At 48.6% G+C, this 68,212-nt stretch overlaps 21 protein-coding genes across 21 annotated transcripts; 11 read left to right on the top strand and 10 right to left on the bottom strand.

Annotated features, from left to right (window-relative positions):
* Positions 1–18,482: 18,482 nt before the first annotated feature.
* Positions 18,483–19,131, top strand: N7508_004661 (alcohol dehydrogenase; the record flags this gene model as incomplete). Its single annotated transcript, XM_058462727.1, has 2 exons — positions 18,483–18,823; positions 18,894–19,131. 2 exons carry the CDS (start codon positions 18,483–18,485, stop codon positions 19,129–19,131), a joined length of 579 nt encoding a protein of 192 aa, XP_058321352.1.
* Positions 19,132–20,967: 1,836 nt separating this feature from the next.
* N7508_004660 (short-chain dehydrogenase) lies at positions 20,968–21,951 on the bottom strand (the record flags this gene model as incomplete). Its single annotated transcript, XM_058462726.1, has 1 exon — positions 20,968–21,951. One exon carries the CDS (start codon positions 21,949–21,951, stop codon positions 20,968–20,970), a length of 984 nt encoding a protein of 327 aa, XP_058321351.1.
* A 1,282-nt stretch (positions 21,952–23,233) lies between these two features.
* N7508_004659 (uncharacterized protein) lies at positions 23,234–23,772 on the top strand (the record flags this gene model as incomplete). The annotated part of the gene is made up of 2 exons (XM_058462725.1): positions 23,234–23,273; positions 23,330–23,772. 2 exons carry the CDS (start codon positions 23,234–23,236, stop codon positions 23,770–23,772), a joined length of 483 nt encoding a protein of 160 aa, XP_058321350.1.
* Positions 23,773–24,000: 228 nt separating this feature from the next.
* N7508_004658 (uncharacterized protein) lies at positions 24,001–24,237 on the top strand (the record flags this gene model as incomplete). The annotated part of the gene is made up of 1 exon (XM_058462724.1): positions 24,001–24,237. One exon carries the CDS (start codon positions 24,001–24,003, stop codon positions 24,235–24,237), a length of 237 nt encoding a protein of 78 aa, XP_058321349.1.
* Positions 24,238–26,429: 2,192 nt separating this feature from the next.
* Positions 26,430–27,326, bottom strand: N7508_004657 (alpha/beta hydrolase; the record flags this gene model as incomplete). The annotated part of the gene is made up of 1 exon (XM_058462723.1): positions 26,430–27,326. The coding sequence occupies one exon, from the start codon at positions 27,324–27,326 to the stop codon at positions 26,430–26,432; it is 897 nt and encodes a 298-aa protein (XP_058321348.1).
* A 3,950-nt stretch (positions 27,327–31,276) lies between these two features.
* N7508_004656 (uncharacterized protein) lies at positions 31,277–31,804 on the top strand (the record flags this gene model as incomplete). Its single annotated transcript, XM_058462722.1, has 2 exons — positions 31,277–31,590; positions 31,654–31,804. 2 exons carry the CDS (start codon positions 31,277–31,279, stop codon positions 31,802–31,804), a joined length of 465 nt encoding a protein of 154 aa, XP_058321347.1.
* A 1,885-nt stretch (positions 31,805–33,689) lies between these two features.
* Positions 33,690–34,151, bottom strand: N7508_004655 (uncharacterized protein; the record flags this gene model as incomplete). Its single annotated transcript, XM_058462721.1, is given in 3 exon segments — positions 33,690–33,848; positions 33,863–34,017; positions 34,073–34,151. The coding sequence occupies 3 exon segments, from the start codon at positions 34,149–34,151 to the stop codon at positions 33,690–33,692; spliced, it is 393 nt and encodes a 130-aa protein (XP_058321346.1).
* A 202-nt stretch (positions 34,152–34,353) lies between these two features.
* Positions 34,354–34,839, bottom strand: N7508_004654 (uncharacterized protein; the record flags this gene model as incomplete). The annotated part of the gene is made up of 1 exon (XM_058462720.1): positions 34,354–34,839. One exon carries the CDS (start codon positions 34,837–34,839, stop codon positions 34,354–34,356), a length of 486 nt encoding a protein of 161 aa, XP_058321345.1.
* A 1,440-nt stretch (positions 34,840–36,279) lies between these two features.
* pbs2 (mitogen-activated protein kinase kinase PBS2) lies at positions 36,280–38,173 on the top strand (the record flags this gene model as incomplete). Its single annotated transcript, XM_058462719.1, has 2 exons — positions 36,280–37,725; positions 37,778–38,173. 2 exons carry the CDS (start codon positions 36,280–36,282, stop codon positions 38,171–38,173), a joined length of 1,842 nt encoding a protein of 613 aa, XP_058321344.1.
* Positions 38,174–38,712: 539 nt separating this feature from the next.
* On the bottom strand, positions 38,713–39,984 carry N7508_004652 (cobalamin-independent methionine synthase II family protein; the record flags this gene model as incomplete). Its single annotated transcript, XM_058462718.1, has 2 exons — positions 38,713–39,680; positions 39,729–39,984. The coding sequence occupies 2 exons, from the start codon at positions 39,982–39,984 to the stop codon at positions 38,713–38,715; spliced, it is 1,224 nt and encodes a 407-aa protein (XP_058321343.1).
* A 434-nt stretch (positions 39,985–40,418) lies between these two features.
* glr1 (glutathione-disulfide reductase GLR1) lies at positions 40,419–42,179 on the bottom strand (the record flags this gene model as incomplete). Its single annotated transcript, XM_058462717.1, has 3 exons — positions 40,419–40,852; positions 40,906–41,741; positions 41,806–42,179. 3 exons carry the CDS (start codon positions 42,177–42,179, stop codon positions 40,419–40,421), a joined length of 1,644 nt encoding a protein of 547 aa, XP_058321342.1.
* A 2,156-nt stretch (positions 42,180–44,335) lies between these two features.
* Positions 44,336–44,750, top strand: N7508_004650 (uncharacterized protein; the record flags this gene model as incomplete). The annotated part of the gene is made up of 3 exons (XM_058462716.1): positions 44,336–44,507; positions 44,562–44,626; positions 44,694–44,750. The coding sequence occupies 3 exons, from the start codon at positions 44,336–44,338 to the stop codon at positions 44,748–44,750; spliced, it is 294 nt and encodes a 97-aa protein (XP_058321341.1).
* A 333-nt stretch (positions 44,751–45,083) lies between these two features.
* N7508_004649 (putative TIM barrel metal-dependent hydrolase) lies at positions 45,084–45,911 on the bottom strand (the record flags this gene model as incomplete). The annotated part of the gene is made up of 1 exon (XM_058462715.1): positions 45,084–45,911. One exon carries the CDS (start codon positions 45,909–45,911, stop codon positions 45,084–45,086), a length of 828 nt encoding a protein of 275 aa, XP_058321340.1.
* A 749-nt stretch (positions 45,912–46,660) lies between these two features.
* N7508_004648 (uncharacterized protein) lies at positions 46,661–48,384 on the top strand (the record flags this gene model as incomplete). Its single annotated transcript, XM_058462714.1, has 4 exons — positions 46,661–46,730; positions 46,777–47,199; positions 47,256–47,674; positions 47,728–48,384. 4 exons carry the CDS (start codon positions 46,661–46,663, stop codon positions 48,382–48,384), a joined length of 1,569 nt encoding a protein of 522 aa, XP_058321339.1.
* Positions 48,385–48,582: 198 nt separating this feature from the next.
* N7508_004647 (putative C6 transcription factor) lies at positions 48,583–51,070 on the bottom strand (the record flags this gene model as incomplete). The annotated part of the gene is made up of 6 exons (XM_058462713.1): positions 48,583–49,417; positions 49,474–50,260; positions 50,314–50,395; positions 50,446–50,830; positions 50,882–50,952; positions 50,999–51,070. 6 exons carry the CDS (start codon positions 51,068–51,070, stop codon positions 48,583–48,585), a joined length of 2,232 nt encoding a protein of 743 aa, XP_058321338.1.
* A 357-nt stretch (positions 51,071–51,427) lies between these two features.
* On the bottom strand, positions 51,428–53,890 carry drs1 (putative ATP-dependent RNA helicase DRS1; the record flags this gene model as incomplete). Its single annotated transcript, XM_058462712.1, has 2 exons — positions 51,428–52,102; positions 52,154–53,890. 2 exons carry the CDS (start codon positions 53,888–53,890, stop codon positions 51,428–51,430), a joined length of 2,412 nt encoding a protein of 803 aa, XP_058321337.1.
* Positions 53,891–54,502: 612 nt separating this feature from the next.
* Positions 54,503–55,381, bottom strand: N7508_004645 (uncharacterized protein; the record flags this gene model as incomplete). The annotated part of the gene is made up of 1 exon (XM_058462711.1): positions 54,503–55,381. One exon carries the CDS (start codon positions 55,379–55,381, stop codon positions 54,503–54,505), a length of 879 nt encoding a protein of 292 aa, XP_058321336.1.
* A 905-nt stretch (positions 55,382–56,286) lies between these two features.
* On the top strand, positions 56,287–59,558 carry N7508_004644 (uncharacterized protein; the record flags this gene model as incomplete). The annotated part of the gene is made up of 8 exons (XM_058462710.1): positions 56,287–56,345; positions 56,390–56,500; positions 56,547–56,563; positions 56,611–56,756; positions 56,804–56,884; positions 56,938–57,033; positions 57,577–57,769; positions 57,824–59,558. Coding segments are annotated over 8 exons (2,438 nt in total), but the record flags the coding sequence as incomplete, so codon positions are not given.
* A 463-nt stretch (positions 59,559–60,021) lies between these two features.
* Positions 60,022–63,125, top strand: N7508_004643 (putative gelsolin repeat protein; the record flags this gene model as incomplete). The annotated part of the gene is made up of 2 exons (XM_058462709.1): positions 60,022–62,822; positions 62,873–63,125. 2 exons carry the CDS (start codon positions 60,022–60,024, stop codon positions 63,123–63,125), a joined length of 3,054 nt encoding a protein of 1,017 aa, XP_058321334.1.
* Positions 63,126–63,493: 368 nt separating this feature from the next.
* N7508_004642 (D-arabinono-1,4-lactone oxidase) lies at positions 63,494–65,182 on the top strand (the record flags this gene model as incomplete). The annotated part of the gene is made up of 1 exon (XM_058462708.1): positions 63,494–65,182. One exon carries the CDS (start codon positions 63,494–63,496, stop codon positions 65,180–65,182), a length of 1,689 nt encoding a protein of 562 aa, XP_058321333.1.
* A 1,564-nt stretch (positions 65,183–66,746) lies between these two features.
* Positions 66,747–67,955, top strand: N7508_004641 (Zn(II)2Cys6 transcription factor domain-containing protein; the record flags this gene model as incomplete). Its single annotated transcript, XM_058462707.1, has 3 exons — positions 66,747–66,953; positions 67,001–67,098; positions 67,160–67,955. 3 exons carry the CDS (start codon positions 66,747–66,749, stop codon positions 67,953–67,955), a joined length of 1,101 nt encoding a protein of 366 aa, XP_058321332.1.
* Between the last annotated feature and the right edge of the window lie 257 nt (positions 67,956–68,212).

Raw genomic sequence — 68,212 nt, 5'->3', positions numbered from 1 at the left:
GGCCGCATAAACCGACGGCTAATGCCAATAGCAATATCACGATACGCGTTCAAATTGATGGCGTGCCCGTTGAGTCCAATGGTGGTTTCACGCTTCAGCACTTCACGGAGTCGTTCGGATGACCAATCCCGGCTAGTACTAGGGTCGGGGGACTATAAAAACGCCTGTCTCTGATGACTGATTGGAATTAGCATCGAAACGTGATATAACGGATCAGTGGCCAGTGGCCTAATAAACTCAGTATATATAATGGAAACCCAGTAATTCCGATATATAACGGATCCGTGGCCAATGGACCACATGACTTACACTTCAATTTCGGAATAGCCCATCCTCCGCACCTTCTCCACGTACGCCTCCAATCTCTCGACAAACGGCAGTACTAGCCACAAATACCAGACCACTAATTCACCGACTTCTTGGGGTAAATACCGATGAATCACCTTGGTGTCATTCGATGCGTAAAACCCTTTGTGATACTGCGTCACAAATGCCACTAGCCCATCCTCGATGAAAATATTGCGATAGCCGCCGCTATTCGTATTATAATGTCGAATACTTAGTAGCTCTAGGGCACGTGCTGGCTGGCCCCCACTGACATAAACGGCAATAGCAAGCTTCTCCCGAAAATGGGCCACCCGTTGAAGATACACGTCAATCGCTGCAATTCGTAGCCGGCCTGTATTGCGTTCAATAAAACGATGCCGTAACAGCCCTTCTTGCCGTACTCGATTCATCATCCATTCACTGCCAGCCACGGGCCACGGCGTACGGGTGTCATTCAAAAAACTCCATCCCTGGGCCGTCTCTGTGGGATCATCGTAGATATCCCGCCACGGAATCGCGGGAACTAACCTAGTCTCCGTGCTCAATAATAGCTCGTCACGGAGTATTTGCCGTGTCGAACTAATCAGCCCGTGGACGAAACCCCGGAAGTCCCCCATGGAAAAGTTGTATTGCTGATACAATAGCTGGTCTTGATTCATCCAGCCAACGTGGCCTGTTGTCGTGCTGTTATAATGGATCTTCAAGCCGTAAGTACGGAGATCCAACAGCCATTGCATCGGGCTATTCGTTCCACGGACCATAAATTGACTGACCATCTTAGCCACCCACTCACGAAATGACCGCTGGCCCTGCTGAGCCTGGCTGAATTGGACAAAATGGGATGACTGGGTCGATACTGGAACTGGGCCAGTCTCGAAATTGTAAAAGTCATCGTTGGATGTCGGCGTCGGCGGCGTCAAAAATGCGAATTCAGGTGAATCCAGTGGACTTTCGGTATCCCATTCGCCCGCCATTTGATGCTCCGTAAGCTGAGACAGCATCATCTCCGCTGTCGGATCTAGCTTCAACGCTTTGTGGACCACCATAAACCGTGCGATCTTAATAAGCTTCGATAAAATGGGTGGATAGCTCTGCGCGGTACGCCAGCCAGCCTCGCCCTGACCAAGCACTGCCGTGGCACAAATCAGCGCACTTTCGTAGTCTTCCACCTTGGTCCGATGGTTCAGAAGCTCAATACAAAAGTCTAGACACGCGGTGTCAATGGGCGCTAGTTGAAACGGCGAATTGCTATTGATGCGTCGATTCGCTATTGATTCTCTGGCGATTCGCTGACTACTATCATCTAAACTAGCCCTATCGAAACTAGCTCTATTGGGACTGGCCCTGTCGGAACTATCACTGGCTAGACTGGCTGGACTGGCTGGACTGGCTGGACTGGCTGGACTAGCTGGACTGGCTAGCGCGCTGAATCCCGGCTGGGCTAGTTTCCAAAGCGTATTCCACGCTAAACGCTGGCGTTTCGAAAACCGGTAATACGGACTGGCCCATTCGTGCGACGCCTGCGTACGTACGAAAAACATCAAGATTTGCTGCCATGGGATCGTATGTCTCTCGATATTCTCGGCATCCATGTACGCTTGCAATGGCTGATGCGGCAATCGGTCCCGCTCCGTACGGACGGCCTCGGTGCGAATGGAATGGCTAGTTTTCGTACAAATCAACTGGCTGATTCGGGCTACTGTAGCCATTGAATCCCAAATAGCGGAAGCAGCTAATTCGGTCGAATCGGCCGATTCGGTATCGGGTGCTATAACGCTGTCTCGCAAGTCTTGGGGGTCGATTCCACGTAGATACACGGCCCACTGGGTCCGTCGAAGCCATGGATTCGCGTCGTCACGCTGACTAGCCTCGATCAACTGGGGCTGTTCTTGTTTTTCGATGAATGCTTGTTCGATCTGATCCAAAACCTGATCACTGAGTACGGTCGGTGCCGATTCGGCCTCGGGGACTACCTCTGCTCCGACTATACGTACGCGGATATAATGAGACCCTGGCCCCTGGGCAAACGCGCGCTGGCATTGGACCGTAAGCGTAAACTGCTGAATCTGCTGCTCGGCGGCCGATGGCCCTGGCGGCTTTCTACCACCGCCATAGTTGATGGGTGCAGTCTAGCTATGTTGATCACGCCAGTGCTGGCGTATAGTCTTAACGGTTCGTCCGATAAACTGGCAAGCTGGGTCTTTTCTACACCAAAGACCGTCGGAGTAAACTGGTAGATTGGGGATTGGCTCGTCTATAATAGCGGGAACGTCCCACTCGATACATTGCTGAATACTGGGCCATTGCTGTATCTGAGTGTAGATACTCTGTGCATTTGCGCTGTTTAAACGATGGTGTGATCCCCGGAGGTGTTGGGTAATAAACTGCGGCCTGACTGCGACCTTGCATTTCTTACAAATGATGACTGGGGCAGTCGAAGGCTGGTGAAATATTTCGAGTTCCATGTTTAGTACTCGCAGAGATATTGTACGTAGATGGAATGGGTGAAATCGTGAAGACTGATCATCTGTATAAAGCCCCTGAATCACTGAATGGTCCGGTGTAAGATACGAATACAGCGTAATCTATTTAGTAGTGGCCGCCATACTTAAGGCTAATATAGTGCTTACGGTATTGACACCCGTCGGTCGCACCCCATCAAAATAATTTCCAATTCTTTGCCAACCAACCACACCCTATCTAGCGGTCCAATCGGGCTGTAATTCAAATGGGGGGTACTTTAGATACTATATTAGAACTGAGCAAATTCTGAGACTGATCGGTTCAAGCTTGGCAGCGGCAGTCGGGGGTAAGCCTGGTTCACCTGCAGTGGGGGGTCGGGCCCACTTTTCCTGCCATAGTTAAGAAATAACCCACACCTGCAGGGTGCCCCGACTGCCCCCCCCGTGGGATAGGATCAAACTCTTTATCCTCTTGCTTAGTATCATCCTGCTCCTTCTTCGAATGCTTCTCTTGGGTAGAGAGGAACTCATCCACTAGCGCAAGCTGCTCAGACTGTATATCAAATCTGGTTGTATATATGAACATCATTAGGTCCTGAATAGTCTGTGGTCTTAATGAGCCCCGGCGATAGTGGCATATATCCCGAGCAGAGTTAAAAAGTCTCTCTACCCCAGAGCCGCTAGCTGGAGTTGTAAGGATATCTCGGGCAAGGCTTGCTAAGATAGGATACTCTGCCTTATGAGCCTTCTAGAAGACTAGGGGTGTTGATTGGACAGTACCTAGAGAGATATAAAGTTAGCAAAAACAAAGATTTGATATACAATAGGAGAGAGGGATATTAAACTTACTACTTCCAAGATACCTTGTGAGTTCATCTAGAGTAGTCGGTCTTGACTGGACAGAGGTAGTAGGTCTTAGAAGTATATCAATATCAGAGATATCGTTACTTATTGACTGGGAACTCGACATTGTCTATGCCTCTATATGGCGCTTCTGGTAAGGCTAGATATAAGTCTCGAGGGACTCCTTATACCGCGGTGCCCAGTGTTTCTCCTATTCTGGTGTCAAGAAGAACTCAAGCTTATTTCGTGGGCCTAAGATAGTCCCAATTGCATAGAGATCATTCGGAATATCATCAGTCTTGCTATAATACTCCGCAAGCTTATCGCGCCTATGCTCGAGCGCTAGTTTCATTACTTTCTTCTACCCGACTTTCTTTCGTGCTAGCTACGCCTTTGCCTTATCAATATGGGTAAATAAGGCATTGTAGATTCCAAACACATTATGGATAGTCACATCAGTTGTAGCTGATAAAGATGAAGTGAACTTGAAGAAGGGATAGGTGATTGATAGTAGATAATCAACCTATCGCTATTTATCCTTATCTATCTTTATATCAGTCAGATTAAATTGTGCACAAAATCCATCAAATATAGTCTGTAGCCGACGTGCGCGTCGAAGCATAAGAAACGTGGAATTCCAGCGTGTTCGGACATCTTGTATTGGCATAAGTTTCGGTTCTTTTGTCTAAAGTCCAATAAAGCTCTCGCGGCGCTAGGGGCTTTTATTGATATAGACTGCAATTTTACGAACCTAAAGGATATTATATAGTTAGTATCAAATAGAGATACGATAGTAGAAAAAGGAGGGGGTAGTATACTTTGTTGAGGGTTTGCACAATCCTTCTATTCTCTTGACGGGCGGTATGTCTCTGATCGGCCCACTCTATTTCTTCCCTATCATTCTATGGGTTTATATCTATCTGACCAAGAAGCTCCTTTAGACTAAGCTGTATAATATATGTAATACATGGTATACGAATGATCGGTATATGACTTGGAAGCTTAAGAGACGAAACAGCCTCTTCGAGAGTAGTTAGTAATGTACCGTTATTCGATACATTATCGGTAGTAATCGTAAGCACACGATTGGTAATTTGATGCTTCTCAAGTAGCTTAAGTAGGATACTACTAAGATAGGCGCTAGTGTGGGAGCCACGAAGAGGTTCAAAGCCGAGTAAGATCTCACGGTAGTTCCACTGAAGGTCGATAAAGTAGCCTGTAACTGCCATAAACGCCTGACGAAATAGGGAGGTCTAGCAATCCAATGCTATAGAAAGCTTAGCGCCCTCTAGGAGGGTTTGAAGCAGAGAATCCTGACGTTCCTTGACTGTCTCCTGAAGATGCCGACGGATAGTCCTAGCACTAGGTATTTTAGGGATAGATAGGGCAGAGGAAGCTATTTCGATAAGGGCGCGAAATTCAGGGTGCTCAATAAGCTGGAATGGCAGGCGTAGAGTAACAATAAAGGTGGTTAACCTATCTATCTAAGCTCCCGGTGAAAACCCCTGTTTGCGGGAGGGAAGATTTGTCTGTAGAGAACTATATAAGTTAGTATAAAGTAAGCCTTGTAGATAGTATTCATACCCTATTCGAGATTATCTCTCTGATATCTTGTGTCTTACTCCTTCCCTTTTGATAGGTAGCGGCTTGTAAGAAATGCCTATTTATAGTAGATATTCCCCGGTGCCGGTCTGTAGGATAAGCAAGGATATAATCACACTGCTTATATATCACCTTAGGGGATCCATCAGAGATTGCAGCAACCTAGTAGAAGTGTTCCCAAGAGCCTGCTAGCCGTTTACCATCAAAGATATTCCGTTTTGTTGCACTTCCATACTCGGTTTTTAGCCACCAAGCGACAAAATCCTCGTTAAATATCTCTGTCCAAAGGATATAGTTCTTCTTGCCAAATAGACTAACACGCTCAAGAGTTTGTGGAATCGGGATAGGTACTACCGGTCGTGTAAAGGCCACACTAGGAGTAGATGTTGGTGTTACGCCTCTGTCTAGGTTAAATAGCTTATTAGATATAAGGAAAGAGAGTGTATCAACTAGGTTGTCCTCAAAGATAGATAAGGGATAATTATCCGAGAATTGGGATGCGTGGCTCTGTGATATATTGATGAATAATTAATAGATATTGGGCAGTATGGCTTTAGAGTGATGGTCAAGATATACTATTATCTTTTATCTAGGCAAAAGAATCCTGAGGGGTATTCATATTCAAGAAAATGATTTTAGATAGAATAGGCTAGATTATAGACCGTAATTGGCTAATAAGACCCACTCTACTTAGATCTATGCGGTCTTAGACCGCGGGGACCGTATAAAGACCGCAAGGACCGCATAAAGACCGCAAGGACCGTATAAGGACCGCAAGGACCGCATAAGGACCGCAAGGACCGCATAAGGACCGCAAGGACCGTATAAGGACCGCTAATAGATCGCCAAAAGACCGCAAGAACCACCAAAAGACCACGAGGACCGTATAGAGACCGTATAAGGACCGCCAACGGACCGCCAAAAGACCGCAAGAACCAGTAGAGCTCATTAGATCCTACAAATAATCTATATCTAACGCGTATAAATCGGCCTAAATGATGATAGCTGTTAGATATCTAGTAGGAATATCAACAGTTTCCAGGCAATAGATAGGCTCAAATTCTGACGGCCGTCAGAAATCTAGTGGGGATATCAACAGTTTCCAGGCAATAGATAGGCTTAAATTCTGACAGCCGTCAGAAATCTAGGCTAGGGATATTAATGGTCATGACTCTTCCTAAGCGTATAAGTGCTCCGGTGTAGAAAATATATATATCTTTGCATGATCAGAAGTAAATTCTAAAATGTCAACCACAATAGTCCGAAATCGAAAGTTCATTCGTAATTAACTTAATACCAAGCTTCATGAAATCAGATACAAGGTAGTTTCAACTGTTTTATTGATTGTTAGACCTGATTCATTATCAAAATTTGTGTAGATACCAGAACAGTGTTAAATAACGGTAAAAAACGTGGCTGAATAATCAGTTTATACGACCAAACAAGGAAGGTCTTGGCATAATTATGAAATTGCGGGGGACCGCATGGGGGACCGCAAAGGACCACGGGGGACCGTGGTGCGGTCCTGACTACTTTGAAAAAAGACCAAAGACCGCATGGTCCGGTCCCGGTCCTCAAAGTTGGGACCGGACCCGGTCCTTGCCGAGGTCTAATTGGGACTGGCCCTATCGGAACTAGCACTGGCTAGGCTGGCTAGACTGGCTGGACTGGCTGGACTGGCTGGACTGGCTGGACTGGCTGGACTGGCTGGACTGGCTGGACTGGCTGGCGCGCTGAATCCCGGCTGGGCTAGTTTCCAAAGCGTATTCCACGCTAAACGCTGGCGTTTCGAAAACCGGTAATATAGACTGGCCCATTCGTGCGACGCCTGCGTACGTACGAAAAACATCAAGATTTGCTGCCACGGAATCGTATGTCTCTCGATGTTCTCGGCATCTATGTACGCTTGCAATGGCTGATGCGGCAATCGGTCCCGCTCCGTACGGACGGCCTCGGTGCGAATGGAATGGCTAGTTTTTGTACAAATCAACTGGCTGATTCGGGCCACTGTAGCCATCGAATCCCAAATAGCGGAAGCAGCTAATTCGGTCGGATCGGCCGATTCGGCATCGGGTGCCATGACGCTGTCTCGCAAGTCTTGCGGGTTGATTCCACGTAGATACACGGCCCACTGGGTCCGTCGAAGCCATGGATTCGCGTCGTCACGCTGACTAGCCTCGATCAACTGGGGCTGTTCTTGTTTCTCGAGGAATGCTTGTTCGATCTGGTCCAAAACCTGATCACTACGTACGGTCGGTGCTAATTCGGCTTCGGGGTCTACCTCTGCTCCGACCGTACGTACGCGGGTATAATGAGATCCGACCCCCTGGCGAAACACGCGCTGGCAGAATACTATACTCGTAAACTGCTGAATCTGTTGCTCGGCGGCTGAGAGACCTGGCTGCTTCTTATAGCCGCCACGGTTTATTGGTGCGACCCAATCATGATACTCACGCCAGTGGTATCGCATCGTGCCAATTGACCGAGCAGTAAATTCGCAGGACTGGCCCTTCCCGCATAATATACCGTCCGAATAAAGCGGTAAATTGGGGATTGGGTCTGTTACCACGGTCGGAGTTTGCCATTCGTCACACTCTTGGGCCCGCTGCCAGGTCTGAATAGCTTCGCTGATCTGCCGAGCAATTGGCTTCCCAATTCGGTGATTGGGGCCTTGAAGGTGTCGAAAAACCTCTCTTGGCCGAACTGCGTACTGGCATCGCTTACAGACAATAACTGGGTCTGTTGATGGCTGGTGAAAAAGTTCAAGTTCTATTCTGACGGCTGCAAGTGCGATATCTATTAATGTTGTTATAAAACGTCAAGTTCTATACCAAGAAACGTCAAGTTCTATAGCAAACATGAAATAAACCCCTGAATCAGTCGAACCCCGCTTTACGAATATGGTCCAAAACCCTACTAATGATGCCTAAGGCACCGATCGTACGTTAACCGGGCGCACCCCATCAAAACATCTTCGATTTTCAACCGCGAATTTCTCGCCACATAAATAACTCCTGGCTCTAAAATTGGAATGGGATATAAATTAGATAGTCTATTATAACGTCCTAAATTTATAGACCGATCGGCCATGAAACAGAACCTGGAGTCAGGCGATTGAAGTCAGGCGTGCGACCCACTTTTCCTGCCATAGTTAAGGAATAACCACAACCTGGAGTCTGCCAGACTCCACCACCCCCCGTGGGATAGGGTGCGCGGCGAGATGATCCCCTCTGCTAGGACGGGGTTTTTAGTTAAGTGTCTGCATATTTGGCTGAATCATGAGAGGTAGAAGGTGGAAGGGATCGAACTCCTTATAGTTGGAAAAATTTCCCATACGATATGCGATAAGTATCGGCAAGATCGAAGCAAACTCAGCGGGCAACGAATTTATTAGACGAATGGGAACTCGACTTCCAAAAGGCGCATCATCTTGGGGCCCGTCACATGCTCGCATATCACGAGACAAGGAATCGGAATTGGGTTGCTGAGATGTGGAGTCGTCAGATGTGGTCTCACAATACAATCGTTGTTTTTGAGCGAGAGTCGGATACGCAGGTCTAATTCACCGCAGGGTATGACCATCTGTACTGCGGTCCATCATTGAATTGCACAAGTCAAACCGGATGTGATCAGTCGTCGCATGTATCAACAGGTAAAGGATAACCACTTCCGTCGCATAATATGTGCCCAGCCCTGTGTTTGAGGATCAAGATGAACGATTCAATAACCACCAAGACTTGGAGAGTCGTAGCTGTCCAAGACAATTTTAGGAATGAATCGCCATGGTAAGCATAAACCCCGTAAGGATTTCTATCGTTGTTGATCAGATATACAAATTCATCCGAAATGATGAATGCGATAGACGAAGCAATACACAAGCATAAAGAACTTGTCTAAATTGAAATTCAGGTCAGACTGGTTTCCCTGTGTAGCTGCAGCTTATTGGCTTACTACGAGGCACGAAACTTCCACTAACGATGGAGGCGAGTCAGGATGTCTGGCAAGAGCCGACGCCGGAGTGGAATGCAAATGCGAGTCCAGATTTTCACATCGAAATGAGCTCATCCAATATGAATTAGACAGCCCCGAGGTACCAACTGCAATAACATAGAAAATTAACATTAGTCGGCTTGTTCGAGCTAATGGAGATAACCGATCCGTGATATACTCAGGCCATGCAACCTCATGTTCAGCCAATGGAAGCCCTTGAGTACTTTCTAAAGCTATGGCCGAGAAACAATGGATTGGGGATCTGAAGAAAGAACATCCGGTGATGTTGTTTTTGGTTCCTGCCCACTCTGTCACTCGCTTGTGTCCTACACAGGTGGCCATAACGTGGATAGAAAGGAGCTGTGGCGTATCGCCACCAATCAAATTAGGGAGGTATATCTGGCAGTACATTAGCAGCTATAGCCTCAGCAAATGAGCCATTCACATACCGTCACGATATCTGCTGTAGGAAGGAAATTTCGGTGGCTTCCAGCGAAAAGACATAACATCATAGTCACCAATGCCATTAGAGAGGATAAACCTCTGAAGATCCCAAAACAAGCCATATTGTATGTAATAGCGTGGATGAGTGTTGGGATTGTTAATTGAACAGATGCCGCAGCTTTTCAAATATGGCAGAATGCAAACAAATGCCAGGGTGAAACGCTGTTTGGGTGGCCTTTCGAACGAGCTTTTGCTGGGGGTAAGGACGGGCACTGGTGGGTCTTTATTTCAAATGAAAGAAATTATTATAGAGGTTTATAAAGGCTGCATTATGGGGGCCTTACCAGGGTTGGATCGCACGAGGTGCACAATTATTTCCGTCAACCAAGCACGAACAAGGGGCATTCGAGTGGTTATGAGGGATAAATTAGGTCTAATGGCTATCCATTCTTGATCACCGCAGAGCCTGTCAAGGGAGACCGCGAATAAAACGAGAATGTCCCTTGCATTCGCGCTTGTGGGGGTGTTTTAAATGTATACAAAATTGGTACCGATCATGGACCAAGCCGTATTATGGGAGGAAATTTTTTTCACGGGGTATACGAAGGACCAACTTAATTTCTTATTAGCCGTGTTTGCATATTTTATATTTTGTCGCATTGAGAAGTAAGTTACAATCATTCATCTCTTTAAGCTTAAACAACTTTGAAAACGGAAAAGCATGAAGTAGTCATAGTCTAGACCCCTTCTCACGTGGCTGTGATGAGTTAGCCACAGCGCAATCGAAAAAGGGGGGTCTGGCAAGACCCGTGCCTACGGCAGAACCTCATCGATGAATAGAAAGGTATTGGCAAGCATTGTTCGCTCATTTTATCCCTTCATGTTACATTTATGACCGAATTTGATGCTCTCAATCTATGTGAGACACGATACAAGGGATAGCTATTCTGAATGCTTGGCTCCTACAATTATGCGATAGGTAGCGTACCTCCGGGGTTTTGATTTACAATTCAACTGTACAATACCGTATTGAGTACCTGGGCAACTCTGGTAGAGGTTAGCATGTTCTAACGTCATGTTTGGAAACAGCCAAAGAGTAGGTGTGAATGTGGTCGTTACGGTACGGACTGGCACAGGCATAGCCAATTGCGTCCTTGTTGATTCATACCCTAAAGACAAGCAATTTGTGGAATAAACAGGGAGTTGAGGCTTAATTTGTTCATTAGGGGCCTTATAATGATGGTTAAATTAGGGATAACCTATGGGAAAGATATTTCGCGGGTACATCAGTGAAAATCGCGATCCCCTTTTAACAACAACCACCAACACCCCCAGAGGACTTATGGTCTGCAAATATAGGTCATTCAGTATATTCAGTATATTATTAGATGGCAAGGAAGCAAATGTATGGATAAGGCTATTGTACAAACCAGGCTGCCAACAGAAGGATCGAGTAATAACCATGGACTGTGGCATCAAGTTAATCATACGTAGCAATGAACGTGTAGAATGCACATTCAATACTTCCTGAATGAAGCCACTCATGACTGTTTCAATGTGAGCACCCAGAGGTCAATCTCTGCACGTTATTACACTCTCGCTTTTAGTGGCCAATGCCGAAAGAACGCAACCCATTTCTCTTGCACCGCAGAGACTGCCATGAGATCGCGTCAATCTAATAGCCCGCATTTACATAATTCAGCATACCAGACGGACCTGGCGATACTATGAAAGAGTAGGAGATATCTTTGTCAGTTAAGAACGGGCTGGCTTCTCAATCTCTGTGCGGAGACTGAAATTCCCTGCAGCGTCACCTACTATCAGAGTTGCCACGTGCGAACAGGATCAAGATAGCAGTGGCAGCTTGGAAAGTGCACAAGCAGGAAAATCAGCACTGCATAGATAGACAACACGATAGGGGGATACGACAATGTTGTCGCTTGAGGCTGGTTCGGCTCAGGGACAAAACTGCTTCAACGACAGTAATCCAATTTGCTCTCTCAAAGACCATATGTGATTCGTAAAAGCCTAATGAGGATATTCTCCTTTCTCTTACAAAAGAAGAAGTTGTATTTCCTAATTAACCACATTACTGTTTCCAGCACCGCAAGCAAATTCTCAGTGAGTTCTGGTATATTATTAGGGAAGTCTAGCGTATAAAATAGATAGTGAAGAGGGGAACACGAAGGGAAACCCGACCCTGCCTGTCTGTCTGCGAACCAGCTCGGCCACTAGGGGTAGTAGGAATATAAGAGAGAACACATAGAGGTGGTAGTGAAGGAGAGGGTGTGTCTATGTCTCTATCCTGCTAGTAGGAAGTCTTATATATCACAAAAGCTTGAGTTATCCGATACACCGCTAATTCATGAATCATGCAGTAAGCAATTCCGCCACTACAATAGCTATTCTGATATCTTGCGAGTCTATCAAGGTAATTTAAAATCGATGCAAGCTCTGGTATATACAGGGTGTTCCACTAAATTACTCTATAGTATCTCTTCCAATAGTTACTGTAGAATTCGAGTCGACTAATATCTCTACGGCGATATAATATTTAGCGGAGGAAGTCTCCCATATGGAAAAATATAGCATCTCTAGTACAAGGTCTTTAGCACACTTAATATAAGAGCTATGTTTGAATTCTTGCTCAATGTAGTAAGGTAGGGGTTTAGGATAGAGTAACCTTAGTAGGCTTAGCGTGTTTGTAGAGAGGCTTCGATAAAGAAATCTCTTTGTTTAGGCGGTAAAACTGATTTTGATCTATCCTATACCACTTCCAGGAGCGTTAGCTACTATGACAGCGACTAAGCACCATTGAAAACTCCAAACGCACTTTTATCGTGGATAAGAGGCTATTCACGATTCTTGTAAGCGCCACCTTGGCATCGCTCGCCCTGGATATGATCACCTCAACCGCCTCATTGCCCAGGTCTTGAGCTCTCTCACGGCTAGCTTGCACTTCAATGGTTCCCTCAACGTCGAATTAAGCTATTTTTATACCAATCTTATGCCGTTTCCACGTATTCAATACCCTCTTAACTAATATGCTGCTGTCATCTCCTGGAGGCGCAATGGCCATGAAAGCTTCAGAGTCAAGCACCTCACCTTTCAGTGTACATGCTTCCGTGTCTTTGAATGTCTTCATTTAGGTAGGCTTTGGCCCTGACAACCAGATGGTTGTTTGCAATCCTCACAATGGCAAGTAAATGGCAATAGCCTTTCTATACCGAGGTGATACAATACCTGATGACTGCACTCAGGCTGTAGTTGAGATCAAGGCCGAGGCATCTTCAAATCTAATTGAATGTTATCCAACCGGCTTCAAGTTTGACATCAATTACCGGAAGCCTGTAAGTGTACTCGGTAGCGAGCTTGTTTCCGTCGACCACTCAGTCACTATGCTCTTCAACTCCACCTCAATCACCGACGATTTTGGTCGTCTTGATCAAAAATTGGATTAATGTACACCAAACCTACTTTCGTCCACTAGTATGTGGGCGATGGTATGGCGGACGGGGAATTCTCAGAGCTTCGCGAGAACAAGCAGATTGCCGATGATACTGTTGGCTTAGACCGGGACCTGGATCTCGAGTACTGGATGAACCTGATTTCTTATTGAATGTCATTTTTGGTATTTGCAGCAGGTCGTGATTAGTTCAGTGGGGCGACTTCCAAACGATATCACCAAGCGCTAGCGTCTCTCCAGCCTTGTTTGGAATATCTTTCATTATCGTGGAGGCTCACTGAATACAAACACAGTTACGACCGATCTCACACTTTGCATCATCGTGGCCAGGGCTTTCTTATCTAGAAGAATACGAGCTGCGGATGACCGCCCCAGTATTTGAGATTCTTCTGGTTCTTGCACTCTAAAAATGTATTTCGCGCCATGATAGGTGACTTGTCAACGGCCAAGTCAATTCAAAATTCAAATTTCATCCAAGCATCCGAACTATCTGTCGGGTCACTATTTAAAATTTAAGCCAATGCGCGGATGACTTTGTCATGCTGCTCAATCACGTTCCGCCTTCCTCTCTACTAAAATTATGTACAGGTGAGTGTGAGACTGCGGATCAGAACTTTATTGGAGGGATTTGCCAGACGTGAAACCGACGTTGTCAACGTTGCCTCCTATGGAACACTTGTCACTACAGCAGCCAAATAAGCTTGGCAGGTAAAATGAGATATCGATACAACACCACATGTCTCCAAGATAAGTCTTCCTTGCGTGCTCGAAACAGTTGAAAACAAAAGTTTATTTCCCTTCACATTGCAATTTCTTCTGCAAAGCTGTCTTGAATGATGTAGCCAAATATGAGCTCTGCCTATATTGTTATATGGAATACATTCAGCTCGATATCAACCAACCCAAATCGTTTCCTTCTACCTGCACTTCTTTCAAGCTTCTAGAGCAGGACGCCGACTCCCAATCACGATACGAGGAAGCCATGTCAAGCTACTACAAGAATGTATCCCGGAATTCCGAGATCCTTCGGCGCCTCGAAGAAATGTCCGTCAAAACAGAGAAAGAATCGAGAGACTAGAAGAAATACCCATGGGAGGACAAGATATGACCTATTATCCATTTATTCAACACCAGGGCATGTCTGCCAAGGATATCACAGTCATCGACTCAGCCTACGACTTTTATTTCTAGACGTCTAATTCGAGCAGTCTAACAAAGCCCAACGGTGAATTCAGGGCCTGGGAGACAGTAGCTAGAACCTTTCCTTCGCCGCCACCCATGCCGCCGGTCGGTACTGGCCATGTCATTTTCATAGGCACAGTGCAGGAGCCAGCTCTTCTCTGGCCGATCGTGTGTTGCAAACCGTCCACCTGTGCTTTACCAAGATCTCCTATATACAAAATTGAGGTACTGGAATGGGAGTCATCGTGAAGAAGGGTTTTCGGGCGTGCGAAAAGTACTATTTAGATGCTACCTAGGAGAAGATTAATATTCTTGGTTTCATGGATAGCTATCATGGAGGCACTATTGGTTCGATAGACTGTTCTGAGCCGTATACGTCCATTAGACTGAGTGGTACCGTGACTACTTTCACTTGGTTGACTTCCCCTTATTAAATGGTCGATTCCAAACCTGGTTTACCACATCCCCAAAGAACCTTTAAAACAAAGGTTTGCCAACTTCTCATTGGACTTAAATTTGAAATTCTGCCTGATTCAATTCGATACGTGCGGGGCGGTGCTTAACTACTTGGCAGTCGCTTATTTTAGACTGTTATTGGCTTTGAAAGTGCCAAGCCCCAAAGCCTCAATAGATACCTCATCAGTTTGAAACAACAGTCCCCTATATGAATCAATACTTGTGCCTGCCTCTGGCACAACAGATCTGTCAATCAGTATGCCCGAGTCTGCTTCGAACCAACATTTCTCGGACAGTTATGTCTCCACAGCATCCACAAATAAGTCGAATTTTCAGCAGGAAGCCAACTATTTGCGTGACGAAGCAAATGCGTATCCACCTTTTGACCCATGTTCCAAGACTATTCACCTTTCGTGGTTGGGTATTCTCATGGCCACTTTTTGCGCGATGGCCTGCATCGTGTGGGCCCTGATAATTCTCACAACAAAGCATCACCTGGCATACTCAACGTCGCTGTCCGAGGGGTCAGCCGAGGTATTGGCATTCATTGTCAATATCATTTTAACATTCATTACGGACACTCTGGGCTACATTCACACAGTATCTCTTCGCTGGGCATTGTATCGCGAGGGACGCTTAACATTCAACACAAATATCAGGTTGCTGAGCAGCGCGCATCTGTCGGTAGCAAATTCTTGGCCGGTTAATCTCGTCTGGGCTGTTTGCCTAATTCTCTGCTACTCATCCACTTCGATACTGTTTATACGCGGTCCGGATAAATTTGAATCGCTTATAAATGGGACCATGTTTCATCCGTCTTCCTGTGCGCCTGGAGACACTTGCATGTCTCTCAACGGAATGGCATTTCTCACGTTGGGGGTAGGTCTCACCGGACAAACGGTGGTCGCAGTAATTTGTATGCAGAAATATCGGCATACTATCCCGACTTGGAGTTCAAATCCATTGAACAACACTTTGGCAGCCCTGCAATGTGACGATGTTCCCCTCTGCCACCATCCGGGTCGATGTATGATGCCTGTCTCAGTGTCACGTGCGTACATGGGAACTATGCCAGCTCACCCTTTACGACGGCAGACGAACCTCTGGTTTATCTTGATGGTACGATGGATCGTCTCTTTTATATGGGGGCTGACGGTCTTAATATATGTCTGGGCAACAATCGTTATGCGAGTGGCTCTTTCCATGTACGGCAGCTGCAGTGATGCGCCATTTAGTTGGACCGGCACGGAAGTCCACACTATCAATGGGAAACAGTATTTGGAGAGCACCTGCTACGTGATTCATCTAGGTATGGACCCTGCCTCGAACAGTCCATCTACCCCAACACACTTCTCACTATGGGTGCATTTCCTTCTCTCGATCTTGTTCCTCTGCGGTGTACAGGGAGCAACAACACTCTGTCTGCATTGCATAGAGACAGTAGTTAATATGAGGCGCGATGAGCAGTGTTGGCGTGCATGTACCTCGCGCCGCGGAGCACGACTTTCCAACAACCCACTTCTTGGTTTGCTGCGAAGCTGGGAGGCAATTGTTCTGTTTGTTATCAAAGCGGTGCTCCATTGGTTGATTGGTCAAAGTGTGATACCCCAATTTGGCCCGGACTCGTGGTACGAAGGGCTCGCTGTATTGTTCGGCATGGCTTGGCCACGTTTGTATGTCCTCGCCGGTGCAACGACATTTGCCGCAGTCTTTGTCACAGTTTTGGTGCTTTGGAAACCTTGCGGGCCCCAGCCGGCTGGCTGGGGCCATTTTCAGACGCTAGCTAATCTTGTAGACGTCTGGTGTTCACCGTCGGAAAGATTGTGGTGGGGTGACAAAGGCATTTCCGAAGGTCAGGCCCGACATGCCGGAACTTCGAGCGTAGAAAGACTGCCACCAGTGCAAAAAGATGAATTATACGCGGGCGCTCATGGGATACCTAGCACTAGTAACGCTTGATAGTTGGATTATTACAACGTCGATTCTAGATCAAACATCGCAAATAGGGTGGACTCCCATGCTTTGACCCATAGTGAAAACGATTCCACATTTTATAGATTTGTACACAAAGAATCCTCACTATATACTTCATCCCGCATATTTGGACCCTTTCAAATCCTCAACACTGGATTCTAGGTCAGACTCTTAATATGAATCAGTGAAATAGCTCTTGGCGTTTTCTTGAAACAAACTATCTACCTAGCAAGGCTATTGACCTTTAGAGTGTGAGGGGGGCAAGCCAAGCGGTACAAGGGTCCATTCACTAAGTCACTAAACTAGAGAGAAAAGAAAGAAAGAAAAGGGGAGATCCGTCGAGGATCTCAATACTATCTAACCACCTGACCAATCACAATCCTCCTCTCACGTGATCAGTTACAACAAGAGAAGTCACCTCGTCACATAGAGCACCCGACCAGGGCTCCGTCTTTACTCTCTTAACTTCGTCTCTTAAAGACTTGATTTGGATGATTCTGTCATAGATAGTGCCAGAGTGGGGCATACGCGCAAATGAAAATATGACCGAAGATCCCCACGACGACACCAACTGTAGTACCGGCAATGGCGCCTTCACTAAGATTGAGACCTTTGCCCTTACTACTTGCTAGGATAGATAGTGCCAGAAATGCTATTTTAGCGAGGCCCTAGGAGGAGTGTCTCAGAATTAAGATCGTAATATATCTTTAAATAGTCTCAAATATGGTTTTGAGGCCGGTGAGAGCTGTTCTCCAATTTTAGGTCGGCGACTAAATGGCGTGTTAAGCCGCCCACGCCGCACAAAGCATATATCTATAGGATTAGAGGTATTTATTTTGGATCCTAAGATCATGAGTCGAGTAACTACTAGTCATAATAGCCGAGGTTGATAGACTTCCGCAAAGCCCAACCCGGACCTAGTACTAGGGCCCCAGTAAAGCCTAACGTGGTCGATCCTAACTCGACCCAAAACTTGACCCAATTTCGGCATAAAAACTAGTATAAAATGCTAATAAATTATATATCGGTATTGGCTAATACACCTATTATCTCAATTTTTTTATAATACAAGATAACAATATATAGCTATACATAGGTATTCTATTAACATGATTACTTAATTAGGAAGGTAGTATAAATATCATCTTAGTCAAGAAGATTCATATATATCTTAGAGGATAGGTACACCGGTTCTTCTATCATACTACGAATGTGTATTTAGGGTGGACAGCATTGCGATGGATGATTTCTCTTTATTCCAATTGGTCAGTTCACTGTCTCGCAAAAATCGAGAAAAGGCAGAGTTACTCTGAAGCAGTTCAAACGTAAGTCAGATTGCAGTGTGAAAATGGCGACCGAGCGCACCATGGCCTGAAACTTTAACCAAGGGAGCGCTGTCTGGGGTATGTGTTTCTGATAGTCTATAGCCAAGAATACATGCTGAATAAAAATCGGCCAGATGCAAACTGTAAGGTATCCAGCAATGGCGTGGTCCATTAGCTACAAAGACCCGACGCCCAGCCTCTGATCCGCTCGGCCAACTCAAACCCGTTTAGAAACATTTGGGAGGCACAGCATCAAAGGAGCACGGGTCCAATCTCTATACAGCACGAAATGCAGGGAAAGCGGCATTTTGTTGTCATTCCTGAAATAATTACCGTGTGGTGGAGACCCTTTGGGATATCGGACTACTATCGCAGAGAGACTAATTCTGGGCAGGAACCGGCAGCGTGAGCATGTTTTCATTGCTTATTTGCCTGAGTGCAGGAATGAAACCAATTATAACCTCCTCCTCAGATGAAAAGCTTCGCGATATTGCAGCTCTTGGGCCCGAGGGTGCAATCAAAGTCATTAATTACAGGACCAACCCTGCTTGGAAAAAGAAAGCTCTTCGATTGACTGGTGGAATGGGTGATGACATTGTAATAGAAACGGTAGGCGGAACCAGCATCAAGCAGAGTATTGAATCACTGGCAACTCGAGGTGTGGTAGCATGGGTTGCGTTTCTGGGTGGATTAGAGCTTGATGGATTTGCGGAAGCTTTGGGGCAGCTTTATCTGAAAGTTGGAACTCTTCGGTAAGCTTTGTTTTATTTCTATTGGCTCTACACCTGCCCCGATCGCACGTTCTGACAGCTTTGTAGATAGATCAATCCAGGTCGGCTCTAAGGTTGACCAATCCAACTTGTATCGCTTTTTCGAAACGACTAAGACTTCTTTGAAGCCAATCATTGGCAAAACCTTTCCGTTTGCCGAGTCCCCTGCTGCATTTGATTGTCTGTACGCTAGTGGAGTCCCGGGGAAAGTCGTCATTACTCTAGATTATGCGGATCAAGGTTGCAAAGTGAACTTTAATTTGACCAAAAAGTATAAAGAAAGAAAATAGAATAAAATGACACAGACCTAGCTCTAGATTCGTATAGCATGAGCGAAAATGGAACGTGGCAGGGATTCGAGAGCAAAGCCCCGACTATCATGAGCTACATGGCTTTTTTGTCCGTTGCTTGAATCCCCTTTGACTTTTTTTTAGAAGGGCAACTAAACATGCAACCACCTTAGATATATCAATCTATAGCAAGTAGGTTTGTGTCGAAAATTAGCTACACCTGTAACAACCGTAACTCTGTTTCAAAGCTGGACGTGGCTGAACATGGTATCAGCCAGCGCCCTTGGGTCATACTTCGTATCTTTTATGATCCCTATTATTCACAGGTTTACAGGAGCGTAGGCGGTCAGATAGGATGAACCAGACCTTCATGTTTTTTGTAGTTTAGGAGTAGTCATGCTTGAGTGGCGAATTCCGACATTCAGCCAACCTCGATATAGAAGTTCACCTTGCCGTTAAATCGAAGTGGGGAGTAAGCAAAACTGTGACACAGCTCAAGTACAAGTCCTCGGTCACTTTCGTCGGAAAATTTCGCGGCTGATGCCTATCTTTATACTGCTCGTCTTTATACTGCTTGGCCGATTACTGGACAACTTATCAGTCTAAGAACCTCAGCTTTTCATTCCACGCTCTGCATCAATCCAAACGCAGTGGCTTCAACATGTTTTGCAGCTCACGATAGCCCTAACGGGTCTGGAGATGTCCGTCCACCTGCACTCCAAATAAACAAGGACGAGTGGGTGGAAAATGCGCTGGATGGCAGGGCTTTCCTCATCACAGGATGCTCATCGTGCTTTGGTGTTGAACGACCCGCGCACTCTACAAAATGGGTGCTGCCACTCTCTCTCTATGTGGCGGCCCGAAATACTAAGAAAGTGACATCGGCCCTAGGTAATATTGCCAGCCCATGAGTCAATATCCTGCATCTTGACCTCAAATGACTTTCATCTGTTTGTTCTTTGAGGAATTCACATCGAAGAGTCTAGAGAGTTACACTACTTAGGGATTCGTATGGAGAAAACTGTGTAGTGGGATTCATAAACAAAAGGATGCACAGGGAGAGGAAGAAGGAAGGAGAGAGAAAAGGCTAACTATCTAGGTTCTGTCCTGGAAGATCAGACATCCAACAAAGAGCTGGAGATTAAATATTTTGATTTAAAACGCTGGCGCCAAAGGTAAAAACAGAGGACGGGTTTGAAATGCAGTTTGGAAGTAATTACCTTGCTCACTTTCTGCTCTTCCACAAACTCAGGCCTCTATTGCTGGCCTCTTCCACGCCTGAATTGTGATGTTTCGAAATTCCTCATTCCCGATAAACATCTTTCAACACTGCGCAGGCACCATGGAATTTTCTTTAGTCAGGAAGCCAACAGCACCTCTGCAAGACAATGCCTTATAGTGTGGAGGTAATTATTGAGTCTCAAGGTTGGTATACACTAAATTAGGATCACTTCAAGTTTTTGGCCGACTGAAAACCATATAAAGAAGGGTGCGTATTTAGAATGTTTGACCTGTCACTGTATGAATAATTGGAAGGCTAAATTTAGTCAGACGGTTTTGAGGAGAGAGGATGGTCCGTTAGAAATATAGAGAGTCAAAATGAATGTGCTTTAGAGATGATGAATTGAACTAATACCTGACAGGAAAAGTACTTTAAAACTCTTCACCTGACCAAGTAATTGTAATGAAGAAGGAACAGGATAAACCTGCCCTCTGGGGTGGATGTAAACGGCCATGATCGTGCTTTTCAGGAGACAGCAGCGATAGTAAAAGGCTGATTCCTCAGCAAACAGCGGTCATATGTAAGACCAGTAGCGCAAGCAATGAGGTTATTCATCATTCATGAAGCAAATCTAAGGTTTTGGCCCACAGTTTTGCCTCCATTTCTGGACTGTATGCCCATTCTGCATACCCCGGTCCATGTCGCTGTGATGGATCGGCCGGAGTTGCAATTTGACAGTCATCTAAATATTTACCTCCAGTCCCTTCCAATTCCCTTCCAACTGCTCCCCAAACGCTAGTTGCAGCGCCTTGTTCAGGGCTCTTCCAATAGTTCGTCAGAGACTCATTCTTCGCCCAGTCAGCTTTCTGTTCATCTGACACATGGCGAAGAAGCTCTGTTGCTATAGCACCAGGATGCACGCTGAAAGCATGGAGGCCCTGAGCACCATATAGTCTCTCAATTTCGTTCGCTGTCCAGATATTGGCAGTTTTGCTCTGGCCATAGGCTTTCCAAGGCTCATATTCGCCCTTTAGACTTAGATTGTCGAAGTGGACGGAGGAGACACGGTGGGCGCTGGACGCAACAATGACAACCCGAGAATTGAAAGCCGGAGTAGAAGAATAGAGGAGGCGAGACTTAAGCAGATAAAACAGCAAAAAGTGGGCTAGGTGGTTTGTCCCAAACTGGGTTTCAAATCCATCTGCTGTTCGGCCTTCAGGGCACGCCATCACGCCAGCATTCATAATCAGGATGTTCAGGATGTTAGGTTGTGACAGAAATTCCTCAGCGCATGCACGCACAGATTCCAGGGAGTTCAAATCAAGGTGCAAAAGCTGGACTCGTGGGCTCCCCACCAAGTCACCCAATGCAGACTTCGCTTTCTCTAGATCGCGGGCAGTAAGGTATAATGTCGCTCCAGTATGGAAGAGTGCGCGTGCGGTCTCGATACCTAGGCCGGATGAGCAACCTGTGATGAGGATAGCTTTACCGGCCAAGGTATTTTCACGGCCTGAATCTTTGACGATTTGGAGCGCGGTAGGACGTGCATCGCCAGGCCCCTTTGGCGATTGGTGAACTTTGGTGTACTTCGATTCCATACTTAAACTTAAACGATTTTATGAAGTGGACTAAGGGGGAGCTTCGCACAGTAGAAGCGTGAGGGCTGAAGAAGGACGTAATATCTGGAGGTCGATAAATCTTTTTTCAGTCATCGCATTTATGACCTTATATACTTTTCCACCTCCGATAAATACTGCTAATTTCGGAGTATTGAGACAGGCCACTCTGGTTACCACGGTCATCATCATGGTTGGTGTCGTCGGCTTTAGGTCGTGTGGGCGGCGTTAGGGTGTATTTGAATGTTTACGAATGTCAGCTTCCCACAATCACACCACCTTTTTCTCCAACTAACGAAGTGGCTTAACTCCGATAGAGTACATACAGTAGTATCGATTACACTGACCTTGAAGTTTCGGGGTGGTTCTTCGGCCGAAGATCTGCAATGCCAAGACGCTTTCGTGGAAATCATGACCTGATGACATACCAAACGCTTTCAGAAAGCGGACCCAAATTCTGACAAAAAGTGTAACGCCCAATGTAACCAGAATGCAAGCTGGTCTTGGCCCAAAGAATGACTTTTGTAACATACTAGTTGATAGGTTACATCGAGATAAATAACCAACCTTTCAGAGGAAAGAAAACAAAAAGGTCCTATTAGCTTTTCAATATTTACCGCGTACAGATATTGTAGTGGGTACATTATGTTCAACAAAGGCAGTTAGTGAATTAACGCAATTCTCGAGCGATGTATCCAATATAGGTGAGACATAAGGTTGTCAAATGTCAAATTTCGCATTCATTATGGAACTTTGAAGTAGTTATTTAGCCGCCTGCATAGTTAACTATGAACACCCTGAAGAAAACAGTTGGCCCTTCTCTAAATATAGGGTTCGTCGTGCTCGAAACTTTACCGTTGTGAAAGTTTGGTAGGAATCTTCGGACTTTCCCGATATTTCAAGGAGGCTTTGCTCAAGATTATTCAAAAATCTCATCCCTTGTGTGGATAAAGTCTCAGGTGGTATCTCCGACTAACTCCACCGATGACTTCCGCCGAAGGCGTTAAGTTTATCTGACGGTCTTCCTTTTTTGGGGTAATGTATGGCTTAGTCAACTTTAGTTTCTTTCCCACCTTAGTTGCCTATAGGGCACTATTAGCAAAGACTATGCATTGTGGCTGCCTTGTATATCCGTCCACTGGTGGATCATCCGTCCGAGAAGCATTCTATAAAGCAAAACAGGCGCCACTTCCCCCTTTGAACAAATTATCAGCCTACTTATCTCGTTACCCGACTTCAGGGTTCAAAGCGACTGAAACTATCGATGAACTTCAATATGTTGGATTCAAACACGGTTTGGTTTAGTATGGGAAAATTAAGCAAGATTAGGGCTGTCCAGATTGAAGCTAACTACATTCAGTCACTGGATGCTCTTCTGGAGTGGGAAAGTCCTTAGCGAACATCATTCATGCCGCCGGTCACCATATAGTGGCTACTGCACGCGGTGTGAATACGCTCTCCTACCTCCCTGAAGGACCAAATGTTCTGAAGCTTGCTCTGGATGTCACATGCAGACAAACTATTCTAAAATCTCTCGCCATTTCCATAGAGAAATTTGGTCACATCGATGTTGTTATCAACAATGCTGGGTACGCCCTTATGGGAGACTCCGAGGCCATTCCTGAGTCGGATGCTCGACTTCAAATGGAGACCCTTTTCTGGGGCCCTGTTTTAATCACCCAAGAGGCGGTTCGCATTTTTCGGGAAATCAACCCCGCCGGAAAAGGTGGAACTGTTGTCCAGATATCTTCCATCGGAGGTTACTTGACTTTTTCGGGCAGCTCATTCTACCATGCCGGGTAAGCCATTATTCGCCATAAACGTATTATGCTAATACAGGAGCAGAAAGTTTGCACTCGGGGGTTTACCCAGTCTTTCGCCAAGGAGATGGACCCATCCTGGGGTATCAATTTTATGGTGGTCGCCCCGGGTGGCATTTAGACCAACTTTGGCTCCAGCGTGCAATTCGCAAAGCGACATCCCGCATACGATACATCGAGCAGTCCGTTGAACCAACTCATGGAATAAATAATGAGCCCGTCCATTCAGGAGAGTTTCGCCCGGCCGGACCAATGTGCCAAGGTCCTCTTTGATGCTATTGTAGGCCAGGACCAGCGATCCTTGCCTACGCGGCTGTTGATGGGTGCTGAGACCATTTCACTTACTGTGGCCGAAAACAAGAGAGCTTTGGAGGAAATGCAGCTTTGGAAAAAAGAAACTCTACGATGTTCACCAGGAGGTGGAGTGAAGGATGTGCCTGACCTTTGAGGAACCTGGTTTTAAAAGTGCCCAGAGGAGGTCATAAGTAGTATGACGATACGGCAGAATCGAATCAAGATGTTGCGACGCAGAAAATGATTCATATCTGAGGTGGGTGATAAGCAGTTGGAGATGCTTCAGGTGTGTATATCTATAGTCTGGAATATTAGCCAGGCGTTCTGCACGGTCGTTCAATTCCGACAGGAAGTGATACAAGACATGTTGCTCCCCTGTTAGCGCTCTTCTCAAACTGTATTATCTGGATAACGGATGGGTTGCTTTCCATAAACCCAACTGTTTTGTTACCATACAGCGCCTCATGCAGGATGTCGCGCAGGCCTTCCGACTTGATGTTTATGTATGGCGTCACCTTCTCGAACCACTGGTCCATTTTTCACATTAGCGGAATCTCAGCCATGTATAAAAAGGTTTACGTACTAACACGTTCACTAGCAGCAAACATTTCCAGCATAGTCATATGGGTCACTGCTTGTCTCAATCGGCTTGGCTATCTTCTATCTAGATGCCTCTATGTCCCAACTAAACCGCTTCAACAATGCTCGTTCAAAAAGAAATCTAGCCCATGGGTCTCCACGACTGTTTCGAAATTGAGGTGTAAATACCCATTTCGCAAATGATTTGAAATCATCTGGAGTGGTACAGATTGGACGACATAGATCATTATCATCTGCCACCGAAGTCTTCTCCTGTCTAAAACTTGCAGAGCAAGACTGAGTAGACTCGTCTGCTTCATCCGTTCTGACCGAAGAGCATTTATCGCGGGCTAGCTTTACCATGAACTGCTCCAGTCGTACCATGTTGGGTCGTGATAAAGACTGATTTTGGAGGACTGGGGTATTTGGAGGTTCGGTTGATAATATCAGGCAGCGGCCTTTCGAGCCCCTAAAAGAGATGCTTTAGATTCTTCACATAGCTTGCGGCACAGCCGACTCCTTCGTTGGGTTACCTGGCGGCGTTCACCGTCGAGAAGTTGCACGAAATGAGTTGGCCTGACTTGGATGTAGAAATCACGCTTGAGGTTTTATCTTCAAAATATCATAGTGGAATCCGATTGACATATGAAAAGCCATCTACTTAAATCGTCTTTGCGATGCTAACATACCAGCATCATTCGTCATGCTGAGATCTCCAAAAACTGAAATAATGTTTGAAAAGAAAAATTTTGAAATAGTTGTCTATCCGCCCAAGATGCAGAAATCTAAATTGTACCCGACCAATCACAAAGTACTTTCGGTCAATGCTAGCACATAAAGTCAGTTGCAACCCACCCGTACCCCTAAATACCCGTATTCTGATAATCTTTTGCAATATACCATGTATCGCGCTCCGGTATCAAGTAGTTAGAGGATATTACACTTAAGTCTGGGACTGAACGTGTCATCCGGATATAACGGAAATGGGACTATCATCCTGCAGGGGTTCCGGTATGGCAGCCGATTTTGGTTCGGCCGAAAAAATGCCCGTAGAAGGCCGTGGACACTAAATCCCACAGGGAAAGGGAAATCAGAGCAGTTCATGTCCATTAATGGCCTAATCGAAAGTCAAGCGGTCGAAATAAGGCCTTGTGCGTTTTGGCTGAAGTCATGCCGCCGAATATCCAATTAGTAGCCAGTCGGCATTCTACCAGATTTGGCACGGTATAATCATTGACTGTTGAATAGTGAATACTTAAGATTGGTTACTTGGAAGGGTTAGGTATTGACCAAAAGGTTTGAAGCCTAAAGTCAAAACCCGACATGTTCGCCCCGCCACACGCCACTTCGGCTGACAATACACCAGATTAATTGTCACCTACCGCAAGTGGTAAAATGATATGACTACCGGATTGCGATAGAGTAAATTTGTACCGTTAATGCTTGGCAATATACTGTGATGCAAGGCACTACGTTGTGTCCCCGAATTTGCTGTATCAATCCGATATGGGCAACCGACCTATACTGGTGTTTCCCAGGCTTACTAGTCGCATTATTTAGTTGGTGTTGCAGTTTTAATCGAATCCTTTCTCTCCGGCATTGGCTATATGCTTCCGTGCGTACGACGCCAGCTCAGCAGACTGGTCATCAGCGTGGAGTATGGCGGTCTATACCGATCGAATGGTCTCAAATTGCTTCATATATACACTCATTCATAATCCACCAAGTAGCACACTGAGTCGTCACTACACAAGCGCCCTATGGCCTTCACAGCTTCTCGGACATAAACTCCACAATATTCTTCACGGCCAGCCCAACGTAGTCGGCCCCGTCATAAAAGTCCATATGAGCTGCCTTTGGGACAATGACCTTCTTCGTGGCGCCGCCAATTTTTTTGTCAAGGTTTTCCGTGTGCCACAAAGAGCCAGCCTTCTCGCCAGCAATCAGCAGAGCAGGTTGGGTTAGGTAGAGCTCAGCAAACTGGAAGGCATCAAAGTTGAGCACAAGCGGGAAGCTCCGAAGCAGCATCTTGTTCGCAGCACGAGGATGCTGGGCCCTAGGAGTGAGATAATAGTTGGAGGCCTCCTTCATATCGAAAGGAGTGTTGTTATCGAGCTGAAGGGGGACGTAGGGAGCCGCGACAGCCTCGGCACCCTTGTTCTCAGCGGAGGTTTGCCTAGCGGCCATGTCGAAGGCTCCGACCTTTGTCTTAGGATCTTCATCGGCGTCCCAGCCCAGACGTGCGGAATCGCCGATGTTGACCATGCTGATGGTGGCAATGGCCTTCAGGCGATGGTCTGACTTAGCTGCGGCAACAGAATAACCGCCTCCCGCACAAATACCAACGATAGCAATCTTCTCAGGGTCGACAAGCTCCTGCTTCTCTAGATAATCAATCACGCTGTAGACGTCGCTGACTCGCGCGGAAGGATCTTCGAGGAAATGAGGCTCGCCACCGCTTTCGCCCTGGTGGCTCGCATCATAGGCCACAGTCACAAAACCCTGCTCAGAGAGCTTCTTGGCATAAAGACCTGCTGTTTGCTCCTTGACACCGCCGCCGGGGTGGACGATGATCAAAGCAGGGTTTTTAGCGACTGCGGTAGTAGGCTTGTACAGGACACCTGCCAATTGGATGAGGCCCTTCTTAATTGAGATGGCGGACATACTGGAAGGATATTCACATATATTTCTGTAAGGAAAAGATAGTGTGAAGAGGGAATGAAAGACTACTAAGTCGGTCCCTTATAGCCTTGTATATATATGCTCTTGTGGGGCTGTTGACGCTCTTAGTATCATCCCAAACCTTATCGGCAAACCCGAAGAATTTCGGGCATCGGGTTTTCAACTCCACGCCCAACAATTGAATCAGATTACAAACTATCCGTCAATTTCGGAATCGGAACTATACGGTGGATTGATCCAACTTCCAATGCCCTTGCCACGTTAGGAAAAGTTCAACATCCTGATCACATTCCTTCAAATAACTAGTTACTCAATATCTATGGATATTGAATACACATCACACTATCCGGTCAATTGCATCTTATTGGTCGACCAAGATAATGAGCGTACTGTATCATGAGGACCGGTTACACTATAGCAAACACAATTTCTCAGCTACTGTTAATACAGTATACTGGATACCCAGCGTAGTGTGGATATCGGCCGAAAGCCATTATCGGAGTTATCAGATCGGCCGAACCATCTTGGAGTTAGTATAACCTCTTTGGCTCAGGACTACGATATGCTGACAAGGGTGGGGGTAATGGACGCGATGATCCCCTAACTAATGCATCCGCTCGATGACGTAGATGGCATGACATATCCAGTCTATTAATATGATGTAGCCCTAGGTTGATTGACTGTTTTTTAACGTTTTTTATTTTCCCCTACAGCGTTATCTGTAAGAAGAACACTATAGAAATACAGACGACTTGACGAGATCTATTGTCGAAATCATGACACTCACATCTGGCGCGCATCTAACTTGGCTTATGACCGGGGCAAATTCAGGGTTTGGTCTTCAATTAGTTACTCTCGCAGTGCTTTTCGTACGTAGTCCCGCGTATCCTAGTGTATGTATGTTTGTGGTACCCCAAGGTATAGGGCGTTTTATGGCATTTGGCCGAGCGTTATAAGGACCAGCCCGAGCCGATCCCCACCGACGGCACCGACCCGAACCCGGACGTTTTACAGCCCGTAGAAGCCGATTGCACTGAATTCATGATTAAATTATTAAAGCAGCGTATTCGATCGAGCGAGTACGAGTTAGCATGAGAGTGCGAATTAGCCGTGTTAGGTGTGAGTGACCATGATACCAGTCAACCATCTAAGGATCCCTATAGTGACGTTCTACAGCGGCTTTTTATAGTTCATTTACTGCCGGAAGCTTTAATTACGGTAATTGGGGTGACCTACCAAGACTACATCAAGAAAAGAACAGTTGGTGCGTTTCTGAACTTATTTAGTCTAGCGCGATCTTTGTCCGGGGGTGGACTTCTTTTTAATGTTCTTGTGAACGCTACCGCCTGATATGCTCTTCATAGGGGATATGGTCTCGGCGACGTATAGCGTTGGAAATCGCTCTACACACATTACAAGGTTCATTGATTTGCATGAACCTCACATCGGTATTGTGATCATATTTACTGGGGCCAGTCGTCCAGCGGGCGAATGCTTTCCTTGGTTTCACAATCGAGACACAAACTGCAGTGACTGTCAATATGCCCATTGGCAAGCATTCGTTTTGTTTGCCTTTCGGCGAAGGCATTCCCGAGACGAAGTTTCAAGCATCCGCTACAACAAAAGTAGCCCTCATACCCAAAAAGATTAGTATATCAATGTTGTGGCAACATGAAGCACTATGCTGAAATAGATACCCTTGCTTGGCCCACTTTTCCACAAAACATAGAATGACAGCTTTCCTGCGGTGTGGTAGGCTTTCCAACTTGAATTCTGGATCTGAAGCATGCTGACAGAGCCAGATGCGAAGCGTAATCTAGCCAGTTGAGAATTTCCAATCGTAACTCAAACGGTAAACTGCAGAACGTTTTGCCCGTTTTGTCAGTCATTTGAAGGTCAAAAAATGCTTGTTGGGCAACTTGACCTGTATAATAACGCTAGGTGAAACTCAGTTTCTAGAGAATCTCATCCCAGCAGTGGTATCATTCTCCAATTGGCGGAGGAGCAATATTCTCAAACGATCGCATCAAACGATCGCATCTCAATATCTTCAATTTCGAAGTGAGCCTATAGGTTCACAAACCAAACGCATCGAATGCACCGTCATTGCGATGGACGAGGACATAATTTCGCAAAATAGAGTGATCTCTTCGCAACTTGAAACATTATTTCAGCATATCCTTTTATGGTCGCACACCCTTCATTCTTATGCAGCTCTAACCTTTATTAAGGCACATTGACTATACTAGACTAGTCTCTATCGCAAACCTTGAAATTGCAACCATTTGAAAACGCTTGGGCAAAGAAAAGACGCCTTGTGCACGGATCGTTCTGTATTAGCCCGTGTCTACACCACTGCAAGTAAGCATTTTCTATCACTTTGTTTAGTAGTAAAGAGTTAGTGCGAGGCTCTGCTCGAAACACCGCTTACCCTTTTGGCCGCGTTGACTTGATTAAAACTAGCCTACAGTAGGAGGTATGCACCAGAAGTGGGATAGCTATTTTAGCCAATCATGAACAGATATATAGGATCCACAAAGTCCAACCGCCCGAATGTAGCAGTCCATTAGTTTTAGAGAAACGTCCACTGTAAACATTTCCTAAGAAGAATAAATGTGAAGTTTACAATGCAATTGATATACTCCAGTAGATACCCAATTTGGCCATGCACAAGCCAGTAAATTTAAGCTAGCATACCTCAAATTATATATCGTTTTAAGCATCATCAACAAACATTTATCAGTCTATTGATGCCAACTGAGAGTATTTTTATCTCTGTCAAGTATCAATAGAGATAGTTCATAGCGTAAAGATCAGGCGAGAGCATTCAAATTCCCTAGAAAAATTAGTATAGGAGACATTTTACATACCGGTTTGACAGATCCAGAAGAAGACAATTATGATTCAAAAACTCCACATAACAGATGCTATGGTAACTTGACGATCAGGTATGGTCCTTATCTAGAATCATGATGCTTAAACAAGAATATGACACCTCCCTCATCCAAGATGTCAAAACCCAGAAGCTCGCTGTTTGAAGATGATGTTGTGTAGACAACGACACAACAAGAATGAAAGAACCCAAACGGGCTACAAAACTGACCTACTACTAGCATTCCTGGTGGATCCAAGGAGTACGGTAGAAGCAATGGCAACGTCGGGCTAAATTCTCAAAGGAATCAACAACTCGTATATTTTTAAAAGAGGTTTAGGTGTAAACAAAAGCCTATGAAGGCGCACAAGCATGCGAATCGTGACTCCACTCATTGCAGCTGCTAAAAAAACTCAATCTACAAGCACATAGTCAATGTCCGGGCGGAAATCACTAGCTCCCCAAATGGACACGCAAATTCACACAAGCGGAGGGAGTCTTATGCACTATCCAATTTTGTTCAAGAATGCCAGGATTTCCCGGGCGATGAGTTCAGTATCACTCTCCACGGCGAAATGGCCTGCATCAAGCAGTTGTATCTCAGCCTTTGGCAAGTCCCTTTTGTAGGCCTCTGCGTCGGGAGGGATAAAACAGACCTCGTTTTTGCCCCAGATTGCGAGGAGTGGAACCTGAGATTCTCAGAAGTATCGATGGAATTCGTCATACTGAAGAATATTGTTTTGGTAGTCCATGAAGAGATCCAACTGAATCTCTTTGGTTCCGGGGCGCTCCAAGAGCGCGTAGTCAAGATTAAATTGATGTGTTAGGCCGCGCGTTCCATGCTTCAGCTATGCCACCCAAGCGTTGAACATGATCCTTTCCGGAGTTGAACAATGTGGTGTCAAACAAACAAAGCAAACTATACGACCACCGTAGCACCGGATATCACAAAATGTTTTGTGCCTGTATAGTTGTTCGCGAGGGCCATCTAGATCACAGTTTCTATGAATTCATTTGACTTCGTCCGAAATTAAGCCGTGGGGACTTAGAGTCATCCACGATGAAAGCGATCGTTATCGAAAAGTTTGGAGGTCCCGAGTCCCTTGTCATCAAGGATGTGCCAACCCCTGAGCCGAAACACGGCGAGGTGGTGATTCGGATCAAAGCCTTTGGCGCCAACAATGCCGAGATGCACCTGGGCAAAGGGGAATGGGCCGAATGGGTACTTATTAGTGGAATAGAGTGTGCTGGCATCGTAGATGGATGCCCGGGAGGCAAATCTGAAGAAGGCATGCCCGTTGCAAGTCTCATGGGTGGCCTCTCGGGAACAGTACTATTGTTGACTCGCTCAACATGGTGCACAGAGGGGCCCGAGTATGTCTGGCTGGCTGGTTGGGTGGGCTTGCGCCTATTTCTGATTTCAACTCTCTTTTACAGATGGCAAGTGGCGTTCATCTTAGCTTTTTTTGGCAGTTTTGTCTTTGGGACGCCCGAATTCCCCTTATCAGAGGTCCCGCTGCAAGAAATTATCACCATGGTGGCCAAAAAGTTTTCGACTTTGAAGAAATTCAAGAGGCACATCGCCTAATGGGAAACAATGAGGCGCAAGAGAAGATGGTTGTTACTATTAATGGAGGCAATATTTCCTTTTAATTGCGTGCAGTCCAAGAGGCAGCTTCCCATTCCCTCATCAAGCCGTAGTGTGACTTTGTTCACCAAAACCGCGCCTAACAATGTTGCAATACATTGCAGACTGGGTGGCTTCGTGGAAATGCAGAAAGTCTGGTGATGGTACGTTGTGCGCAATGACGGAGTCGGGGACGCGTTTGCAATAAATTTGCTCTAACGTTGCGTCACGGTGGCTACTGTCCGGAAGCCGGACAGATCGGATGAGTGCAGATCTTTGCACGATGTGCAAGTATCAATACTTCGCAATTTATGATTGATTGGCCTTTTTAGTTACTCGGCTTTCTTCCGAGTAAAGTGAAGAAGCTCTGTTTTTCAGGCCCAAGTCTCGATGCGGGAGAGAGATCTTTAAAGTGAATCTTGAAAAATTCTCCTCCGCTGCTCTGCCTACTTGCCATCGAAAATATTTATGAAGATAACCATGTACCTCGTAAAGTCGGTTTGGGCAAAAGGCAGCGATCCGAATAGCGCCAATGAAGCCACTTTCAAATGCAGCATTGCGCTTTACCTTCACGGACGAATGAAGAAAAGGGTGACGCTTGCACTTGGGTCAAAAAGTTTGAGCAAATGTGTCATTCTAAACAGCGTTGGTCAGCTACAAGTAAATGTCAAAAGAGCATCCGAAAGTAAGCTTACTTACACACGAGCTCAACATGCATATAAAATTCGTGCACTGTGATGCCAGCTTCTGTGAGGGTCTCGGCACCTTAAAGTGTGTCGTAATCCCAACGAGGGCTGTAATACCACGCTGACGCGAACTGCCCTCGGTGTCCATTTCCTCCTTTTCTCCTTGAACGGGCACAGGATGCAAAAGCGGCTGCAAGTCTGTTCAATAAATTTCACGATTATAAGCCCTCGGCATTGTCAATTCACGCGTTACATTTTTCGGCTTCCACCCAGTTTTTGACCAGGGCATAGCTAGTCATGATTCTTTATTTTTAATCCTCTGGTTCTCTATCACCGTTGTACAGTCACTTATTTTATTAGCCTGAGATGGCAACTCCTGATATTCTTTTTGACCCCGACAAGTTTGTGCAGACCAAAGCTGTTACCATCACAATTTCTGTTAACTCTCCTCTGCACTATGGGGCCGTAACGCACATCCCTCTGTATTCTCGAGTTTTATTCTTTTCAGATCCTCGCCACCCCATTCATAACCATCCAGTTCTTCGGAAAGCTTTTAAGTAGCAGACTAAAAGGGGTTGTTCGATGCCATGAGTTGAACGGGGTACAGCAAGAGTCGAAATCAGATTCCTCTCTGGGAACAGGTGCACAGTTTCTCGGCCCGTACCCGACGAGATATACATCCGTCCGCGCGGGAAATCCGACGCTCTCTCCGCCGAAGTTACACAATACATGAAGTAGTGCTCGTCACATATTTTGGAGCCTCATTATTTGGAGAGCGTCAGAATTGAGATCCTAGAAGACCAATGTTGGCTTTACAAGTAAGCTGTCGGAAGTGGGGTCTAGGAAAAGTACTTCTCCCAGCTATGAGGGGATTCAAAGAATGGTATGTTGTGGTTTTTGCGGCCCATAGATGTGCGCTTTGCACTGCACACATCGCTAGCTTTGCGTACAGATGTCAAGTTGTAGATAGTGCACAGAGCTTGCTCCAACCCTTGGACGAAACAGAGAGAACAGATAGAACAGAGAAAATGCAGAACAAAATGAAAACCAGACATGGAATCTCAAAAGATTCTCATGGTCAACCCTCAATAGCCGAAGTTGTTTCGGCAGCACTCAAAGCCTCCCCATAGGGCCGCTCATCCCCCGGACCCGGTCGGAGGCTATCGTAACCATAGTCCTTTGGCCAGCCTGATGTATGTGGTCACTTTGCCTTCGTCGTCGAGCCAGAGCCAGTCGGCGCGGAAATCTCCATAGATATCCACAAGATGGACACCATTAATGTCACCCATCCCTTTACCAGTGAACACTGTTCCCAAGTCCTGTCAGTAGCCACCGAATTCTCTGATCGAAGCATCTTTCCAGCCTCCATTCCTCCAGCACTGAACATCGCCTCTTCCCTTGACGAGACAGTAGTCAATTCGGCCATCACCACGATATCACCAAGTCGTACATTGGTTTGAGCCAGATCCCTGCCAGGTGCAGCTCTAACTAGACCGAGGGATTTGAATTGTAGGGGCTTCCACCCAGATTTATCGGTGCATACATGTCACCCTCCTTGCTGATGCAGATAAAGCATCCGGTTCATCACTGCTGAAATCACCCCAGTGTACACCTGATATCATTGTGAGAATGCAGCCCGAGAGTACAGTCAACCTAAATAGAGTGCTCACTTCGTGCAATACAACCGTCCTTGATATCAATCTCGACTGGAGCGCCAAATTTGCCGTTGTTGTTGTTCGCAAACATGAAAGTGCCGCCCCGAGTCCAGACAAGCTCATCCAAATCTTCCTCGCGGTGGGCACCACCCTGGTTGACAAGTGAAGCTTAGTGGATACCAGGATGAATATCATCCTCCTTGTCAGTTGTACCTATTTCCAACAGTTGTCCCATAGCCACTGAGTTATTTTTGTAGTCATTGTCGTCCCAGCCACTGCCACGCTGAGTCTTGACCTTCCCATAGAGGCTATTTCCCTTTCCGTACTCCTTCTTACGGGTCGTGCTGGCCCAGTCATTCCCCCCAATATTCTTGGGACTTTGTAACAAGTTTCTTGGCTCGGCTTCCTGGATTGCGGCCCACCACACCGAGGCCATCTTTTCGTATCCCTTCCCATTTTGATGGGTTCCATCGGGTAGGGGGTCCGTAGGTTTGATAAAGTCACTTATTTCAGTTAGAACAATTCGTCGGTTGTTCTTTTGGCGAGCAGCAACGATGTTGCAGTATTGTTCGTTGATTACAACGGAATTGACTTGCGCGCTCTCATTAACATTAGGCAGAAGCGTGGAAAGAATGACTGTCGTTCCAAATAGCATCGTACAAACGATTGAGCATCTCGTTCGTCCGGACTCCCGCGGTAGAGACCTCGAAGTCCTGCAGAGCATCATTCGTGCCAGCACTATCACAGAACCAATCAGCATGCCATAAGCCCAAGACATGTAAAAGGAGGCTTCACTTGATTAGAATGAGGCTTGGAGCTTTGGGGATACTCTCCCGCATATGTGGCCACCTACTCAACTGCCAACATCAAAGATCATAAGGGCTAATGATACTTGCAGGCCGGAATTAGAATGGACAATTCGGGTTTGGTGAGAGAGGAGAAGGTATAGGCCTTATCATCAAGTGTTCTGGAGCAGAAGTATGCTTTCAGACTGGTGTCTGGCTGGTCAAACGCCGAGGCACATGTGTTCCAGTTGGCACTGGCCCAGCAAACAACTTGAATCCCATGTCAGTATTTGTAGATAAGGAAGGCAGGCTAGTAGGCAGCTTGAGAGTAAGATCTGTCGACCTGCATTTGGCCAATTTGACACGCTGACGGTGGTTAAGTATGGTCCCGCGTGTTATTTCCTGGCTGTAGACCGTGTTCAGAAGAGCCGAGTCAATTTGAAGCCGCTTTGAATCCATATGTCAGTGCTTGGATAGTATCAACTTATCAACTTGAGACAAGACAGCCAGATAGCTCGAATAGACCACCGTACACTTCATACGTGTCTAGATACTAAACAGCGCGCAATATAGATTTTCCAATGGCTGGAAGTTCAACGGTAATCAGAGTTCAAAATTGATTCAAACAAGCTGAAGCTTGAGTTCCCTGGGATGGGCTGCCAGTATGCTATTCCTTTTCGTGAATATCAAAGGTTTGGGTTTGAGAAAGAGTTGCATTTGCTCTGGGGAAGTGAGTGAACCCAATTCGTGTATCCAATTTCGGAGGCGTTTTGTGCCGGCTAAATCCCACGAGAGCCAGACAATCACAGTTCTGCCGGAGGATAAATGGGTGCAGCAGCATTTGTAATGCAAATCAGCAGAACAATGTGTGAGATATGCTCTTCCTGGATTAACATGTGGGCTAAGGGGTGAAGTATGACGACGAGAATACAGGATTTATAGCAGACCACGTCTTCACTGCCCTACATCAATTGGAGCTGAAATCTCAGCCAGGCATCAATATAACAAGTATATGTATGAGTTCATAGCAAAAACCTGCTTTGGACCGAGTTCCGTGATTGGCTGGCGTGGCACCCCGTAAAGAATAAACAGTGTACACTGTAGAAAGAAAATAAAGAAATCAAAGCTCAAGTCCAACGAGTATAGTTACTGGGTCAATTTAAGCGAAGTCAAGTCTTGAGTGTTGAAGTGAAGTCGGAAAAGTGAAGTTCCCCACGTTATCGGTGACTTCATGCCCCTCCTTTTCTGACGTTTCCTCTTCTCTTCACACACACTCCCTTCAACTCTGCCTCTCTGCTTCTCTCGGCAATATGGCTGATGCACGGGATTTCGCTGAGGGAGCTGAGGGAGCTGTCGCGCCTGACACTCAGGCGTCGCCTTCCTCTCCCCAGGCCGCCGCCTCCGAGACCCCGAACCCCCAACAGACTGCGCCAGGCTTATCAGCTTCCTCGACACACCTGGGTCAGATCAACGCTGCACGGCGGGGAGCTGGCTCCTCGCCACATCCCCAGTCATCGATGAGCGGGAAAGCGACCGGTGGATTGAATCAGGATATCATGGCCAAGATGAAAGCCTTCTCATTGTCCCGGCAAGGTGCTCCATTGCCGCATACCGCGTCAACGGGGACAGTTCCTACGGCCCAGACGGGCACAGGCGGTGCCCTGGCCGGTCGTCTTCCCCCGAACTCACGGCCCACCCCTCAGAACTGGAGCTCGTCGCCATCGGTTCCCGCATCTTCTCCGGGCCCCGCGTCTCCCCGACCTGGCGGACTGGCGGCAAAGCGCATGAAGCCCGGTCTCAAATTGTCAGATGTTACTGGTCCGCCAACTCCGGCTGCGGGAACTGAACAAAAGCCAACCGAGTCAACCGGGGAATCGGCCTTCACCAAGTACGCCGAGTTTATCGACACGAAAGCGGGAACACTGAACTTCAAAAACAAGGCTGTCTTACATGGAGGTGGTGTTGAGTTCTCATCGGGCCACAGCTTCAACATTTCTTTGGACGAGGTCGATCGCTTGGAAGAGCTAGGTAAGGGCAACTATGGCACAGTATACAAGGTCCGACACAGTCGGCCACATCTACGAAAACCAGGGCTTGGTTTGAGTGGCATTGTCAGTCGGCCAAAGGATCAGGACGACACACATTCGGAAGCTGGATCGACTCAGTATTCCGGTGTGATCATGGCAATGAAAGAGATTCGCTTGGAACTGGATGAAGCCAAGTTTGCACAAATCATCATGGAGTTGGACATTCTACACCGTTGCCTCTCTCCCTTTATCATTGACTTCTACGGGGCCTTCTTCCAAGAAGGTGCGGTATACATGTGTGTCGAGTTTATGGATGGGGGCTCGATCGACAAGCTCTACGAGGGTGGTGTTCCGGAGAACATCTTGCGCAAGGTCACCCTCTCCACGATCATGGGATTGAAGTCGCTGAAAGACGACCATAATATCATCCACCGCGACGTGAAACCGACCAACATCTTGGTCAACAGCAAAGGTCAGATCAAAATCTGCGATTTCGGTGTCAGCGGAAACCTGGTCTCCAGTATTGCAAAGACCAACATTGGATGCCAGAGCTACATGGCTCCCGAACGAATTGCAGGAGGCGGTATGCAACAGTCCGGGGCGCCCAGTGCTGGAACATACAGTGTGCAGAGCGACATTTGGAGTTTGGGATTGTCAATCATTGAATGCGCCATGGGCCGATATCCTTACCCACCAGAGACATTTAACAACATTTTCAGTCAGTTACACGTGAGTACCCTGCCTATAACATTACTGCTCGTCTTTCTAATCTGCCCTAAAGGCTATTGTCCACGGTGATCCCCCAACTTTGCCTACCGCAGGTTTCTCTGAAGAAGCCCACGCGTTCGTCCGGGCCTGTCTCGACAAGAACCCCAAGAGCCGACCATCCTACAACATGCTGCTTCGCCACCCTTGGCTCGCACCTCTTATGCAGCCACCCACCGAGTCTGCGGACGAACAGGACCTGTCCGACACACCGGACTCCGGCTCCGGTGAAAATGGTTCATCTTCTATGACAGAGGACAAGGAAGTTGCTGAGTGGGTGAACAAACAAATCAAGCTCCGAGAAGAGGGCTTGCTCCGTGTCACCGAGAAGCCAGCACTGCATGCCGTTGCGCTGGACCAGGTCGGCACAGGCTCCGAGAATGACCCCAACACGATCCCCCAGACGGACTAAACTTGTCCATGGCCGATTTCCAATCTTGCATTTCCTTCCTGCTTTCTCTGAGGGGCACAACCTACGGCGCAGGCGCCGTCTCCACGACTTGAATGTCTCTTCTCCCGACAAGTCTGGTCACTGGCATCTGTAAGAACGTGACCACACTGTCGCAACCGGCCATGTATGTGTAATTTTCTCCTCGGTGCTCGACCTACATCTGAGCACAATGATTTTGAAATGGACTGGGTTTTGACACCTCTGCTCTTGTACTATGGATGCAAGGGACAAACATTTTTAGCACCTACACGTTGCACGATATCTCTGAATACAAGCATTTGAACTGTGATTTTTCTGCCATGCTTGGCCCGGCTGTACGATAGTCGTTCCATCTTTCACAATCGGGGCAACTTGGTCTGGAATCATGCATCAAAGTATTTCATTGGAATCGTAGGCTTCTCATGTACATATCGCCAAAAGTCATGTTGAATTCGTAAGGTCCACTACGCCACACCCTGGTTATCATCGCGGTTGAGAAATGAAATAAACCTCTTTATAGCTCACGCCTGGCCCCAGACCTCATCGGCAATCTGCCTAACGAGGCTCAGCTTGTTCTTCTGATGCTCAACGAGGAGAGGGTATCCGCTCTCGTGTGTACTGAAGCCACACTGTGGACTAATACAGACTCTGTTTAGGGCCTCCTCGCGCGTCTCCCCAGAGCCCGAAGCGACAAAGTCCGCCGCCTTGTAGATGCGTTCCTTCATAGCCTCCTTGTCCTCGAGTTCCCGCCGCTTGGTGCTAATAGCACCAATCACCACGTTCTTGTTCTTGGGCAAATACTTGAGTGGCTCGAAGCCACCAGCCCGTTCGGTGTCGTACTCAAGGTAGAATGTGTTGACGTTCAGGTTCTCGAACAATTTCTTCGCGATGATATCATACGATCCCTCGGAGAAGTGCCGGCCGCCAATGAAGTTTCCACGGCAAAGATGTATACCAGTGTGCATGTCAGTGGGAAGACCAGCAAGAGAATCATTGTAGAGCTTAATGTACGCATCAAGCAGGTCCTCCACGGAGCCAGTGTTGTCCTGGTCTTCTTCCCATCCCTTGCGGAACGCGTTGGAGCAGAAGTACGCCATGCCGGGGTCATCGAACTGAACATTGCGCAGACCAGCCTTGTACAAAGATGCTAACTCAGCCTGATACACCTTTGCCACGTCGGCAAAGTACTCGGCATCGTTGGCATATGCTTCGAGTGTGTAGGCACGGCCCTGCTTGTAGCGCATGTGAAACCAGGCAGGCGTGATCATTGTCAGCTTGATGTTGGCCCACTCGCTCTCAGGCAGGGACTGCTGCACCAGCTTGAGCTCGTGCAGGTTGGATTGAGAAGAGGCGGTGCTGTGAGAGAGCTTCTTGCCGGCGATGACGGAGTCACCTGGCATCACTTTGCGGTCCTGCTCGATCAGACTCACAACATCAGGGTGGTAAAGTCTGAACATCGAGGCTTCAGCGTCTTGCAGACGAATTGTTCCTGCTAGGGTTAGCATAGTAACTAATAATCAAAACGAAAGTAGCTTACCTTCAAACTCGTCCCACATCAATCCCCAGAACCGCGTACGGTTGAACTCGCCAGAGGTGACAGCCTTGAAGCCCAGGTCCTGCTGCATCTTGACGACATTGCGAATAGCTTCCTGCTCAACGGCAAGCAGGCCAGCAGCTTCCTCAGAAATACCGGTGGTGGCGATTTTCTCACGGACTTCGAGCAAGTTATCAGGACGCAGCAGCGAGCCCATATGCTCAGCGCGGAAAGGTGGAGCACTGTGAGGGTTGGTCATTGTTGCAAGTAGTAATTGAAACAATTGAAACAATTGAAACACAAGTCAACAATTGACTTGAACAATTGAACAGGTTTCAGACCCCAAAGCATGTGGAGAGTCTCCATGGTCTCCATGGTCTCCATGTGGAGATGTGGGATGTGGTGCAGTTGGAGAAGATGGAGAGAGATGCGGATGCTGACTAGGCATTTTCACTCACTTGGGCTTCAGGCTTCAGGCTTCAGGCTTCATGCATATTTACAATGTACAGTATACAGCATCAAAGTCTTATTCCCATGCATTACTAGACATGTTTGGTACTTGCATATGCATGAGCCCCACATGATACCACTACATTGGTAGACGCCTACTCTTCGCAGTACATGTAAGCTCATATATATCACTGGTCTTATAAACTCTTCTACATTATTTGCATATACTCTATCTCAACAGAATTACCGCATCGTCACAAGCTCCTCGGCGCTGGTAGGGTGGATGGCAACACAGCTGTCGAAGTCCTGCTTGGTGGCGCCCATCTTGACAGCGACACCGAAGCCTTGAAGCATCTCACCGACACCGAGACCCAGGATGTGGAGGCCAACAACTTTTTCCTGGGGTCCAGCGCAGATGATCTTCATCTCAGTTGGGTTCTTGGCCTTCTCCTCGGCGGGCATGACATCGTAGAACATGGCCGTAAACTTGGTGTGGTAGATCTTGATCTTATCATCGCCGTAGCGCTCGCGGGCCTCGGGCTCAGTGAGACCGACACAACCGACCTCGGGGTGGGAGAAGACGACTGTGGGGATGTTCTCGTATGAGAGCTTGGATGACTTGAGCTCCGGGGGACCGAAAAGACGGCTGCCAAGTTGACGACCAGCGGCAATCGCAACTATATAAGGTGAGTGTGCGGATTTGAGGAGGATAAAGACACTTGTTACATACCTGGGGTCAGCTCGGCTTGACCTGTCACGTCACCAAGAGCGTAGACACCTTCGACAGAGGTGTTCTGGTACTCGTCAACCACAACGTGACCGCCGGCGTTCAGCTTCACGCCGGGGATGTTGAGGTTCAGGTCCTCGATCTCAGGGGCACGACCAACGGCCCAGAGCAGCTCGTTCACCTCAATCTCAGAGCCGTCGTGGCCAATGAGCTTGATCAACTTATCTTTGCCCTTGCCGTCACGGATGAGTTGCACTTCCTTGAAACCCGAGTGGTTACGGTGGAGCTTGACGCCGGAAGCCTCGTACCGATCGGTCATGGTCTTCTGGATCATGGGGTCGAACTTGCGGAGGAAGTTATCTCCGCGAATGAACATGTGGGTCTCGACGTTGATAGCGTTCAGGACGCCAGCAAGCTCGACAGCAATATAGCCAGCACCCACAACGGCAATCTTGGGGGGAAGATCCTCCATCTCAAAGAATCCGTCGCTGGTGATACCGTGCTCAGCACCGGGTACGGAGGGGATGTTGGGTCGGCCACCGGTGGCCAAGAGGATGTGCGGCGCAGTATAACGGGCACTGCCGGAGCCATCGGCAAGTTTGACCTCAATAGTCTGGGGCTCAACGAAGCCAGCGCGACCCTGAACGAGATCAATTCCTTCCCGATTCCAGTTGCGCTCGTAGGCGCCGTTCAGGCGCTTGATGACAGCGTCACGGGTGTTCTTGAAGTGGGTATAGTCCATAGCGATGTTATCAGGGATGTCATAGCCATAGCTCTTGCCAATGTGCAGCATCTCGTTGATGGTCGCGAAGTTCCAGGTCATTTTCTTGGGCACGCAGCTATACATGAGAGAAAAGATGTCAATTCACCGCATCGAACTAGCGTCTTGTCTGTGGAACTCACCCAACGTTGACACAGGTACCTCCGGACCGTCCGCTTTCCACAATCAAGGTCTTCTTGCCATACCAACCGGCGGCACGGCGAGCGCTTCCACTACCACCGCTACCACCGCCCAGGACGATGTAGTCATACTGCTGTGTTTCCACGGGGGCCATGGTGGATGATTGCTGACTGTCTCGAGTAGTAGATGAGGAAAAGTGTCGAGAAATGGTAGAAAGGCGGGACTGAGGGGCAATTAAGTCCGCGGAGGGAAGACGGGGAGAGTTGATGGACGCCAGAGTTCGGTTTACAGTCAAAGGAAGAAAATTCCCAGAAAGTTTCAGGGATGGAGAGACTCGAAAGTTGATCCGAGAATATCGAAGGGAGCGGGAGAGCATGGGGAGAGAGGGAAGAGGCTATGTACAAAATGAGGGGACAGACAAATCCGATAGAGTGACGATGTCGATTTCTCAGCGTAATCACGTGATAGATCTAGATCGAGAAATGAATGGTACATTTTGGTGTTGGGCCGGTATTAGGTCTCAGTGTTGGGCCTTTTGCAAGCCACCCAGCTATTGACAGTGAAATTTGGGATTTCTTACCTTCTACAGGTCACCTAACACTAGTATGGTATTGCGAATTGCACCCAGCACCGTTGTCTACCTCGGTTCGGTTATTTTGCTCAGTATTTCTGCAAATTCGATACTAAATTCAGTACTGCAGTAGTATATGTAGATGAACTGTTGTATTATGTTGAAAGATAGGAAATCCAAAAAGAGTGGCAAGTGACCAGCACGGCACCGTTGGAAGCATAGGAGGCAATCAAGCTTGCAGCTCAAGTTCCAGATAATTTGAACGAATCAATCATTGGAGCAACAAGAGCTCAAAATGGCAAAACAAAGATCAAACAAAGGGGATTGTCCTGCCCTGTGGATTTGAATGACTTGGGGTATATATGTGATAGGAAACATGAAACCATGAGTGGCAATGTGTGAGAGCAGCATAGGAGTCGAGGTTAAGAAATGGCATCGGTAGAAAATCACTATGCCAGAGTATACTCTCACTGTGAGGAGTGTATGCTGAGTTGTGACTTGGTGTCTCGACTAGTCTTTCAAATCATGATATGGGTAGCAGAGCAAAGAGGGATGAATGGCTGCTAGTGCAGGCACCACCGGAGTGTCTGGAGTGCAGGTATATCTGATCGGTGGTGAAGCACAAGAGGAAATGGCATTTGCACACTCTCCTGCGCTGCAGTTCCAGGTCGTGGTTTGCGACAGGAGGATTATTCGATGGGGAAGGACAGGGACCGAAAGGGGGTTGGGCTCGCAAATGCTGCTGAAATGGACCGTATGTTGAGAAAGAGTTGAATGTAACCTGAACCACAGGTTTCAGAGCCCAGTGGGCTCTTTATCTGTGTCCGGGGTAGATCAACATTCTAATGGGAGTAGGCGATGACGGCAAAGGAAATCAGGCAGAAGCACAGAGGAATATAGACAGAGCGTTCCATTTCAGCGTGGGAGTGATTCATTCTCGAGTGGGTTGTGTACAGTGTACAGTGTACAAAGTGTAGAATGTAGAGTGTAGAGTGCAGTGCAGTGCAGTGTCCAGAGGGAGGGGAGTGTGGGGAGAGGCGGTATGTTCGGCAGTATTGGATGATGTAAGCGCGTTGGGGCCTCAACAAAAACCTCAGTTCAACCTCTGCGTAAAGAGCGTGGATATTTATTTAAGACTTGTATTTGCGAGGGCTCAACTGCACGAGAATATGGTAGGGTCAGTCACGTCTGAGAAACTAGTGAACTGCAGAAGCCACAATATGCATTCCTATATACATCGTGCATAAGCACACTCCCGATCATTCTGTATCTTCTAATCTACAGCAGGCTTTATAAGCGTCCATAGTACATTTTTCATGTAGCTCTTACGCTCTAGTTTGGCTTTTCTTTTTCACGTCATTTTTGCCCATTTTCGAGTGCCTTCAGTTGATAATTTAGATCATCGAAGGGTGGGGATGTGAAAGGACTTATGGTCCCTGTTGTATAGTTCATCAGTGGCTTTTCTATGATAATGTACTGTTAAGCAAAGCCTTTTCTGGGCAATCCCTATCGCCCTTTTATATACGCTTGGTGATCTAGGAACACATTATGAGTACTAGCCGCTTCTACAGCAACGATCGACATGACTCCTACCCCTAGCTGCCTAGACTTACCATCCTGCTTCCGAGGGGGTCCCTGTGTAGGGTCAATAACACTCACCCCAAACACTCCACATTCACAATGAATGAAGAATGCAAGGGGATACCATCCACGCTTTGAATCCCCAACCAAATCAAGTATGATCAGCCAGCATACCTGAGGAAAACTGGATCCAGCCTTGCCAACCAATGGTGCAAGGCCCCTAGCTGCTCGGGTCTGCTAAATAACCCTGTCCTTTGATTATCAGCCAAATTTTTGTCTTAGAACAACACCCCAGGGTAAACGTGAACTGATCTTCCAGACGCGTTGCAATTTCTTTAACTCCAGGCCACTTTTCAATCACCTACTATATCATCGCCACAATGCGTGTCTCTGCTCTCTTCTTCGCTGCTGTCTTGTCTCTGGCTTCAGCCAAAAAGATCAACATGCACTGCAATTTTGCAGAGGACCACACTGGCATGGTTCAGGAGCCCTACTGCTGCCGTGATATGGCACCGGCACGAGGAAATTCTAAGGCCAACGAGGCAATGGACTGTGTGTATTTAAACGGTCTAAAGAAACGTTCATCTACTAATGCATATCTTCCAGGTGATAACCTCAAGCAGCCCCAATTGTGTGAAGATCAGTCGCGTCCGGCCTGCTGCTACTCTATTGTAAGTCATTGTTTAATTTGCGGATGTGCTGTTTGTTCTAACCTGTATTCTTTTACTTTTTTTCTAGGGCCCAAAGAAGATTTGCACTTCGCACGTTGTCTTCATGGATGCAGAGGATGTTTAAAGGCCTTGGACTCGAACCGCTAGATAGTGGATTTGAAATGGTGGGATGAGACCTTGCTTGTCCCCGGCTGTTAGATGTCGGTTTTTGCTGTGTAATAGACATCGGAGAATGTACATTATACTTTGTTTCTTGGATTCCACTCCTTGGATTGAATGATCTGTATACCAAGTCCACTAAGGGGATAATATTTTCATAGTTCGTTGAAGAGCTGCAACTAAGTTGACAGCATAGTCATTATGCATGAAAGTAAATAAAAAGCAATGCTAAATAATACACCAACGCCTGTTTGAAATGCTTAACGTGCTGTGTACAGTCACCAAACGCACAATGCTCTCAATCAGATGTTACCCCCAGCATCTCCTCGGTATTCTTGCGAAATAGCCTGTCCGCTAAGCCTGGTGTGGCTGCACAAAGGTTCAAGCAACATTCGGTGAATGGGTTGATATCAACCCCAGAAAAACGAGTGTGTGGCCAATCCGTGCCATAGACGACCCGGTCCGGTGCGGCGGAGAGAAATTCGCGTGCCATGCTCTGGAGATCGCGCATGTCGTGATCTTGACTGAGCCGATAAGGAGCGGACACCTTCACATATGTCTTCCCACCGCGTAAGAGCGAGATCAACGATGAGAATCCTTCAAGGGCGTAGGGGTTGAATGAGGAAGTATCTTGACCCCATGATGAAAGCTCCGGGCTGCCAAAATGGTCGATACAAATGCGCACGCCTAGATGAGGTAGAATCGATTCGACCATCGAGAGCATCTTGAGGGGAAGATATATTTCGATAATCCAATTATGTGCTCGGGCAATTTCAGCATGTTCGACCAAAGTTTTTTCCAGCTCAGTCCTATTCATAACTTTCCCTACAGACTTGAGGTTGACTCTCAATCCACGTACCCCCAGAGAATGCCACAGTTCCACCGTCTCGGGTTGGACGGTGGTAGGATCAACAACCACAACGCCTCGGCCGCGAGATGGACCTGTTTTCTGCAGCGCATCTATTAGACATGAGTTGTCCGTTCCGTAAATTGAAGGCTGCACAAAAACAACATTTTTGATGCCTAGTGCAGACTCAAATGCCAAAGCTTCGGTCAGCGAATGCGGATTTGGCTTGTATACTGCGGTTGGGGAGACGGGGAAACGGTCTGGTTCCACGACATGCATATGGCTGTCCCAAGACCTAGGAGGGAGTCGTGGTTTTGGAGATACACTCGCCGCTGTATGATTCCAACGTCGTTGCTCTACAAGAGTGGAGAGCGCAAGCGAAATTGATGCAGTCCCTTGAAATATATGTGTTGGCTGAGCAGTTGTCAACATTTTGCATAGATCCGAAACTGACAGACAAAGACTCTTTTAAAAATGGAAGAAACACAAGAGTTAGAAGAAGCCCAGAGGTTATACTCACAGAATTTCTTGTCCAGCAAGGAGTCGCCCTAAGGCACTTCAAAGATACCATGCCAGTTTCAGCGGTCAACGTCCGAAGCATGTACAATGCCAGCAGAGTTTTTTCTTTCTTTTTTTCAATGCAACTGGACACCTCGGCTGTGCCACAGCAACCCCCAAGGGATTTTCTCCACTGATCAGCTCGCACTTGTGACAAGGGTGAAAGGCTCGGAAGTCGTCCGGGGGCTATAAATTAATATAGATTGGCGAGCAAGCGGAGCCAAGTGGATATAGGAAGGTCCTCGCATGGTAGCCAGTCGAGGTAAATGTATCTAACAAGAGGAATATAGGTAGAAATAAGTAGTTGTATACAATATAAAAGTAGCGAAATAATGAAGAGTTAAGTGCTCGACCACCTTTGGAAATACCAAAAGCTCGGACGTTGACCGAAGCTCGTTCTGTTTGGCCGGGATGCCGAGCACCCATTTTTCTCTCTTCCACTTTTTGCCGACCCCGGATTCTCCTCCACTATGCGATGGGAGTTCAATCCCTATTATACGCTAGTCATTGTGGTCATCGCTTGTGGCGGCATTCCCAAGGGTAAGTCCAAATGGCGGGGTGCCTGGACGCGGGCTTACTTTTCCAGGCTATGATGAGGGTGGCTACAGTGGCAGCGTCACTCTGCCTTCTTTTAGGGCCGATTTTAATCTCATCCCATCCGACTGGGCCGACGATGCTGCGGGGCTAGCCAACCGGAAAGCGAACATCACCTCCTTTAATGTGCTGGGTGCTGCGCTCGGGGCTCTAGTAGTCCTCTATCTGAATGACCGACTAGGGCGCCTAGTAGCGTGGCGTTTTGCATGCATCGTCTGGGCTTCCGGCACACTGGTACAAATCTTCTCATCTGGTTTCTATGGGCTTCTCTTGTTTAGCCGCATCTGGGGCGGCTTGGGCGCCGGTGGTCTTACGGTGACTTCCCCGTTGTATCTGAGTGAGATTGCACCCACCAAGACACGAGGCCGGGTGGTTGGGCTCTATATGATCCTGCTCCTAGCCTCTCTGGCCATAGGTGAGTTTGGGCCCTGATATACTTTACATGTCGATACTAACTGGTCTCTTGTTCAGGGTTCTTCATCAATTACGGCGCCAGTGTTCACATGTCAGTCACTCGAGCCCAATACCGCCTCGTTCAGGCTATTGCTCTCATCCCCGTCGGTATCGCATTCGGCCTATCCTACCTTTGTCCTGAAAGTCCTCGATACCTCGCTTCGAAACAGCTTCACCGGGTTGGATTGGAGGCGTTGGCGCGTCTGCGTGGGAAGGATACCAATGATCCAAGCATCATTGAGGAGTTTGAGACCATTGATGCACAGGTGCGCGAGCAGGCCTCGGACCTAGCATCTGTCTCTCATTGGGCCATATTCAAGGAGACACAAAAGAACCCCAATTACCGGCAGCGGTTCTGGCTGCTTCTGACAATGCAGACCATCGCCCAGTGGACTGGTGGAAATGGCATCACGTATTATGTGACCAGCATATTCGGCGTAAGTCGCTGTTTGATCCGACACCGAGATTATCGACGCTGACAATATACTAGTACGCTGGGCTCACTGGGACTGCTGAATCCCTCATATCCTCCGGTGCATATGGTATTACTAAACTGATTTTCACTGTGGCCTTCTCATGGGGGCTGATCGATCTCATCGGTCGAAGACGCTGCGCACTCGCTGGACTAACCCTTCAACTAGCTGCACACGTCTACACGGGCATATACATGGGCCTCCGCCCCGATTCAGCAAATAACCAAAACGCCTCAAACGCAGCGATTGCCTCGGTCTTCGTCTACGCCGTCGGCTGGTCAATTGGTCTATGTACTATACCTTACCTCTATGGCACAGAGATCTTCCCCACGCGCATCCGCAATGTCAGCTATGCCATGAGTATGGCGCTGCACTGGTCTTTCCAGTTTGCCGTCGTTCGCGTCACCGGCGAAATGTTTGTGTCGCTCCATGTATGGGGAGCGTATCTCTTCTGGGCACTCATCTGCTTTCTTGGCATTGTCATTCTTGGCATCTGGATGCCCGAGACCAAAGGCGTTCCAATTGAGCGCATGGGTGACTTGTTCGACGGGCCTTGGTATTTACGCTGGCGGGCAAGGCCACAAGAATGCGTTGTTGCTTCGTCGACTTCCACCGCTACAAAGACTGTTGCCCTAAAGGACAGTCGCCTCAAGTCGCACGACTCGGCCTTTTGATTGCTTCTTTGGCTCTCATCATTTCTCGGCATTATAAACCATTCGATACCCCTTCTTTATTTAGCCCACACTGAGCGATACCGTTGCTTTTATATATCTCTTTGAACTCTTTTGTGCATGATACACCGCAACGTTAGACATGTATATATTTGGGAATCGTAAACATCAAACTAAGCCCATAAAGGGACTTTGGACAACTTATTGAGGAGGACCTCCCCATCCCTGCCCAAATCCAGTGGTCATGTTGGTGGTGATGGGCTGGGCGTACGAAAACGCCTCGAAAACCTCAGGTGTTATCTCGTACGATCCGGGGTCATCTATTGCCATGACAGCGTTTGGCATTCCGCCCAGCAGATGGGTGGGTGGCATTTGGGGCATTTCGCCAGCGCGCATGTCGAACCGTGCTCCTGGGTGGTGGAAGGTGTTGTAGCCTTGCATTAAAGAAGGTTCGGGTCCCGTCGGTTGGGCATGTGTGCTCATTGAAGTTTGGGGTTGAGGTTGATGCTGCCCAGGAGAAACATGGCGGGAAGGATTGCTATTAAGTGACGGCGACTGGCTGTGCTGAGGCCGATGGGGGTGAGTATAAGACGGACTTTGATGCTGAGTGTGGTCCTGGTCTGGTTCGGGTTGGCCAGCAGGCATTGCACCGTGGATGTTGATTTGGAGTTTTTGGAGCTCCACGGAGATGAGATTGAGTGCAGTCACGATGACCGGATTAGCAGCTTTGACTCTCTCCAAAGCGAAGATGCAGAACTTGAGTTTCTCGAGTGTTCCCGATGCGGCGTACTTCAGAGCTTGGATCTCGAGCAGGAAAATGGATGCTGCTGTGTAGATGCTGTACGCAAGGGAGAGGACGACATGGCTGTCGCCGAATGTTCGACGATAGAGATCGAAGAGGGAGAGGATAGTGGTTGCTGAAGCCATGCATTGTATTAGATGGCTTGAGTCATACGTTTCTTGTCGGACCTTGAGCAGGTCCCGCGAGCAGAGGATTGGGCGGTGGAGGAGAATGTTGATGGTATGGTAGAAACAGCTACAGTAGAATGACAGTTAGCACCAGTAAGGCAAGGGAGTAGACCGGGCACATACTTGAGAATCACAATATGACTTGGTGGAGAGTATGGAGGTAGATTCACTGCCGACAGTTTCAAGTATTCCGGTAGATCGTCCCACCAATCGGCCAGACTTTTACTCTGCTCCTGGACGCAGTCATAGAACTCGGAGGCTGTGCTTTGGCGATTGGGGTCATAGATGTGAATGAGGATCTGATTCAAGACCTCGGCCAGGCCACACATCTTCATGAAACATGAGGTTGAATGGGCCTGCGTGGGTGGATAGTGAGCACCATCTGGGAAAGTAACGCCGTGAGGTGTCCATGTTTCGATCTCAGCGGTGTCGTCGAGAATCATTCTTGGTGGGCTAACGCGCGAGTGCTGCATTGTTGGGGCACGGCCAAAGTATAAGGAGACCACTTTGTCCCAGAAATAACAACCCCAGAAGAGTCGGTTTCGTATTTCGATGTCCTCATCACTCAACTGGGCCGACCCCGAATACTTCCGGCTATCAATAGAGATACCCAAGTCGTCCAGCAGCCGGAAAGCCATCCCACTGTATAACCAGGCCTGTGTCCGATTCCCACGACCACATTCTTGAGCGCTGAGTAGCAGCAATGTCTGGATTGTTGGGATGCCTGCATATCCACTTTTGAGCGAGTCAAACACGCCTGTCAATGTACGATGGGAGAATTGCGCTCCTCCATCGTAGGAGTCGAGAAGGGGGCCGATCTGAGGCTCCGCTTTGCACCATCGCACCGAATGGGAGAGGATGGCGTTCAACAGAATATCCGAGTAGTAGGGTCCGTTGATTTTCATGTCACCTGTTCTTGTAGGTTAATATCATCGCGGTCTGAAAGAAGGAGGCTGGACAGACGTGTGAAGGCAGGACGATACACGAAGTTCCACAGTGGCTGAATCCAGCACCAGTGGGAGTCGAGAAGATATTGGAAAGGCTCCTGCAGACGATATCAGCAAGTAATTTTCAATAAACCAGCAGAAACAGTACCGGCATAGCAGCCATCTGCTCGAACGCCCTCTCCCGCCACGCACTATTAACCAGGCGCTCCTTGCGGGCTTCTAACTCCTGAGCGTAGTGAGAAGTCGATGCTGTTTCATTAACCGCACCACTGGGCAGTTGGAAGAGACTGGTCGGCCCGTGAAAGGAGATGCGACCGTCGTTTTCCACATTCAAGCCATCGAATTCCCGTGCGAGTTCTTGAGCATCGGGGTCGGCCTTGATCTTAGGACCGCTTGAACTGGACTCGGCCACCGAGGAAGGCGAGCTTGCCTTGCGCAATTCCGCTTCGCCCTCCCCGCGGGACTTGGAAAGTGCATCCTCAAGTTGTGCGACTCTAGTTTCGAGCTGTTTCGTATAGGAAAGAGTCGGGGCTCTGTACGAGCATCAGAATGAGGCAATGGCATAGATTAAGCAGATCACTCACAAGCTGTACACGCACGCCTCGCCTCGCGTAGCGCATCGCGAACACGACGGACTAGCTCCGTTGCATTTCACCTAAGCAGTCAGCTCAGCAATCTCGGTCTTTGTCCGAAATCCATACCTTTCGTTTGCGACAGGCCTCGCACGAGAAGGCGCTCTTCCGGGGGAGGGTTGTCTTGGGAGGCTCGGCCATTCCAGATGGAAAGCTTCGATTGTAACGAGGAGGGAGACCTCCATCGGAAGAAGTGACAAAATCAGGCGAAAAATTTTGGCCCCAATTCCTCGTGGGGCAGTGATCGCGGGGAATGCAAAACGTGAGATAGTGTTGACGTCTGCCTGAGTCTTTTGGGGGCTTTTGGAGAGTTTGGAGTAAAAACTGGGACTGTTGGGGAGAACGAGAGCCAATGAAGCCGATACTTGCTCCGCTGAAGAGCGAGGGAGAGGAAATAATTGGCGGAGGGCGGTGGGTCTTGGCGCTCCACTGTATAGGGACGAGACTACTGCGCGCTATATCTTCATATTTGCAATCTAAACTTATACTATTACAGCCTTATTTCTTGCCTTTCTTGCCTTTTCCCGTCTTCGGTGCATCACGGTCACTCTTGCCCTTCTTCCATCCAATCTTGCCCTCGTGTCGCTCGTTGGCATCATCCAGACGTTTCTTGTCCTTGTTGCTCAGCTTCACGTTGCTCTTTTTGACACTAGGTCCATTCAGCTCCACAGCACCTAGCTTGCGGGCAACCTTCTTATCCTTCTCGGTCTCGAACCATGTGCGCTTGGGTCGCGACATGATCTCGTGTCCGTGCTTCATCAGGTTCTCGCCCTTGTTGACTTGCATCTCGACCTGAGCAAACTGCTTCTCGGTCTTCTCCTCTTGCAAGACCTCTTGAACCTCATCAGCCAGATCATCCGCCTTTTGCGCCCAGCTATCAGCAACAGCTTGCTCAATCACACGACTGGCAATCTTGGCGCCTTGGGCCTTGCCGGCTCTCACGGCGAGCTTGACCACCTTGCGATCGGGCTCGGCAGCAATGGTACAGGCACGACCGGATCGACCGGCACGGGCAGTACGACCGACACGGTGCAGGTAGATCTCATGGCTCTGAGGGGCCTCGTAGTTGATAACAGTCTCAACACCCTTGATATCCAGACCACGAGAAGCGACATCGGTGGCTAGAAGGAAGGCAACCTTGCCATCTCTGAAGTTTTCCACGGATTTGATACGCTGTATCGAATGTTAGCATGTTACGTGGAGTATAAACTGGTGAGGACATACCTGTTCCTGGCTCAAACTACCGTGAAGCTCTCCAGCCTTCAATCCTAGTAGTCCGAAAATGATACGGACACGGTGCGCTTCTTTCTTCTGTCGGAAGAAAATGATCACACGCTTTGTGTAAACTTCTTTGCACAGGTGCAACAGATATCCAAGACGCTTTTCCTCACGACCAGGACGAAGACGCACAAACTCTTGGACAAGAGTTGATACAGTGTTCTTCTTAGCATCCACCATCAATCGCATGGGGCGGTTCATGCCAACACGGATAAGCTTGTCGACAGAGTCTGTCATGGTGGCAGAGAACAGCATCGTTTGACGCGACTTGGGGATTGTAGTGAGAATCTCATTCAATTCATCGGCGAAACCGTCTTCAAGCATACGATCAGCTTCGTCGAGAACCATAATCTCCAGGGTGTCAACTGTGAAACTCGGCGAGTTACGCATGTGGTCAATGAAACGACCGGGAGTAGCGATGATAACATCGGGGCGCTTCTTGAGCACATTCTCCTGCTCACGAAGACTGAAACCACCAATCAATTGACAGAATGTGACGTCTGTGAAAGTAGCCAATTTAACGGCAACATTGTAACACTGAACCGCTAACTCACGAGTAGGCATCAAGATCACAACACGACTTGTAGGAACCTTCCTGGGACGGAAGAGAAGACGCTCCAGGATTGGAACAACAAAAGCAGCAGTCTTTCCAGAACCAGTTACGGCGCTACCAACAATGTCCTTGCCCAGCAAAGCAACGGGAATAGCCTTGCGCTGAATGGGTGTCGGGTCAGTGAATCCAACCGAGGCCAAACCTCGAAGGATAGGGCGAGAGAGGTTAAATTCTTGGAAGGTCATCTTGGCCATGGAAGCCTTGATGTCGGTTTTCTCCTCGGGGGCAAAGAATGCTTTGCGCTTCTCGGCTTCCTCTTCGTCCACTTCGCTCTCTGCGTCGGAGCCTCCGTCGGAACCGATGTCGTCTGGGTGGCCGACAGGTGTGGCGACAGAGTCATTATCAGATGCAGTATCGTCGTCGTCTTCGTCTGCGTCCTCGTCCTCGGATTTGTCCTCGTCATTGTTTTCTGGCCCAGAGCCGACTTCAGGGCCTTCTGCCTCACTCTCCTCCTCGCCGTCAACACCCATACCGAATCCATCAGCGGCCATGAGTTCGTCGTCGTCGAATTCCACAGGCGCGCCAACTTCTGATGCGGCATCGTCCTCGGATGCGCTGGCGCTCTCCTCTGCGTCCTGTGCCTTCTTCTTTTGCTTTTTAAAGGCATCATCTTTCTTGGCCTGCCTCCGCTCAATGATGTCGTCAATATCCACGGCCTTCTTGTCACCAGACTTCTTCTGTTCATCAGCAGCACCCCAGCCATCGAAGCCTTCGGTGACACCACGATTGGCTGCGCCGCCAACATCAAACTCGAACTCGGGGTTCAGGACTCCGTCATCTTCTGTCGCATCCTCCGCAGCATCAATGTCCTCCTCATCGGACTCGGGCTCGGGCTCGGAGGCGGCGTTTTTCTTGTTCTTCTTGGCGTTCTTCAATTGCTGCTTTTCTTGCTGCTTTTGCTTCTTGTTCTTGGGCTTGGGGGCCTCGACTTCGCGCTTACGCTTCTTGTTGTCGACTGGGGCGTCGCCCATCATTTCGTTGTCCTCTTCATCGTCGAATCGGGGTGCGTCTTCGTTATCGGAGAGCGTGAAGACAAAATCGTCGTCTTTGGAACTCCTTGAGGGAGCCATCGTTCGGGCTGAGGCGTAAACCTGGGGAATTCAAGTGAATGAAGAATTCCTAATAAGACAAATTACCCCAGAGAAAAAAGAAGTCCTTGTAAACTCTGCAAGCTAGTCCCGCAGAGAAAATCGATCAACATGCAAAAAAAAAAGTTCCCCGGGCGGTGACGGGCAATTGGTGACATAAGCTGAATCTGACACCTGAGGAATGAGGTCCCAACATCGAAGTTCATGTGACTAAGTTAACGTTAACTTAATACGTGCGGGTCAGACCTTTATAAGTGCATAAATATCTAACCTTAAAATCTGTCACTACACATTCATACATTTCAAGGTTTTCTGATTTCACGTTCTTCTTGCTGTGGCTTGCGCCCTTCGTTTATGCACATAAGGCGCACCCTTCTTCCGATCCTCTCCACCCCATACATTCCCTTCTCACCATCCTTCGCCTCAACGTCGTGCATTGCGAAGCACTTCACGTTCCTCGGGCTGTTGTGCTTTGTAAGGTCTCATGTTGTACATGAAACCAGCAACATTTTCGTGCCAGTGACTGTGTGGCTTTGTTCTTCATTTTTGGGTCCTGGAAGGTACTTCAAGTTTGGCAAAATCATAGACTCTCCATCAGCCATCGTGGTTCCGTCGAAGAATGCAGTGTGACAGATATCCACTTTCTGAGCCCCCGAGCTGGCCACCAGTTCTGACGTCCTTGTTAAAGATGGTGGACGAGGAAACCATCAATTCAAACCACCAGTCCTCCTTGTGTGAAACTTGAGGGTCCCATTTGTTCAAAGGGAAAGGAGAAGGATCATAGATTGCCTCATTATGGTGTGATGTGAATGTGGGCTTGCCATTTTCAACAATAGGGAACAGGCGGGTAGGATTTTTATATGCCATCAATTGAGGCAGACGCTGAGCATTGGACCATGCACGATATTCGGGGGTATCAAGGTTGGCTTCTGCCCAGTTGCATACTGCATCATTGTTGTCAACCTCCTCATCGGCAATGGGTCTCAAGGGGTTGCTCAGACTCTCAGATGCAGACCGCGGCCCAGCGGAGCCCACGTCTTTGCCATACTGTGGTTCCGCAAGTGTTCGGTAAACGCTGGAGGTCTGGTCAACCCTCGGTCCATCTCTTGCTTCGGGAAGTCTGTCGGGACACGCGTCGTTCTCGTCATCCCTCGGCCGATTCTGCCGTTGGGGATAAATACTCATTATGAGAGCGATCTTGGCCTCGCCAACTTCAGCCCACCGCAAATCTACCGTATCCTGGATACAGGCGTTCTTTTCATTCTCATCCAGTGCCAATAATCTCAAGAATTCTGCGCGTAGGGTGGGGTTGAGTTGCTTGAAAAATGCACCATCGTCGATGGCGTCAGATTTGTTGAAGACGACACCATCAGGAGAAATAGCTTCTTTGCCCAGTGGATGAATATCACTGTTATCTATTGAATCTTCTTTGGACTTGGGTTGATCAAACTGTCGGTGCCAGACACTGGACATCACCGTTATACGCCATGGCTGGATCTGTTCGATCTATAAGATGAATAGCTCAACTTGCGATGGTTCAGATGAGACTCGCATTTTGGGTGACACAGCTTTGCATTATTTGTTTGTTTGTTTTTTCTTTTGTCTTTTGTCTTTTGTCTTTTGTCTTTTTGCGGATCAAGGATACCTGCTGGCCTACCAAACAGCTCGTCAGCATATCGGTCTTGTTGTCAAGGATGACGGTTGATGATGGCCACTTGTTCACTTATCCTGAACTATTGCCTTATTCAGCGTATGACATAGGCCTTCTTGTTTCCTGTTGATTGACTGTAACGTTGCGGTAGAAATATGCTGCAACCTCAGGGTTCCCTGTTCTGGGCTCCAGTACTTGTACGTATCGCGGTGTGATTGTCGAAATAGAAGAGAGACGGGAATGAGTATTGAGTCGGAATTAAAAGACAGGGGTTGATGATTGGAAGACCAATGACAAGGGGCGCTGTGCGAGAGATAATGAGACGCTTAAATTGGAGATAAAAACGGCCTCGCCGCCGCGAAGTATGGCGTCTCTATAAGTCCTTTTCCCCCCAAACTGTCGCTATTTTGGCGCGCATGGCCCCTCGGCATTGCTTAACATTTTGTAGCCATCTCTTCATGATTAATGGTCTTTAAGAATTCCCAGGAATAACCGTCTCCTTAACGGCTTCTTCAGCCACATAGTATCCTCTCATAGTACCCAAAAATGGATTTTCCAGTTGGGCTTAAATCAATTACTTACTACGCTTTCTTGAATTCCTTTCCCTCGAGTAAGAAAAGACACTGTACAAATTCATTTGAAACAGAAAATGAATATATATATCTGGTGCACTCATGTACATGAACATCTGCGGCCCACCAAATTTTCTCCCCCGCACACATCCACCATGTTATCCATACTTCGCAAGGCACGCTTAAAGGATAAGGAGATGCGAATATTGATGCTGTAGGACTTTTCTCCAAGCGTTGAGACCGAGCTAATTCTTGAAGGGGTCTTGACAATGCGGGCAAGACGACCATCGTCAAACGCATCATGAATGAGGATGTCACTACGGTCAGCCCAACCCTGGGCTTCATCATCAAAACCATTGACTTTATGGGGTAAGTTCCCGCCAAATTTGCAGAATCAAATGCTGATCTGTCACAGATACAAACTCAACATTTGTGAGTCCGAACTGCAGGAGACCGCAATCGGGGACTGACGCCACCAGGGGATGTCGGAGGACAAAAAACTCTCCGATCCTATTGGAAAAACTACTTTGAAAAGACTGACACGCTCGTATGGGTTGTGGATGCCACTGATCGCCTTCGCGTGAACGATTGTCGACAGGAACTCGCGGGTCTACTACTTGAAGAGGTTCGGAAGTCCCCGCAGTGGTTGGATATTCACTGACTGGACGACAGCGACTTACGGGAGCCAGCTTGCTGGTCTTTCTGAACAAGACAGATGTGGAACATTGCATGGATGAGCAGGAGGTTCGCGAGGTAGGGTTTTGTTGCCTTTCTAATGGACCAAAGGACCCAACTGACTTCTACAGCGACTGGATTTGGACTCCATCAAAACACACAAGTGGACTATCTTGCCCTGCAGTGCAATGACCGGCACAAACTTGACTGAAGGCTTAGAATGGGTGGTACAGGATGCTAAAGACCGGCTATTTCTCTACTGACGGTCTCAACATTATGTTCACGCCGGTGGACCCGTTGAATTTGCATTTGGCCTCTCTGAATCTCATTCTCTCCGGGCTTGCAGTTCAAGTATACAATGACATCTGATAGGTGGAAGTATACGTGTCAGATCAGAGAAGTTGTATTCCGAGACTGCAAGGCACAAAGTGATATATCATTATATCTCACCCCTGAAACCAGGAAATAGGACACAACGATGAAACAAGACAACAGACACAACATCACATCGAATTCACCAAGAAAAAGAAAAGGTTGAAATCCTGAAAAAAACCACGTAGAAGCCGGGAGAAGACATCACTGCGGGGCGGTCCACACGTAAACAAACCCTTAAACACGCTCTAGGGGATGCACCTATGCATGGAATAGCTGCAACTGTGGATAAATTAAAGGCGCATCTCGTTTCTCGTCATTTTGTTCTCAGAAAAGCCGAACTCCTCGACTAATGTGCGCCGATCGAGCCCGATCGATTCCTGATTTAATTTCAACAGGGCGGAGAACTCAGCCTTCCTCTCTTCCCCTCCGCCACTACTCACACCATGACTGAAGGCTCCGACGTCAATGATTTCCTGGAGCGCATTCGGGAACTAGGTGAGCGGCGCGACAAGGAAGACGAAGAGCGCACGAAGAAATTGGAGGAAGAGATTCTGCAGGGCCGGAAAGAAAGACAGGCCCGGAGAGCTGGTACACCCCTGTTCCCCGTGTGGTAGTGGTGGCAGGCTGCTAACGAGTTGGCAGAGCGAGCACGATCTCTCGCCCTCACAGATGACTCCCCAACCCTCAATGTCGCGCGACTGAGCGCTTCCTCCATCAGCCCCGGCTCGATCAACCCACCGGAACACCTTGAGCCGACTCCGCGACAAGAGACGGATGTAGAGGAGAAGCTGGAAAACCCCGAGTCCACTGAGAGGCGTGGATCAGTTCAAGACATGGATTCACCTCGAGCACGCCCTCCGTTGTCTCGTAGCCGAGCAGGGACCTTGTCATGGCAGCAACGTCCCTCGTCGCGGGACTTTGGGTCTCCCACAGCATCCCCAACCCGATCGCCGACGCGTGCAAGTCACTTGAGAACCTTGTCCACGGCATCAGATGAAAACAGGCTGTCCCGCTCCTTCGGATTTGCGCGTCCAAAAGACTCGTCTCCCCAGAGCCCGGAACGAAGTATTGGCTCGCCATATCATAGAAGGGAAGAACGATCGGATAGTGTCACAGAGCCGAATGTCCCTCAACTGCCGACACCAAGTCTGGACCAAGAACCAAGTGCCGAGGTTGAGAAGCGAGAGCCAGAAAGGTCGCCGTCCATTCCAAGAACCGCGTCTCGGGATAGCAACACAAGCCATCGCTTCTCTGTATCGTCAGTATCCGGGCTAGGTTCGCCAGTGCATCTGTCGGAGGCTCAAAAGCTCGAGCCAGTACAGGCTGATTCTTTCTTCGAGGAGCCGGCACCAGAATCTCCCACCCAGCGGCGCATCATGTCACCTGAGCGAACGCGGTCAACATCGCCTACAAAGGGTCTCGGGGGTTTCGTTCAAAGTGCGATGATGAGACGGTCAGACAGCGTGTCTAAACGATGGAGTGCTCAGATTCCGCAAGGACTGAGTCGGTCCAACTCGATCGTCTCAAATCGCAGTAGTGTAGCAGGTCCAAGTATGAGTGAAATGGTCCCTCCTTCTGCTCGTGGAGTTGGCCGTGACACTCCCACTCTTTCTCAAAGACCAGGCTCCAGCCACAGCGAAGCAGCCACAGAAAAAACCGAGAGACCGATAACACCTCCTGGTCCCCCACCTGCATTCTCAGATAGAGACAGTGTGCGTGCCGAGGGAAGCCCGAGCAGACCAAGTCGTCCCCTTCACTCCAGGTCCGCCAGTTCAGTGACCACTGACGGCAACGATTCTGCTTTTGTCTCACGCACTATGGATCCCAGACGCTGGAGCCCCAGCAAGGCTACCTGGCTAGAGAGTGCTCTCAACCGGCCTGAGTCGCCACGCTCTACCCGGCCCCCCTCGCAGCCCTCCTGGGCCAGGGATCGACAATCTCGAGGCAGTGTCGACATGGGACGAGTGAGCAATTTCAAGGAGGTCACCCCCATTGGTTTGATGAGAACACCCCCGCCGGGACTTCAGTTCAAGAGGTCCAGTGCGTCTGGCCCGTCACTGCCTGAAAGCCCGGGGAACAAAGCGAAAGAAACTGTCACTGAGTCCCCATCTGTTCTGGGTACCCCCGTTGCTAGCAAAGTGAAGGAGACAATCCCAGAATCTCCATCTGCTCTTGAAGCCCCTGAGGCCAAGGCAGAAGAGATTCCAGAATCCCCCTCTGTTCTTGAGACTTCTGATACCAGCATGGTAAACCGGTCGATTCCTCAATCTCCCTCTGTTGGTAGTTCTGAACACGTCCAACCGAGGGAAACAGTCCCCGAGTCTCCTTCGCCCGCTGAAGAACTCCCATCCACACCTGCCAAGGAGACGGCGGAGCAACTCCAATCTGTCTCTTTTACTGAAGAAAAAAGCGAACCACAAGAATCGGCAGCTGAAGCATCCACAGAGCTTGCAGAACCCGAAGCTGCCCCCGAGCCTGAATCGACTCCGACTCGCCGGCTGCCTCCCTCATCGTTGAGTCCCAGACCAAATTTCTCCATCTCTACATCCTCCCGGGAGCCTATTTCACCCAAGCTCAAGCAACCACAATCTCCGGTTGTTGATTTTAGAGCCAATCTTCGGAAACGAGAGGTTGTCAAGGATAGCGGACCCGAGAAAGAACCAGAGTTCAAGAACGTATTCGGACGGCTCAAGAAGACCGAAACCCGCAACTATGTTGCCCCTGATGAACTGAAGGGCAATATCCTACGCGGCAAAGCTGCTCTCAATTCCACTGGAGGGCCAAAGAAAACTCCGCGAGTTGATGAGTTCAAGGACAGCCTTGTGAAACGCAAAGATGAAATGAAGGCAGGTGGAGGCTCTATTAGACGAAACACTGCTGGAGAGAAGGACGCGCCGCCAAAGCCAACCGATGTTATCCCAGAAGCTATTGCTGTTCGACAAAGCATGTCCAGACCGAAAAGTATCAAGCGAGTTTCTGCCGATGAACCAATCTCTCCCTCCCAAAGCATCGGCTCCTCACGAGCATCTCACGATCGACAATCATTCTCGCCGTTCCCTACTTCGCCCGCAAAAGAGATCAGCTCGTCGAGAACGTCCCAGGAACGACAGCCCTGGCCCCCATCTCCTGCCAATGACGACCCTGCGTGGCCGTTGAAGGACACTGTCGTGTTCCCTGTCGCCCAGGAAGTCCAGCCATTGTCCTCATTCCCTGTCGATCATGCCACTAAAGAGAAAGAGTCGGAAAAAGTGATTCCGGCAACTGAATCCCTCCAGGACACTCCTACGCTAGAATCTTCGAGCCAAGAACAAGACCGTGCGATGGTGGACCAAATTGAGCCAAGCGTCACCAAGGAACAGGATGCTCCCACCGAGCCTATCTCCCCGGTCCACAACTTGCCACCGGTCCCCGTCGCGCAAGCTACTGTGAACCCAACTCCGGCAGGAAAAGGCAAATTAGCAGGCCGAATCAATCCCGCGTTGGTTGGTTTGCTGTCTCGCGGCCCGCCCATGGCCACTGAAGGACCGAAGAGGGACCTCCCGACCCCGGTCTCTACTGAGAAAGACTCCGCCTCGCCCTCTGCACCTTTAACCCATGTCACCAAAGAGCGTGCCAGAGGCCCTAAGAGAAGACTTCCCAAGGCAACTACTGCTTCGACCCCGTCCCCCCGGGATGATTCTGAGGTTGGTGCTATTTCATACTTTGAAACCATCCCATCACAGACTCCTCCAATCCCTGTTGAGTCTTCGGACGACACGTCGGATCGCCTCTCGCAACCTGATTCAGATCTGATTCCTGACATCGATTTCCCCCGTTCAGGCAGCCCGGTCACCGAACTCCCTGTGAATAGTCCCTTGCAGGAAACCCTCGAACGCGAACCCACTTCTCCAATCCCTGCTGCGTCTTTGGACGATACGTCAGATCGTCTCTCCCAATCTGATTCAGCCTCCCTTTCTGACACCGAAAACCCTCGTTCAGTCAGCCCACTCGCCATTCAACCCCCCGTGAACATCGCATTACCGGATACGGATATCCCCGAAAGCAAACCTGCGCTCTCGATCCCTGTTGAGTCTTCGGACGATGTGTCGGATCACATCTCACAACCTGATTCGGTTCTACTGTCTGACACCGAAAATCCCCCATTGGCCAGCTCGGTTACTACACAATCCCCTGTGAATATTCCATTACAGAGTAGCCTCGAGTTGGAGCCCGAGCAACGACCTCAAACTCGTTCCTTAACAACGGACTTTGATATATTTCCCTCTCCTGGTTCCTCCCCTAGTCTCAACACTGCATCCCTTGCTCTTGACAGCCCTGAAGGCATGAATGCATCAGACAGACCGCCCGTCCCGCCAAAATCTAGTCCACCCACATCTCCATTGCCTTCAACGCCCAAGTCACTATGGGGACAGCGAAATCGGTTTGCGTCGTCGTCTCCATCCCCTCTCAGAACAAGCTACAAAGAGAACCGCATGGATACACCCCCGACTCCTCCGCAGAAGAACATCCCCGGTGTCACAGTAGCCGCCGCACGGGGCTTTGTCCCATGCGCCACAAGCCAGTCCTCCCCTCCTGTGCCCCCAAAGCAAGATGATTTTATGCTCAACAAGCCCACTGATCCGCGCCGACTGTCCCGTAAGATGTCAGCACCGTCATTGGTTGCACAAGCTAGCGAGGCACGAGAGGTCATTGCGGGATTTTTCAAGACATTCCCCAATCCTCGAGACCGCATGGATATTGACCCGCAGGTGATGTTGATGAAGAAACCGGAGGAGTCCAAGATCAGAACACTCAAGCTGCAGATATGGGAACTCACGGGCGACGGCAGACGCCAGGAACTTCCCTCTCACCAAGAGTATATTCTCTATCAAGGCAGCATGTATCTCTGCGTGCATTCGTTTGAGGCTCAGGGGGGTAACAGCTCAGAAGTTTATCTCTGGTGTGGAGACGATGTCCCTGATGCTTCGGTGGACAGTGAACAGATGTTCGCTCGCAAAGTAGCCCGCGAAAATAGCACCAAGCTGCAGGTCATTCGACAAGGCAAAGAGCCAGTTCGCTTTATCCAAGCGCTTGGTGGCATCATGATCACCCGTCGAGGATCCAGCTCTCGCCACAACTCATCGGCCCTCTACATGCTTTGTGGCCGGAAACATTTGGGACAGATGACCTTTGATGAGATCGACTACTCGTTGCGCAATCTCTGCTCTGGCTTCCCATATGTTGTTTCAGCTCCCTTTGGCAAGCTTTACTTATGGAAGGGCAAGGGCAGTGGGCCTGAAGAGACGGGTGCCGCTCGTCTCATCGGAATGGACCTGGGTCTGACTGGGGAGTTTGAAGAAGTCGCCGAGGGCGAAGAACCGGAAGACTTCTTCGATGTCTTTGCTGGTCCCCGAGAGGCAGCTCCTCACATGTGCCAAGATTATTGGCAGCTCAAGCCAAAATATTCCCAGTTCCGTACACGGCTTCTGCGTGTCGACCACGAATTAGGGCAACCGACTCGTTTCTGGAATCTACGCCGCCCTGGATCAGGTTCGCCCGTGGTGAAGCCCAACGACTGCATTCAGGAAATCGAACCTTTCTGCTACCGCGATCTCACCGACAAGGATGTTTACGTTCTGGACACGTTCTTTGAGATCTACGTGTAAGTAAATCCCCTTCTATGCGAACAACCTCATACTAATCCCCTGATAGGATCATCGGCGAGCAAGCCTCACAAAAGTCGGCTGATTTCGCGTCCGCGGTTGTCTTCGCGCACGAGTATGGTATCCTGGCCACATCTCTCCAGGACCGACCTTTCATCCCGAAGACTTTCGTTGCGCTGGGTGGTGTCGCCGACCGCTGCCAAAGCGCATTCCGCAAATGGAACCCACGCACTCTCAACGCACCATTTGTATTCCCTCTGGATGTGGTTATTGAAGCCATGCGAGCTCCAGGGGACAATTGAGGTACATTTTATTTTCTGTGCATATTCCGGCATTTCGGGGGGAGTCTATCTTCATAGAGCATCTGGGATGTAGATAAAGGTCACGCATTGGAGGTGTAATTAGGCATCTCGGTTGATATTGAACGTTATTTTATTGAGCATGTTAATATTTGAGAGCAGATATAATAGTAGATATAGTAATAGATGTGCTAGTAGAGTGATATATGAGAAGAGAAGTATACAATACTCCTACACTATGAGATGTCAAGGTTGTTGGTCTCAAACGGAGATAAAAAAAACGGGACCCTCATGTCGCTATCTCCTAGCGTCTCCGACTTCCCCCAAATTATTATCTACAACTTGAATATGCCGTGATTCTTCTCTTCAACATGGATCCCTTTCTGCTAAAGGACCCTGCGGTGCCATTCCGCTCGTCCACCGATCACCTGCACCACACGTGGGCCAAGACCTTCTTCTCGCGCCCGGAGCTGTACATCCGCCCTCAGACTATCCCCGAGATCCAGCAGCTGGTGACCCTCGCTCGTCGCTGTCGTCGTCGAATTGTCACTGTGGGCAGTGGCCACTCGCCCTCCGATCTTACCTGCACCTCCTCGTGGCTCGTCAACCTCGATGACTTCAACCGCATCCTGAATGTCGACTCCGAAACCGGCTTGGTCACCGTCGAAGCGGGCATCCGACTGAGTGAACTGGGCACACAGCTGGAAAAGCATGGCTTAACACTCGCGAACTTGGGGAGCATTGACAGCCAGTCCATAGCGGGTGTCATTGCGACGGGCACACATGGCAGCTCCCTTCACCATGGACTGCTGTCGGAATGCATTGAATCGCTTGGCCTGGTACTTGCCAATGGCCAGCTGGTCCGTTGCAGCCCGACAAACAACCCGGATCTATTCCGCGCCGGACTAGTCTCACTCGGAGCCCTCGGAATTGTTGTCGAGGTCACCTTGAAGGCGACGCGAACATTCAACATTGCCTGGCGCCAGGAGCGGTATTCGCTATCTCGCGTGCTGAGTGAATGGACCCAGGGGCTGTGGACAGATCACGAGTTTGTGCGCGTGTGGTGGTTGCCATATGAGAAGGGTGCTATTGTCTGGCGCGCTGAGAAGACCGACCTTCCTCTGCGTGCCCCCCCAAGAAACTTCTACGGAGATTCACTCGGCTACCATATCTACCATAACCTGCTTGCACTTTCTTCCTATGTCCCGCGCATTTTGCCCTGGGTCGAATGGTTCGTCTTTGGCATGCAATATGGATTCCGACCTGGCTCGACTGTGACTGAGGCCGTTGAGCCCGCACGTTCAGGACTGTTGATGAACTGTCTGTTTTCACAGTTCGTGAACGAGTGGGCTCTTCCTCTGGACAAAGGACCTGAAGCCATCCTTCGCCTTTCGGCTTGGTTGAACGGCGATTTGAAAACCGCCCAAATCCCATTCTCTCCCAAGGGACTGTGGGTGCACTGCCCAGTCGAGGTACGGGTCTCGGACTCATCACTAAACACGAAACCCCGTCCCTTTCTGGACCCGACTTCTCGCGATGGACCCACGCTGTACTTGAACGCGACTCTCTACCGGCCCTACCTCCGCGACCCGCCTTGCAGAGAACGATACTATGAAGCATTCGAATGGCTCATGCGGGACATGGGCGCCAAACCTCACTGGGCGAAGAACTTCCGCACTCTAGGCCCCTCCGAGTTGGGCAACGCGTACCGCGAAGACATGGACTCGTGGTTGAAGGTCCGGCAAGAAGTCGACCCGGACGGCATGTTTCTGGGCGAATGGCATCGCCGCAATTTACCCCTGACTGAAGCATCTGACTCAGACGAGCGGCTGCCCCTCCTGGAGCGCGAGCAGGAGCGTCGCAAATTGAATATCAGTGGCGTCGGTGATGGTATAGAATGGGTAGGTGATCGCCGGGGGCAGGTCGAGTCGGACCACCCGACGGAGATGACATATGACTTCCCAGAGTCCTCTAGTCCCACGGCCAGCGAGGAAAGCTTTGATTTGCTTGCAAAGGGGGAAGCGAGCATCTTACTCCCCGGGCCCGAGATGAGCAATTAGGCTCCCAAGCAAACAATATCGGTGTTGGTCGGGTGCATGTCCCGACTTTCCCTGCCCTGCTGATCGTGTCGAACACTTCTGGCCGGCTCGGTCGCTGTGCTTATTGTGGCTTCTTTGTTTTTCAGTCCTTGTTCTTTTGCTTCCGGTTCTGCGTTAGGGTTTTAGATCGGGCAATTTGGTATGTTCGGGCTTAGCGCACGTTAACACAACGGTCCCAGGAGAGCTCTTTTCACCTGTTGATTCATTTTCTCTAATATGCTACCCATATTGTTACTATTCTTTTGCTTTTTTCCCCTTGGGCTTCCTCGCCAAGGCAAAATCTAACCTTGTGGTCTCCGATGCTGATTGGAATCTGTCGGTGAAAGCCCTGCGTGTTTTTGATGCATGGTGCTCGTCAGGTGTCCTTTCATAGGGCCGTTCATCTGGATGAATTCAATAGTCAATAATTCTACCTTGACCATCTACATTACCTGACACAGGTTTCTTTTCTGGTATCGGGGAGAGGGTCTGTCTACCCTTGGCCTTTGTCTCTTCTCCCCTGTCCCCTGTCCCCTGTCCCTTGTCCCATGTCCCAGCTGAAAGACCTGAGAAACCTCCAGCTTGCACAAATCCATTTCAGAGAGGATCTAGCCACCGTGGCAAACCCGGGATTCAGCATTCAAGTCTATATCTGTAAAGCCGAATGGGACCAGCGTGATAGACTGCAACTCGCACTGGGAGTATACGAGCACGCTGAAGATCAATGCAAAGATCTAGCCTAGACAACTGTTCAGATTAGGGCTGCCTCTCTGGGCCCAGGATATCTGTTTGTCTTGTGCAGGCTGTGCCAGGGTTATACATAGAAGGATTTCACAAAGAGAAGCAGACCAACAGACCCCGCTTCAGGCTTAAGCGCTATCCCCTGAGCAAGACAAAAAGACCGAAAGATCAATTGCTGGGTATTCGTGACACGTTTCGGTGCAGCTGGTTGACTAGGATTTTTTTATACTTCGGTTCTTTGGTTTGTCTTGCCATCTCCCACCTCCCTCCGTCTCTTTCCCTCCTCATCTCCCCGTCTCTCCTCTCTCTCTCTCCCTCTCTCTCTCTCAGCATTGACCCCTCCACCGCACTTCATGCAGGTTGACAGGGGTCTCGATTGGTGCAACATGTGCTCCCAATTCCATTTCCCTCAGCCGCCAGGATCACACGTGTTGGGAGGGGGAGAACTAACGTGTGACGAGACGTTGCAAAGCCCTCAATGCATTGGATTCTGCCCGAAGAGCATGCGGCTCGGACCGTGCTCAACTGCGCCCAAATGATCCCCGGTCATCCTGGGCTCTGTCGCGCTTGTCTGACAGACTCTCCACGTCACTGGTAAATATACCCTGTGCTTATATGCGGGGCCTTTTGATATCAAGGCCTGTCCATTTCACCCCCACTTGCTCCCTTTTTTTTTAATTCTTTGCTGGCCGAAGATTGTTCCTACTCCTTCCGAGCTCTATATATATTTCTTGACTACAACTCTGTCATCTCTTTGGATTTTGCTGTCCCAGCGACATAATCAGTGGATCGTGCTGTGCGCAAGATGATACAGTCCAATACATCATGGCAACCAAAGCTTCGCCCCAAGGGCTTTCTCCATAGCATTGACGACTTTGCGGCAGTGGCCTCACTATCTGAGCTGGAACACCGGACCAGGACGGGGGAGGACAAACGCGACCAGCGCGTTTTTCGGGTCAAGCGCAAGCATGTTCTGAAGGCGTGTGATCGCTGTCGCGTGAAAAAGACCAAGGTATGTTAACAGTCCTGGGACTGTGGATATCCCCTAACACAGTACAGTGCGATGGGAAACAACCTTGCAACCGCTGCTCGGCATACAACCACCCATGTTTGTTCCGCGAGCGAAAGGCCACCCAAACCAAAGTATACTCTCGAGGGTGAGTGCATGGTTTCAAGGTTTCTAATTGTGAGCGTGAGTTAATCGATGCATGGATGCAGCTTCGTCGAAATGCTCGAATCCCACCACTCACTGGTAGTCAAGGCTCTTCAGAAACTCTACAATCTCTGCATCAACAACGAAGGCTTCCCTGGCGAGCCTCTTGCTGAAGCACCAGGTGGCCACCCTCTCACGCACGCAATTCTAGATCGACTGGGACTAATCAAACAAGCCGAGGAGAACGCTGACGAACCAGACGAAGACTCCGAGGATCTACGATATCTGCGCTTGTTATCAACATCGACAGAATGTAGCGTCACAGCTGAGCCTTCGCCTGAGCCTATGACGCCTCCAGAATCTTCGCCAACAACGCTATCAAACTCGATATGCCCTATGCCTACACCCATGCCGAATCGCAGAGGCACGGCCGGAAACTGGCAGTGGGACCTTCAGCCGATTCAACAGCCAAGCTACAGCTACTCTGATGCCGGATACCATGATTTGATGGCCATGCAGCGGTCATCCATGAACGCATCGGATATGGGCACTGATATCTCGCCTCCCATTGAACTACCGGCCGACCTTTCGAGTCTATCGCATAACCATCAGCATAGCCCGCCGTTTCCATATGTCCTTGATGGCTGCTGTGATACTGCGACTGCACAGGCTGATGTTAAACCTGTCCTGTCTCGACATCATAGCCTGATGAACACACCCCCGCATTCGCAGCTGCACTCGCATGCGCATCCTACAGCGGCCACTTTGCCTGGTGATATGATTGGCAACTTTCAATTCAAGGCACCTGATTCTGAGTTCTATCAAGGATTTACGCCTGGCTGGTCTTTCCCCTCTGAGTAGACTTTTCATCCGCTGCAGTAAGATCTAACCTGTCTCTCGTTCACGCTAGCTCGGGTTTGAGCAGAAGCTGCTGGGCAGCTTTTATATTTCACTTTTTACCTATACCGTGCCATTTTTAGCGTTCTTTTCCTTATTCTCTTATCTCTTGATCATTTTCAGTTCTATCTATCGCTCTATACTCCCACATCCATTTGTGAAGCCAGAACCACAGCCACTCCTTGGATTGGTAATGGTCTTGGATCTGACATTATCAGCAC

Source organism: Penicillium antarcticum, assembly GCF_028974205.1.
Source record: "Penicillium antarcticum strain IBT 31339 chromosome Unknown utg000004l_segment0_segment0, whole genome shotgun sequence".
Lineage (NCBI taxonomy): Eukaryota > Fungi > Ascomycota > Eurotiomycetes > Eurotiales > Aspergillaceae > Penicillium > Penicillium antarcticum.
Note: the sequence above shows the minus strand (reverse complement) of the source record. Positions and strands in the feature narration are given on the sequence as shown.